Raw genomic sequence first — 53,034 nt, forward strand, 5'->3', positions numbered from 1 at the left:
CTACCTCTACCTCCTCACTTTAATCCCCACTGCTGGCACTAAAAGCAATCACCATCATCACTACCCAGCCTGGCCTGTTGTTAAGATCTCAAAAAACTTCAAGCTTGCCCAGTGACCTAAAGCTGTGTGATGTCTGCAGCAAGGCTTTGTAAATGAGTTTACTGTACAGTAGCCCTTTCCTGGGTTGTTAACTGTCAAGGAGGACATCTACCATTTCTAATCACTTTCACATTCACCTTCCCACCTTACTAGGATGGAAACAGAAACAGAGGAAGCTTCCTTGGTCACTTGATTTACTTTTTCAAGTTCTGGGAATAAAAGTGAGACCTATGTATCTAGCTAAACTAGCTACCACTAACCTCAATTTAACTTCATAAATTATCTACACTTTTTGAGACATAGCAACCAGCCCAGGTGGATTTCAAACTTGACATCCTCCTGCCTCAGTCAGGCAGACCACCAGGAGCAGCTGTGCATCTCCACTTGCGTGTGCTCACCCTCAGAAGCCAAGAGAAAGCAGGTGCTCTGAGGTATTCTCTACCTTCCACCTCCACACCACTCTACCAAAGCCAAGGACTAGGAAATGAGACAACAAGGGTTTCACAAGAAACTGACCTTTACTCAACAAAGTTCTACACGAGTGGAATCTCACGCCACCTAGGCGCTAGTCCCCAGCACAGCACAGTAACAGATGGATAGACCTGGGAGCCCAGGGGGTAATGGTAATAAAAGACTCGGGGTAATGGCAGCAGGGAGGGCTACAGATCAAGGTCAGTCCATGTCGCAGCCCTGGACAAGGAAGGTGAGGAAACTGAAACTTCATTGTGCAAAAACCAACTAAAAAATAAATTAAAAAATTAAATAATTTCTTTAAAAAAATAATAAAATAAAATAAAATAAAAAAAGGGAAATACAAGAATCGGGCTCCCTTTTCCTGAAGGTAGCTGGAACAACCCCCTTGGACAAAGAGGGGTCACAACTACATCAGACAGTCAATCCATCAATACACCCCAAGACCCAGCAGAGGATGCTCCTAAGAAGTGGAATTACCAGAAAGCTAATGGTATTTTTTCTTTAAAAAATTTTTTTCCTACAAATGGCTTCCAGAGACCTGCTCAAGTTTCAGGCTGGAGGGAATGGGGACCACTAGCTGAGTTATGGAATGTGCACTAAGTGTCCCTGGGAATAGAGGCAGGGCCTGACCCTACTTGAGAAAAGATACAAGGCCTGGATGGAATACGGTCCAGGTCCTTAGAGGGACGATGGAGCAGGCAGGCCCTAATATGCAGAACTCCAGTCAAAGCCCAAAATATAATGGGCTCCCAAAAACGTAGGAAGCAAAGAAGGGGACGGAGGAAAATTTTCAGGGATCTTACAAGACTGATTTCCATAGCTAATTTGGAAATAATCATGCCCCTCTCCTCTCGGGAAGCCCCTCCCACCTTGATGGCATCCCCAACCAATTTCTTCAAAGAGTTTTAGAGTCAGTATACCAATTTGGTGTGGTCTGAGTCCAGTGACAGTGACACTGTGATAATCCTAAGTCCCAAAAGGGACAAAGTTTGAGGCCCTGGGTACACCCTGCTTCTCCTCCAAGCCTTCAAATCTTGCTAGACCCAGTAAACTTCTGTCCTTTGTTCTCACCAAGCACATTCTGTTGCCCCAGCTCTGGAGAATGGGGTTCTCAGGAGCAGAGAACTGGACTATCCTTAAAGCTGTTTCAAGAGATCCAGGAAAGCAGCCCTGGCAGCCAACAGCCCTTAGCTTTCGAAAGGAAAACTAGTCCCAGGACTATGCCTTTAAATACCCTTGGAGCACAGGAAAAGGGTACAGGGTAGCCTCAAGCCAGTCTCAGCTGCTCCGACGGTCCCCACTCTGCTGCTGGCTAGGATGTGACAACGATGGGGACACACTACATGAGGCTGCCATGAAGCTGGCAGGAAGTGTATGGAGCAAGTCCAAAGTGAGCCAGTGCTGAGAAGGCAGCCCCCAGATGACCACCCTCCTCCCTTGGCCCTGGGAGCCCAGCTGAGGTCCCCCAAACCTCCCAGCCCTCCCCATTACCACCAATTCTGGCAAAACAGCAGAAGCTTCTTATACTCTAGATGCAAGGTACACAGAAGGCCATAGGCATAATTTGGGGGTTCACTAATTCTACTGTCTCCATGCAGTCGAGGAAATGGTGGGGCGGTTGGCCCAGCCTAGCTGGCTATGGAGCCCGCACATGCGTGTGTCCACATGTGTACATGTGAGTGTATGCTTCTCTACAAGGAACCCCCCTCCCCACCTGTAATTCCCTTGCCTTATCTGACACCGGATTCGGTAGGCCTTATGGATTCCTCCCTCCCACATGGCTGGCCCAAGTGAGCTGCCTGAGATGACCCAGATTAGAGCCCAGAGAACTCTTGCCCACCAAGAAGTCCCACCCCCCTCCCTATTTGTAGGATGAGAATGGAGTCCCCACCCACCTGCCCACTCATCAGGCCCGGTGGGGCAAGTGGACCGACAGATGGACAGGTGCACAGACTGGGTTGCACCTGGATTTAGGTCCCACTCACTCCTCCCTAACCCCCCTCGACCAGGGCACAGTGACTTCTGGAAGCAGCACATTCCCCAGCACACCCTCCGACGATGACGCAGACAAAAACCTGTAGGGGAAAGGGAGGGTTCAGGGTCTCGTTCTTTTCACTCTCCGATAGGCCCAAGGGCTGAAAGACCTGCTCACCTGGTGGTCTCCACGTTCACCTAGACCCCATAGAAGGCTGCCAGCCTCTCCTTGAGCAGAGGTGGGAACTGCTCTGAGAATTGTTGCCAGTTCTCCTCCCCAACTTGGTCTTTGAAGCCATGGAGGATCTGCAGTGAGGCAGGGTTACAGTGGGCTGGGGCAAGCCTGTGGTGCCCATTACCCAGGACTCCCATGAGACCACCAGGAGCCTCACCTTATAAAACATGTCCCGAAGGTCATCCTTCGGGCTCACCCAGGAGGCTACAGCATCGCAGAAGAAAATAAAGTCCTGAAACATGATGGATCCCATGTGAGGGGCCGCCCAAGCCAGCCCCCTCCCTGCCCTCTGAGCCCCACTGCCCAGACCTGCACAACACCCCCAGGATTGACACCAATCATCATGCAGATGCCTCGGAAGGCAGAATCCTTCTCCTCGTTGTCCCGGATGTTCCTAAGGGACGTGCACCTGGCCATGGAGGAGGGCAGCAGGTCAGTGGATGGACTTGGGGCTGGACAAGCACATATGAAGGATGAATGGAGGGTATAGGACGGGGTGGGTGTCAGTGGGTAGAGGTCTCCCACATGCATCCATGGGGGGGTGCTGGGGGGTACAGCTGTCCTGCCCACCCCCAACAGGTCCCACCCAGGCAGGCACACACCAAGGCCGGATGAACTGCTGCAGCATGGGTGCCACCTCCTGTGGGCACACGTAGCCCAGGCGGCCGATGGTGATGGCTGGAATGGCAGAGGGACTCGTCAGGCGACCTGCAACCCCGAGTGGCCCCGGGACGGTACGTGGCGGGGCCTCTGACAGGAGGCACCGAGCCCCGCCCCACAGGCCCCAACTGAACGATCCTGTGGCTATCCTGGGCCCTTGAGTTTGGCCCATAGGTGTCCTCCCCACCCAGCCTGGATCTCTTCCCATCCATATATTCTAAAGCCAGTGTTGTTCCTTGGGATCCTCCTGAGTCCTATTCAGGTGTTAGCACCCTTCCTGGAACTATGCCCTCTCAGCCCTGCCTGGTACTCACCTGTGTTTTCCAGCAGTGTCTTGGGCGTGTTGGGCCTGTTAATGATCTCCACCAGATTGCTGAGGACCATCTGCACATAGGGCTGCATCTCTGCCCCTAGGGACCAGCCATTCAGAGCCCTGCATTGCCCACTCCACCCACAGAGCACCCGCCAGCTGGGTATGGCTGACCTCACTCCAAGAGCCCAGTTACATTCAGACTGGCCGGTGCACCACAAAGCCTGAGAGAGCAAAGGCCCCCCTCGGGATACTCCCCACCAAGTCCACAGCCAGCACAGAATAACCACCCAATGAGTCTCTGAGGCCACTACCCAAAAGGTGACAAGACCACTCTACCCAATCTTCTCTAAGGACAGGAGGCCAAAGTCACTAATCCCAGTGGACCTTTCAGAAAAACAATTACAGGAGATGGTCCAATAGGAACAAACTGTCTACCCCTCCTCATACATGGCCCTTGAGTGATTTGACTTCACCTGTGAGGGAAATCAGAGCATGTTCTTCCCCAGCCAACAAAGCAAAGTTCTGGCTGCAGAGAAGCAGACCACTGTAGAGGCCGAGGCCACTTTCAGGGCACTCACCCATTTGCATGCAGATCTCCCCAATGGCCCAGGTGGCATTGTTGCAGACAGAGATGAACTCAGGATTCAGGTTGGTGCCCAGAATAGGCATGAACTCAGCTAATAATGCAAAGAAAAGAGCAGGGAAAAAAACTGAGCAGAAAGGCCAATGAGGCCACACTCCCAGAACTGGACTGGGCAGACCCCATCAGACAGTACGAATACAGACAGTTCGGTCATGGGCCTCCCAGGGTCATGTCTCCATCACTTGAGGCCAACGTTGGGGTTATGGGATAGGGGCAAAGGAAGTAGCCTACCGATACAGGGCTTGACATGGATGAAGCAGGCTTTGGTAAGGTCTCCCAGAAGGGCAAAGGAACTCTGCCGGACCTCAGGCATGGAGTCCTGGAGGTGGGAAAGGTTGCACAAATGACAGGCTCCTTGACTCCTTCCATCTAAGCCATCTGGGGTGGCTTAGACCCTAGAGCACATCCTGACCACAAACACAGTCCCTTACTCCATTGGCCTTCTACTACACTACAGCCTGTTTTCCAGGACCTGGGAGTGAAGTTCATTAGTAAGCATTTACTTTTAAATTTCTCCCTAACCCTGTTTTATCCTCACCCCCTTCCCCCTCCCCAAACCACAAAATAACAGTTGTATTAAATATATTCTTAATTTCTCTGAGACAGGGTCTTGCTTCACAGACCTGGCCAACCTAGGCACTACCGTGTTCTGACCTAAGCCTCTATCAAAGTCATCATCAGGCCTAACTGTGGCACTCGTGTGCATCCTCAGTCACCCTATCTTAGTTTTGAGGAATAGTTTCTTTCTGAACCTGAGCTCACTAAAACTCAGCTGGACAAGCTGGCCAGAGAACCCTGGGATCCTCCCTGCCTCTACCTCCCCAGTGCTTTGAATCAAAGACTCCTCTATGAAGCTGTACCCACTTATTTCCATCTTTAAATGCGTGTGCACACTGGGTGAGACAGTTGTACATGTTCATAGGTATCCTTGGAGTCTAGGAGAGGGAGTCAGGTCCCCTAGGAAGCTAAAGCAGGCAGTGGTCATTATTAGCTGCCTGATGTTGGTGCTAGAACCAAACGGGTTCTCTGGAAGAACAGCAAATGCCCTTAACCTAAGTCACCTCTTCAGTACCTACCCCAAATTTTTACATGGGTGTTCAGGTCCTGTTGTCTGGCAGGTACTACTTTACTGACTGGACCATCTCCCTACATCTTCCCATTACCTATATTTTGTTTTGTTGTTTTTTGAGACAGGGTCTCACAACAGAGCCTGGTTGAGCCTGGAATTCAGAAATCTGCCTGCCTCTGCCTCCAGATCTAAAGTGCTGGGATTAGGGGTTGGGGATTTAGCTCAGTGGTAGAGCACTTGCCTAGCAAGCTTAAGGCCCTGGGTTCCCTCCCCAGCTCCGGGGGTGGGGGGTGGGGAAGGCAGGGGGAAGAAAAAAAAAAAAAAGTGCTGGGATTAAGACCACAGATGCGGGCTGGAGAGATGGCTCAGTGGTTAAGAGCACTGACTCCTCTTCCAGAGGTCCTGAGTTCATTTCTCAGCAACCACATGGTGGCTCACAAACACCTATAATGACATCTGATGCCCTCTTGTGTTTGAAGACAGTGACAACTACTTGTACAACTACTCATACAACTAAAATAAATAAATCTTAAAAAAAAAAAAAAAAGACCACAGATGCAAAAAAAAAAAAAAAAAAAAAAAACCACAGATGCCTGTACTTTATTTTGCAGACCAATTTGCATTACAGTGTCTGACAAATTTTTTTTACTGTTCTACCCATGTGTGGGTAGAGTATGAGTGCACACCTGTGTGGGGAAGAGCAGGCAAAAATCCAGGTTTTATTCCTTAGGAACCAGCCAACATACATTTATTCATTTGTTTATAAAACTAGATGCTAGTTGGGCAGTGGTAACACATGCCTTTAATCCCAGCATATTGGAGAGAGACAGGCAGATCTCTGCTGAGGCCAGTCTGGTCTACATAGCAAGGTCCAAGACAGCCAGAAAATACAGAGAAATCCTGTCTTTAAAAAAAAAAAAGAAAAAGGGGTGGGGATTTAGCTCAGTGGTAGAGCACTTGCCTAGCAAGTGCAAGGCCCTGGGTTCGATCCCAGCTCAAAAAAAAAAAAAAAAAAAAAAAAAAAAAAAAAAGAGGGTTGGGGATTTAGCTCAGTGGCAGAGCGCTTGCCTAGCAAGCGCAAGGCCCTGGGTTCGGTCCCCAGCTCCGGAAAAAAAGAAAAAAGAAGGAAAAAAAAAAGAAAAAGAAAAAGAAAAGAAAAAAGTTGGCCTGTTTAGGTACGGCCTGACTTGGGAGTGGCTTATGTTGGGTACCCACTCACCTGCATACACTGGAAGAGCAATGTCATGATGTTACTTCTCGCTACCAGCTGTTCCACATGGCCACCCAGACCCTCAGCCAAGCCACTAAGCAGGTCCAGTGCAACAATCATGAAGTCCTTGTCTGGGGCCTCATACTGTTCCGGGTGCTGTGTGTACATCTAGATGCAAATGAGGCAGGTGAGGAAGCAGTCTAGGGCCTGGGCAGTAGAACAAGTGGTCAGGAGATCCAGGGTGCTCACCATGGCCTGGGCCAGTGTCTTCTGCACCAGGGTAACACAGCGCTGGTAGACAGGCTCACAGTAGGGCAGGAAGCCACTCTGCAGGGCAGTGGCCACAGATGATAGGCACTAGCAGGGAAAAGGGAAAAGGTAAGCCCAGGCCAGGAGGGAGGGCTCCGAGGAAGGACCTGAGCCCACTCACCTCCAGCAGGGGGAAGAGGTCCTTGTCTTCGTCCTTGAGTTCATTCCACTTCTGGATCAGTGGGGGCATCAGCTTCTGAATGTATTCCTGGAGAGGGGTAGGGGCAGCCTACTCAGTCAGTGTTATTTATCCCTTAGGGAAGATCCGTGCTCCTGATCCTTCTCATCTGCGTGTCCCTTCCGCTCACTCCCAGGAACCTGGGTAGGGCCTCCTAGGATCCAAAGACCCTTGAGCTCTCCCAGCACAGCCCTGGCCAGGCTGTCTCATAACTGTCCACCTCCCACTGTAGACAGCTTTTGGTGCTGACTCTAGAAACTTGGCAGGAATTTGACCTTAGGCCAGGACAGGAAAGTAAGTGCAGACAGGAATCTGACTTTGGGCTAGGACAAAGAAGTGGGCTTCAGGGCTAGCAACGGGAAGGAGGCTCAGATATCTTGGCCATCCTGATGAGCCTCTAGAAGCAGCGATCACAGGACTTTGTTTATTGCCTTGCTCCTTCCTTAACCCAGAACTGACCTTATTACTTGCATGTACTTAAAATGGTGTAAAAGCAGACTGGGAGGGGGTTGGGGATTTAGCTCAGTGGTAGAGCGCTTGCCTAGGAAGCGCAAGCCCCTGGGTTCGGCCCCCAACTCCGAAAAAAAAAAAAAAAAAAAAAAAAAAAAAAAAAGCAGACTGGGAAAAATAAACCCGCCTCAGCCCCAGAACTGGCTGGGGCCCTACGACGGTGTTGTCTAATTGTCTTTTTTCTTTTTGGTCCTGGCTCCCTCCCTGGAGGACCTGGTGACTGACCCAGCTGGCTTGATCATCCCACTAGTCTGGAAGCAGAGTAAGAACAGGGCTAAGTGCTTCAGCCTGCCTGTCATGGCCCTGTCCTCAGCATGTAACAAGGTCAATACCAAGACACCAGATGTTAAGGGACACAGGACAGGACGGAGTGTGTCCAGGGTCTCACCGGCTGATTGAGATGGTGGCCCACAGAGTCGGCCAGGGTGCCGATGGCATCGTAGAGGATGAGCAGGTTCTTATGCTGGTATTTGCCAAAGGCAAAAACGAGAGTGTCAAGGATGTAGCTGAGGTAGGGCACCAGCTCCGTGCACGCCTCCTCCTCCAGGGTAGCAAACGCACTGGCGGGGAGAAGACAGGAAGGGGAGTTTAATGGAGCCTAGCAGATGGAGCAGCTAACACGGGCAGCTAGGGAGGTATATCCAGGATCAGCCAGTACGAATACGACAGAGATCAGAGTCTTGTCAGCAGTCACAGGCATCATCATTTCCCAGGGTGAGGACGGAGGTCAGGAGTGGGCTCACCTGCAGGCTGCCTCCTGTACCCTCTTATTGCCATCCAGGATACGCTTGAGCAGCTCCGTCATCAGAGGCTTGAGGTGCATGTCAGGTGGCTGGCTGACTACCCAGTGGGCATAGCGGCTCAGCGTCCAGCAGGCAATGGAGCGAACTAGGGCCTTCTTGTCTGACAGGCACTGGATGAGGTGTGGGATCAGCTCAGGTAGATAGGGCACCATTCCCTGCATGCAGCCTGTAGTTACCAGGAGACAGGAGGGTTTTTAAGAAGGCTGGGGCATATCCAACTCAACATGATAGGTGGAAAAACTGAGGCTCTTCAAAGAGCCCATAAAAGGCAGGAGCAAACGGGGACATGGCAGATACATTGCAGCTGAAGGTGGTCCAAATTCTGGCTGGGCACAAGCCCAAACCTATAATGCTAGCACTCAAGGCAGGAGGCCAGCATAATCAAGGAGGGAAACACCCCTACCTCTCCCACCTCCCACTTCAATAATCAAAATCGCAGGACTACTTAGAGAAGTAGGTGTCATGAGACTGAACAGGAAGTGATTCTCAACTTGAAACCCTCTACACTTGTACTTTTGTCTCGTGGCCCCTCCCTCCCCATCTCTGTCTCTTTCTTCACTCCATCCCCTCGCTTGATTTATTTTACTTTAGTGTACGAGGGGTGTTGTTGAGTGGGCAAGGTATGTGCAAGTGCCCAGAGGGCAGAAGAGGACTCAACTACCCAGGAGCTGAAGTTACAGGAAATCATAAAGGGCTACACGGGTGCCAGGAATGAAACTTGTTCTCTGAAAGAGCGTCAGATGCTCTTCACCATGAGCCATCTCTCCAGCCCTTATTTTCTAACTTTATAATTGTTTAATTTTTGTTTGGTGGGGGTTTTTTGTTTCATTTTCTTAGTACTGGGAATAAAACCTTAGGCCTTGGGCATCCCCCCACCCACTTGTTTCACCCTGACTTTTGAGAATTTAATGTGAGTTCAGGCTGGCCTTGAACTCAAGAGATCTGCCTGCCTCTGCCTCTGCGTGCTGGGATTAAAAGAGTATGCTCAACTATGAATGCATCTTCACTATTGGGATCAACTTCTGTAGATCTCTCTCACTGGTCTATAGAACAGAGTACGCCTAACTTGGGTGCTTCCACATAGTCACAGGTGAGTGATACTACTCTGAAGCAGAGGCAGGAGGATTGCCACAAGTTCAAGACTTGCTTAAAGTATACAAGAGACCCTGCTTTTAGCCAGGTGTGGTCATACACACCTGTCATCCCAACACTAGGGAGTCTAGGTCAGGAGAAATCGTAGCATAGCAAGACTATGTCATAAAATAAGAAATTACCACGTACAATTATTGCATGATATCTGAGATAGCATTATCACCAAGAAAGTAGTCATCATGAAACCATTTCTTGATGTGGAGCCCAGATCCTTTTAAAATCCAGACAAATGTTGTATTGATAAATTGTATCCCATTCTAAAACCTAGGCCTCACTCACAGGTATTAAAAGCTCTCCAGGGGCTGGAGAGATGGCTCAGCGGTTAAGAGCACCCGACTGCTCTTCCAGAGGTCCTGAGTTCAATTCCCAGCAACCACATGGTGGCTCACAACCATCTGTAAAGAGATCCAATGCCCTCTTCTGGTGTGTCTGAAGACAGCTACAGTGTACTTATATACAATAAGTAAATAAATCTTTAAAAAAAAAAAAAAAAGCTCTCCAGACCGAAAGCCCTGGCTGCCCAGTGACCTTAGTTTAGGCAGCAATTCTGGGTGTTACGATAGTCACACGTGACAAAAGTGGCCACAGTCCATATCCTATGGCTTGAGGGAGAAAAGAAGCTCAAATGCTATGCCCACAACAGCCCACAACAGAACACCCTGTGGGTTTGGGCTTGGTATCTCCTAGCTTGCCTGCTCCCTGTGTAGACTACACTGGCCTCACTCACACTTGCAACCCCCCAGTTCTGTAGCTACAGGTATGTACGCCACTGTGCTCAGCTTAACACAACGTTAAATTTAAGGAAACTCCATAGCTAGGCACTTCTAATTCTGGTGGGCAGCCTAACAACAAGAGTCAGGTTTCAGCTAGTTCTACACTGGGACATGAGAAGTGGTGCCAGTCTGTGTAGCTCTCTCTGGCCATGTATGAAGCCTGGGATTGGCACTGGATATACAGAGGGAGTTCCCCTGAACGGATTCTCATGCAAGGAGTACCCTGGTGGGATGGGTATTGAGGAAGGACCTGCACTGGGCACTACAGCTACCAGCCATATGCTTGAACCATTACAGAATCACCTGCTTAAAAGAATGAGGGGAGGGCTAGTGTACTGAGAATTTGCTAGGGGAAGGAGGACACCTTTCAGGCCAAGCCAGGCAAGAATGAGATCACAGAGCTATTTGGAAAAGATAAGGAAGTCAGATGGTGCTGGTGCAGACCTTTAATCCCAACACAGAGGATCTCTGTGAGTTCAAGGCCAGCCTAATCTACAGAGCAAGTTCCAGGACAGCCAAGGCTGCACAGAGAAACCTTGTCTCAAAAAAATAAATAAGATTTAAAAAAAAAAAAAAACAGACCGAGGAATTCCTGGCTACAGAGCCGCATCCATCACTGCACTGCTCACGTCAGTTCAGGCAAGGGCCAACGAAGTGGAGGAGACTCACCCTCAGCAATGGCGCCCAGCACCAGGATCCCCGACTCCTTGACCACCCACTCAGGGTGGAATAGGAGGCCCTTGAGCAGCGGAAGTAGGTGGGGCAGCAGTTCCTCCCGGAAGACATTGGCAAGGACATCCAGCGCAGCAGCTGAGCACTTCCCTAAAGGGGACAGTGAGGCGGGGCTCAGGGAGGCTGTGGGGCAGGTATTCAGCCCTTCCATCTCAGCCCTGAGACCAGTCTTCATAAAGTGCTGCCCACGCTCTCCCGCAGAGCCAGCCGACTACCTACTCAGATTCCAGTCTGACAAAGCATCGTCATCATCATCGTCCTCAGCGTCCTCAGAGCCGTCAGGCCGCTCAGCCTCGTGGGTCAGTGTCACTGTGCGTGACTTATGGAAGCGTGGCTTGATGTCCTGCTCACTGTCAGGTACTGCCTCATCCTCCTCCACATCCCCCTGGGGAGCAGCCCAGGCAGATTTCTCAGCACCGGCTGGGGAACTCCAACCCAACACCCATGGTTGGCCACCCAGAGCCAGCTGTGGACGCCCCGGCTGACCTTAAGAAGGATGATGTCAATCTCAGAGTACTTCATCCCATTCACGAGGATGGGGATCAACCTATTGGGAAAGAGACTGTAAGGATGCAGGGACTCTGACTAGGTACCCACCCGGAAAGGAAGCAGGTGTGAGCCGGAATACTGAGCAAGGGGCAGACTGTGCGTGACACACCCACATCCCTATGTTGTTTCTGTTCACTTCCCTTCAGGGAATTAGCAACGACATATTTTCAGCTACCATGATAAGGAGACATAATTTTTTCCCTCTCCTTTTGAAACAGGGTCTATATAGCATGACTGGCCTAGAAATCACACACCTTCTTGAGGCTGGACAGATAGCTCAAAGTTACGATCATGAGTTGCTGTAACTCCAGCCCCAAGGAACACAATATCTTCCTTTGGCCTCTGTGAGCATTGCACACATGTGGTGCAGGCATATATGCAGACAAAACACTGACATACATTTTAAAAATAATAAAAAATATTTTAAAAACAAAAACATGATCTTTCTGCGTCACCTCCAACACTGTGATTACAGGAGTTCACTGCCACATCTAGCTGCCCCATCTATCACTGCCATAGCCCTTGACCCAACACAGCAAATGACAGAACCCTGAAAACCTTCAACAATGCTGCCCCCTAGCACTACACAAAGCACAAACATCTGACCCATTATCCAGGCACTCTTGAAGACAAAGTTGTTGGGCTGCTGGCAGGAAACAAGCAGAAAGTGTGGTTGCACACAACTGGCGCATAACATCTTTAAACATGAAAACTGATACAACCTTCCTGTCCCTCTTTGCAAGTCTCAATCCTCCTGAAAGTCCTCTCTTCCTCTAGCCTAACTCCTACTTGCTCTCAATAATCTGAGATCGCCAAGTGATCCAAAATGGTCAAGACAAGGGAGCCCAAACCAGTCATGGTGCCACATGCCTCTAAGCCTAGCACTTGAGCCTAAGTTCTAGGCCCACTTGTTTCAAAATCCCGAAAAAGTAAGCTCTTGTTAAAGTACCACTCAAGAGACTCTGATCTCCTAAACTGAGCACCAAGGCCTACAGGGCAGTGGTAGGGCACAGTCTTTAACCCCAGCACTAGGGAGGCAGAGGCAGGCAGATCTCTAAGTTCTAAGCCAGCCTGGTCTACAGAGTGAGTCCCAGGACAGCCGATACATACTATATGAGAAACCTGTCTCAAAATCAAAAAGAAAAAAGAAAGTCAGAGCTACAGCATTACTTATCCAGGAAGGCCATGCCTAAAAGGAAAGTGGATGCCTTCTGTAAGCATCTAGAGCCAGCCAGGCTGAAGCCTTGATTTGCTTAAGGGCTACTTCTTCTCTTTTCTTCTAGCTTTTTCTTGAGACAGGGTCTCATTATGTAACCCAGGCTGGCCTGGAACTCATGACACAGCGTCTGTGGCCATCATCCAAGCTTAGCCTCCTGAGTGCTGGGTGCGGGTAGGAGCCGCCACACTTGGTTTCCGTTACCTAATTTTTGAAGTCATTAAAGCTACATCCCCTAAAAATCAGTGTACACAGGATTCAAAGAAAACATTATGAAAAAGCAGCCAGGGGTAAGGACAGGTACAGGGAGGACTACAGGCTGAGGGCATGGGGCACGAGTACTTACTGGACCAGGTGGGAGGCCAGGACTTCCTTGCAGATGGGCTGCTCGGCCAGCGTCAGCCAGAACTCACAGGCCTCCAGGGCCACATTCTCATCATGGTCCTGGGTCCTCTGCAGCATGTACTAGGGCAATAGAGAGAGGTTGAGACATAGCCCAACTGAGGGGGACTCCCCAAATCCCACCAGCCACCCATTTGCCCTTGGGATTGACCGTTCGCACCTGGATGATGCTGTGCATGTGAGGGATGAGCCTGTCAATTCTCACTTCTAAAAGCATCACAAGGGCTCTGCACACGTTCTTCCTCACCTCGGGGTCATCATCCACAGCCAAGGCAAACAGGTGCTGTGTAAAAGGGAGAGGTCAGCTGCCTGAGGACCCTTAGCCTCTCCTATCCACCTGGAGCCTGGTGACCCACCTCAATGAAAGTATCGATGTTGTCCATCAGTGCTTGGGCCCGGTCCATGATGAACTGGTTCACACAGGCAATGGCATGGGACCTAGTAGGCAGTGAAGGCATGGATCACTTACGAACTCCTGCATCTGCCAACCAACTCTAAGACCATTCTGCTCTGGGGAACATCACATACCGGATCTTAGGGCTGCAGTGCTTGAAAAATTGCAGGAATTTAGGAATCATGATGTTAAGGGGCCTGTTGAGAGCATCACTATCCAAAAGCTCAGAGGAGTCTTCACAGATCTTCTGTAGGGCTCCAAAGGCTCCCTAAGCAGAAACGGACGGTTTTAAGTCCTACTCTAAGCTCCATTCCCTGCTCGGACCAGGACAGGTACTGCCTGTCACCTACCTCACAGGTGTTATAATCCTCCGAGTTGAGCAGGTTGCACAGCTGGGGCAGCAGCTCTGGCCACATCTGCAGCTCACCCTTGGAAGCGATGGTGGTGATGAGAATGCCTGGGCAGCCAGGGAAACGAGGCTGCTCAGGCTGGGCAAGGCTGGGCCTACTGGTCCCTCAACCCTCCCCACCAGGAGACTGGCTCACCAGCTTCCTTCTCTCTCATGCAAGTCCTGCTTGAGCCTTTCTTTGGGGTGCCTCGTGAATGCCAAGCAAGCACCCCACTGTAGAGTGACAGGCCCTCTTCAAGTCATCCTTGCTGACTCAGCACAGCCTCACTAGGAACAACTCTGTTCTAAGTTCTAGGATCTGCCCAAAATCACTGCATTCACAGGTGGTGGAGAGGAATGAAGTGAAAATGCAGAAGACAAAGATATGGGTCTCCACAAGCCAAGCCCTCAGAACAGAGTAAACTGTTCTTCAGTGACTTTTATTTCATAGTACAGAGGATTGAACTCAGGGCCCTGTGCACAGTAGGCAAGCGTTCTCCTATTGAACTAAATTCCCGGCCCTATTTTTTATTGTTGTTGTTGCTTTTTTAACCTTTTGAGTTAAGGTCCCAAGGCAAGATCTGAACTTGAAGACCTTGCATCAGCTTCTTGAGTAGCTGGAGTTAAAGGCCTGTCAACTAGGCCAGTTAAAGAGAAGCAATTTTGGGGCTGGGGATTTAGCTCAGTGGTAGAGCGCTTACCTAGGAAGCGCAAGGCCCTGGGTTCGGTCCCCAGCTCCGAAAAAAAGAACAAAAAAAAAAAAAAAAGAGAAGCAATTTTAAAATGGTGGTCAGGTGACATCTTGACATGTATGCAAAGACTCAAAGGAGGACGTGGTCTCCCAGTCCCCTGGAGCAGAGATATCTTGGCTAGAGATCAGGCGATCCTGGTATACTAACAGAAGAAAGGCAAGAGTGGGGATCAAACAGTCAAGTCACAAAAGCCTCTCTATCTGAAGAGAAGACTCTACTGACAAGTAGAAATCTGTGGACAGGGGCTGGGGAGATGGTTCGGTTGGTAAGAGTGCTTTGCTGGACCAGAATGAAGACCTGAGTTCAGTTCCCAGTACATACATAAAAAGCCAGTTGTAGTGGTATACACCTGTAATGTCAGTAATCAGTTGAGGCAGGAAGATCTCAGAACTGGCTGGCTACCAGCCTAGCTCCAGACCCTTTGAGTAAAAGAACAGAGTATCTGATATCCTCCATTGGCCCCTGTCTATGTGCAAGGGTGTACACACTGTCTATATGCACCTGAGCATGTTCACACACATCACAAACCAACAGGGAATGTTTAAGTAAACAAGTATGATGACACTGGATCTAATGCTCACATTTCGGTAAAGTGGTTTAGAATGAAATCCATGGTACTGAGTAGAAGGCTTCATCTGAGGCCTGAGGGCAATGGAGCCGCCAGGCAGAACTGGATATTGTGGCCAATGCACACACCACTCATTAATAAAGGATGGCAGGGAGGGCAGAAGTGGCCACTGCCAACTCTCAAGTGATGCCAAGCCTCAAACTGAAGCCTCTCTGAAATGACGGGGTAGCCTGTGAGGATGACACCATCCCACTCTGAGACAGGCCCCAGACTCTGAGCTGCCCACCTCACAGCACCTCTTGGACCATGGCTCAGCCTTCCCCGGAAACGATAAAGACCAGCCATGCTCAGGTGCTGTAGTAGAGATGTGAGCCAGTCCTGCAAGGCTGAGGCAGGAAGGTCCCAAGTCTGAAACCCCAAGTTTGAACTCCCAGGCTGAGTAGCAAACCCGTTTCAAAATCAGTACCAGCGTCCCCAGCTCCGAAAAAAAGAATCAAAAAAAAAAAAAAAAAAAAAAAAAAATCAGTACCAGCACCCTAAAGCTCTTAAAGGCTTCTGTAAGAACAGACAGTTTATGGGGAATTCGTTCCAGGTCCTCAGAAAGGCCAAAATCAAGCACATTACAGAAAGGGGCACAGTACTTACACAGAACCTATGCACTCCCTCCTGTAGACAACAGGCACGCTTTATCAACTGAGCTATGTCCCCAACCTCCCAGACTTTAAATCACCTCTACATGACTTAAAATTCCTGTGGTAATGTCAATAATACGTAGTTATAAAGTATACTGTGCGGTCAGCAAGAGAGCTGAGTATATAAAGGTCACTGCCACCAAGAACGCCAACCTGACTTGGATCCTTGGGACCCATGGGGGAGAGAACAATCTTCCAAAGTTGTCCTCTACCCTCCACACATACACACTACACACCCCACTCTACTTTCCACACAAGTAAGTTTAAAACAAAACAATTGCTAAGGGAAAAAAAATCTAGACATGTAGAGACTCAATTTTTTCCCCTTAGTATTTGGAAGCCACAGTTGTTTTAATTAACAGGCCCAAACATCTAGCACTAATTCAGTACTATTTTTCTGTCTTCAGTATGTTTGTTAGCTTATAGGTGACGTCTCGCTTTGTAATCTTGACAGGGCTGGAACTCTCTATGCAGCTCAGTGTTGTGTGAACTCAAAAGATCCACCTTCCTCTACCTCCCAAATACTGAAATTAAAGGCTTGGGCCACCATGCCTCGCCATTTTTTAAAATTAATTAACTAATTAATTAATTCATTCATTCATTTATTGAGACAAGATCTCACCTAGGGCTAACCTGGAACTCACTATTTAGCCCAGGCTGGCCTCAAACTCTAAATGCTGAGATTGCAAGCATGTGCTATACCACGCCTAGCCTTTCATTTCTTTGCAAGGTTTCCTTTCCTGTCCCTTCCTAGGATGACTTAGTGATTAGAGGCACTTGCTGCCACCACCTTGGCCTGAGTTCCAAGCCTGTGCCCCACACAGAAGTAGAAAACCAACAACCAAGTTGTCCTTTACCTCCACACACACAGCACAGACAGGTAAAAAATAACACCACTGTTTAGTTGACAGATTTCAAGATAAACAATGGCTTTAAAAAAAAAATCTGGAGCTGGGAAGATGACTCAGCAGGTAAAAACCACCCACCACCTAAGCCTGCTGGCCCAGACTTGCTCCCCAGAAGCCACATGAGCTGGATGCAGTGGCCTGCGTCTATAATCCATCACTTCTACTCTGAGAGGAGGAGAGAGAAGAAAGGACAGGAAGCTACTGTGCAGCGAAAGCATGAGAGCAGCATCTTGACAAGATGGGAGTAACGACTGACTCTCCAATGCTGCCCTCTGATCTCCAGACTCAAATGCTGCTAAGAAATCTCCTATTAATACTTTTAGTGTAAAGCCTTAAAAGGAGATGTCCCTGAGTAAACCTTAACTCCAGTGTTACAATGTCCTCTGGTATTTCTTCTTCCTGGATTCAGCAAGGCACCTCGATTAACTAATTCCCACTGTATATGAATCACTCTGAGGGCATCACTAACGACTCTGTCTGGACTGCAGAAGCAGGTGTTCCAACTGCTGGGCCTCAGGCACATCGTTTTGAGACTATGGACACTGCACTCAGAAGGCTGAGGCAGAAGAGCGGAAAGTTTGAGGCCAGCCTGAGCTACCTTTTCTCAAATAGAAAAAAAAAGGGGGGGGAAAAAAGACTGACCTGCACTGCCTGGCTTGTTTCCAAGCTGTTACTTGCCAGGCAAGTCCCTTTATCATCTGTGTGCCTCAGTTTTCTCTCCAGTCAGATGGCAGTAGTAAGAGTGCTATCAGAGCGTGCTGGAGCATTCAGTAAGCAATACCCTGAACACGTTGAATAGCTTCTTGGCCCAGTGCAAGCCCTTAGTGTGTCCTTGATGACGACCCCCACAGCCCCCTCACCAATGGTGGCTCTGATGAGAGAGGAGGCATCGCCAATGTTGTTGAGACATTCCTGTTTGATGAAGTCTGCCACAGGAGGCGGGAAGCTCTGGTAATGTGCCTTCACGTTGTTCTTAAGGATGAGGCCACTCAGAGAGCGGGTTGGTTCATCTGTGAGAAAAGTACTAAGGTCAGAGGACTAAGGGAGAAGCAAGATCTGTGTGGCCTGGAGGGACAGAGGACGTACCTTCTGATTTGAGTCTGGTCAGGACGAAGATCAGGTAGTTGTTAAAGTCAGGAAACTGGTTGAGCTGTTTAAGTTTCTGCCAGGCTGTTAAGGAAGTTAGAGAGCCAGTTCTATTGGAGCTCGTTCATGATCCCAACACTAGGGAGGCTGAAGCAAGATCCTGAATTCCAGGCCAGCATGAACCCAAGACCTCGTCTCAAAACAAAACAAAAAACCTAAGAACTTGAGAGGCAAGAACCTTTCTTAGGCAACAGACTTTCGGTGCCACATTGCTCGGAATGCTAGTGACCAAATCGATTCTGTGGTCAACTCCTGGAACAACACAAATCACTTCCTAACCTCACAGCACCATAGGCCTTCTCAGGAGGATCACATGACTGCGCTTCCTACACTACCCTTATATCCTTACCAGAGCAGGAGAGGACTGGAAAAAGATGACTTCTCTTAAACTGGCAGCTGCTACTCACGTCTGTGATCTAGGGACTCCAGTGAAGCCTGCTTTTCTCGGCAGACTGGAAAGCCACTTGGGTGTGGTGCATGGCCAGAATCCTAGCACCAGGGAAGCTGATCACCCTGAGTTCAAGGCAAACTTGGGCTACATATTCAGTTCTAAGTTAATAATTTAATCTGTTATATAAAGACCATGACTCAAAAAAAAAAAGAAAGAAAGAAAGAAAGAAAGAAAGAAAGAAAAAAGAAAAGAGCCCAGGGATATAACTCAGTGGTAAAATATACATCCAGCATATGTGAGGCCAGACCATTGAGTCTCCAGCCCTATTAAGAGAAAAATAAAGCGAGTGGATGATTGAGTTCCAGGAGCAGGACTTAGGGTGCAGGTTCAGGATAAAGCAAGGGGCCGCACGTTCCAGGCTGGTGTGTTCCACTCTCAGCACTGCACAGAAAGGCGGTGGGCCAGTCCCATTTTCAAATGAAACTCAATACTGTTTCAAACATTTAATTTTATATTTGAGATAGTCTTCATAAGACCAGGCTGCACCCAAACTCCGAGACTCACCAGCCTCTGCCACCTGAATACCGTGATTACACGAGTCAAGGTGGATGCTATCATGGCTATATCATTTAAAATTCAGGACTTGCTCTAATTTGCTTCTCTGTCCTGTGATAAAGCACTTGAAAGAACCAAGTCAGGGAACGAAGCATTTGTTTTAGCTCATCAGGGAGAAGTCCTAAAGTGGGAACTCGAGGACTAAAACTGAAGAAAGCACTACACAAAGCTGCTTACTAGGTCCTCCGCACTCACATCCACCAACCTTTCTTACACAGCCCAGCACCTATTAGTAATCAAAACAATTCCCCACAGCCATGCTCGCAGGCCAAGCTGATTGAGATTCAACTGAAGGACCCTCTTTATAGGTGTACCAAATTAATAACAAAACTAACCAGGACTTTAAATATATATACATATATACATGTACATGTATTTATAAAAGCTCTTAGGAAAAAAGCTTCCAACTACAAAAACATTCATGTTTCAACTCCAATGTCCCTACCCATCCATCTACCCTCATTCTGACAAGGCAGACTGGATTAAAATCGGAGATGGCTGGATGCCTGGGCTTCTCAAAACCCTGGTTGCTAGCTGAGGCTTGGTCAAGGCATTTCCCTTTTGGAAGACTCCAGGTTCCCATGTATTAAAGGAAAGTCAACAACTCTCACTTTAACGGTTAAAGAATTAAGTACTCAGTGAACATCAGGCATCCCCATCATTTTCTCCACTTCCAGAAATGGAACCCAAAGATCTAACCCTTTAATTCTCGTCCATGTCATGTTCTCTCACAGCAGAAAGAGTCTGGGAATCAAGAAGTAGTCCCTCCCTCTCTGCCCTGTTCCACGAGCCCCGGAAGGAAAGAAGGATACATCCTGCACAATGCGCTGAGTAGCTGTGTTGGGCGACTGCGAATCTTTGAGAAGCTGCAAGACCTGCTGCAGGCCCTGCTCGTCTGGCTGCCAGTCCATGGTGCAAGGCGAACTGCAGGGGTAGGAGCCTGGGTCAGCGCTGGGTCGCTGGAGTTCTGTGTGAGACCCAAGTTGAGTCCCCGAGGCAGAGGCGGCTGCATGCAGACGCAAGCGCTCTCCGCGGACAAGCGGAGGCCTCCAATCCGCGCCCGTCCAAGTGCGGGGTCCCCGCCAGCTATGCCATCCTCGGCCACGCAGTCGCGGGCTCGGGAGTGCGTGTGGGGGAAATATAAAAGCGGGCCATCAGGACCAGCGGCGGGGGCGCGACGTATCCACATCGAGCCTAACGAGGAAACCCTCTTTCCAAAGAGGTCCACGCCACCGCCGCCCCCAGTTACGGGCCTCAGGGCTTCCGCCTCCCTCGAGGGCTAGGGGCTCCGCCCCAGCGGTCTTTCAGGTGAAGGCTCAGTCCACGAGGATTCCCTTCCCCAAAATCCAGCCTTCCAGCTCCGCTAGATGCCAGCCGCCTCCTAGATTCCTGAGCTCTTCTAGGTCCCTAAGCGCCCAGATCCTGCTCATCCCTGCTCCCTCTTCTAAACCGGCTCTACAAGCTCAGTAGACGCCACATGCCCCCCTTTCTGACCTAGACGCGGCCCAGTGACTCTCCTTAACCAGAATACAAGCAATCCCGATAAGTCTCCAATGTCTCTTTGAATGAGAGCCAGTCAAAACCGCCCAACCCACGACCAAAGCCCCCAATGCCCGCTGCCTGCCCCAATCAGATCTGGCCAAGCCTCTCTAGCCCTTACCCTCCTCCCCAGTCAGCAGGAATTAATGCTGACGGATCTCTGGCAGTTCCCCCAATCAAATTCCCCTAAGCCCCCCGACCACTTCGTGTCGGAGACCCCATCCGTCCAATCCCTGCAGCTTCCCTTAAAGAGTCCCGCACAAAAACCCGCCCGGTGCGCTACCCTCAACGGATCCCATCACCGCCTCGCAGTCAGACTCAGCAAAGCCCTCTGGCCTTAAGTCTGACGCCCCTCCCTATCAGGACCAAACAACCTTCCCCTCTCAACTTTCAAGGCTGTGTTGTCTACCCCCAGTCAGACCCAACCAAGCCCCGCCGAAACAGACCCCCACACACACCGGATCCTCGCGACGTCCCCCGACGATTCCCCCAATCAGGGCCCCTCCAGCCCGACCCCAGCCGCCCCACTGGCCCGCATCTCGTGGCACCCGAACCTGCCCGGGCGCCGAGGCCCCACCCCTTGAGATCAGCTCAGCTCCCCCTCCCCCGCCCGGCCCGTTCTGCCGGCCTCGAGAGCTGGCCCAACCCGGTACCCCGCCTCTCAGCCGGGCGCGACCCCGACGCCTGGACGGCGCGCGGCGCAGGCCCAGAACCCAGGGAGGTTCGAGGCGAGCTGAAGCCAAGGGGCCCGGGCCGAGTGAGGCCCACCTACCAGGCCCCGGGAGGCAGCGGAGGCGCCTAAGTGCTGCAGCTTCTCCAGAGGCTCGCGCGGAAGGAGGGAGCCAGAGGCAGGGAATTAAAAAAAAATAAAATAAAATAAACGCGGCCGAAATGAACAGTTTCGGCTTCCGTACGCCGTTCAAACTGGCCTGGCCAAGCCAATCGGAGAGCGAAGCACTCACACGTGATCTGGCACAGAGCGGCCTAGCCAAGTTCAATCACGTGAGAGAATAAGCACCGCCTCTAGGCCTCTCTAGCCATTAGGTCCTCCCAGCGTCTCTTTCCCTTTTTCTTACTGCAGCTTTCTTATTTAATGTATATTGGTGTTTTGCCTGAACCACGTGCGCGCAGTGCCGTAGGGACCAGAAGAAGGTATTGGACGCCTGTGAAGCTGGTGGTGGTGAGCCATATGAATGCTGAAATCAAACCTGGGTCCTCTGCGAGAGCCGACAGTACTAGACTCCAGCCCCCGACTGCAGATTTTTCAGGAGCTAGAAATTTGGTAGTGCATGGGTGCTCTCGGTGTGTAATGGATTCCCTCAACCACAGCTAACCGTGCCCTTGCTAAAACTCCCTAAGATTTAAACTGTTCGCAGTCCGGCATGCTTCAGAACTGCCGGACTGTGGTGAGGGAGGGGAGGGATAGAGAGTACGGCAACAGTATGCCCCCTAGTACCAGGAAAGCCTGGGCTACATCACAAAAGCCATGGTCTACGGAGCTAGTTCCAGGACAGCCAAGGCTACACAGAGAAACGGGGGAGGGGGGAGGGAGCCTGTTTCTCTTTCGCGCCTCCAAACAGCACTACTCCGACATAAAGAGCAGGGCATGCAACTTGGGCTGCTGCGTTTTTTCTTTTACAAGAGCAACTCTCTGTTCTGTTATTGTTCAATACTGTTCAACACTTTACATGGAACTGAGAAAAAACACATGGCAATTTTTTTTTAATTTGTTTGTTTTGCCTGCATTCATGTCTGTGCTTCACGTTTCTGTCCGATGGCAGAGAAAGTCAGGTGTTAAATCTGGAACTAGAAAGCTACAAGACAGTTGTGAGCTGCCATGTACGTGTACTGGCACTTGAAACCAGGGTCCTGTGGCAAAGCATCAAGTGCTCTTAATCGCTGAGTTGATTTCTTCAACCCCTGGCTATAACTTTTTAAATAAAATAAGGTAGCTAAGTTCGAACAAAAGATCTAATCCTTAACCTACCTTAAAAGTGAGATGAGAGTCCTTGCCCATGCTTCTGCGGTTTGAATCCAGTAGTTTTTCCTTTTCAGCCACAAAACATTACAGTATAGAATTGGAAACCCTGGTGCTTTCCTCTAACCCGCTTCCTGAGTCCATCCCCTCCTAGTCCTGCCATTCGCTCCTCCATTTCAGTGGCTCCGTTAGAAATGATCCAAATTAAGCTTACCTGGTCATAAGCTTATTATTATCTAAGAAACAGTTATTCAGGTCATAAATTACTTGAAAATGTGGCTTTAAGCACAGCTCAGTTAACTGCAGGTTTGTCTCCTCGTCCTGCTTAAACCAGTATTTACTAAACTAACCATGATTATAATCTCAAAGTACAACCGAGCCCTGCCATGGACTTTGTTGTGGTTTTTGTTTTGACCTTCAGATGAGGGACAGGTCTATAGGAATGCTTCAACTTAAAAACAACTTAAACCACTCCCCATTGACACAGTCAGTCCCGGCAACGTTCACTCATGAAAAATCAAGATTTGAAACCCCTCCGTTGAGAAAACCAAGGGAAACCTCCAGAACAGAGTAGTGACTCGATATAAACAGAAACTCTTCATGACACGTGCGGCTAGCCGCCCTACGCATGCGCTGTTTCCTCTAACCCCACCACTACTCACGCACCCGGGAGTCTTGAAACTACAAATCCCAAGGTGCCCCGTACCTAAAACTCAACTTTTATTCGCGAAGATGGGCTGGCCCCTGAGTCCTTCCTAATTGGTTATTAAACAGGAAATTGGAGGGTTGGAAGTTTCACAGTAGTTTTTTGTTTGGTTTTTCTTTTCTTTTTTTTCTTTGGGGGAGGGGGCAGGCATGTTTATTTTTAAATCAAGGGAGGGCTTTGACTCCAGGTAAAGGCCATGTGGGATATGAAATGCAGACCAATTAATGATTTTTTTAAAAGTGTTCAAATGCTTTGAGTGGCAACTTGCAGAGAGCTGGTGGGCCCTTGGGATTGGTTTTTCTGAGGGTTTACCCATAACACAAGCTGGCTTCCTCCAACTTGCTGTCTTCCTGCCTTAATTAGCCTCCAGAGGGCATACATGCTAGTGTGACCACTACCACAGAGCTTCTCTTTCCTTTTTCCACAAGAGATTTTGAATCATAACTTTCCTGGCTTGTTTTTTTTGTTGTCTTGCTGTACTGCCCATGTTAGTCTTAAAACCATCCACCCACCTCAGCCTCCTGAATAACCAGTTGAGCAACACCATATTGGGTTTTCCCTTCCCTCCTTTAGTATGTATTCCCTGCCATGTGACTTCCAAACAGTATTTTCCTGTGACACTCTCAGTGGCCCTATGCATTTACCTGACTTCAACTAAAACCATTCAGCTCATACCCAACTTCAAATCTGATGGGAGAACATAAACGCTTCATTTACACAAGTCTCCCTGCCTGTGAATCACAAACACTTTTGGTTTAAAATGTGTAGCTCTCAGTGTCATGAGGGCTTACGTTCCATCTCAACTATTCAAAGGGAGTCTCCAGGGAAGGTTGGAAAGATGACTCAACAAATTAAGGCACTAGACACCAAGCCAGACAACCCAAGTTCCATCCAACAAGGTAGAAGGAGAGAACTGACTTAAGCACATGTGCACGCACACACACACACAAATATATAAGTTTAAAAAACATGACATAAGTGCTGGAAAGACATCTCTTGCCAAAGACCTAATCTATCAGACTTCTATATCAGGCAACAAGAAACCTACCTGTAACAGCAGCTCCAGGGGAACCAAACCCAAGCCCTCTACAAGAACAGCAAATGCTCAAAACCAGTGAGCCATCTCTCCAGCTCCAGTCTAATTTTTAAACAAGGCCTCCAAGATGTATGTAGGTCAAGGTTAGTGTGCTTGCCAGCACGCACTAGAAAATAGGTTCCGTCTTCAGAACAGTACAGCACAGCCTGTAAACGTAAGCTAGCTACTCTCAGGAAACCGATGAGAGCAGTTTTAATCAGTGTGACAACTATACAGATATCTTCTTTTGCAGTGCTGCAGATTATATGGTGACATCTCAAATGCCAGGCAAACGCCTTGCATCACTGAGCTACAGTGGCTCAACTTGAATTTAGACAAGCCTCCCTAGCATTAAAAATGGACAAGAGGGCTGGAGAGATGGCTCAGCGGTTAAGAGCACCCAACTACTCTTCCAGAGGTCTTGAGTTCAATTCCCAGCAACCACATGGTGGCTCAAAACCATCTGTAAAGAGATCCGATGCCCTCTTCTGGTGTGTCTGAAGACAGCTACAGTGTACTTATATATAATGAATAAATCTTTAAAAAAAAAATGGACAAAAGAAAGTCCAATGTGCTGGTATACACCTTCAATCCCAGCTTATGAGAAGCAGAGGCTGATGATTTCTGTGAATTGAAAGCCAACCAGATCTACATAGTAAGTTCCAGAACAGCCAGGCCTACACAAGGAAAACCCATTTCAAAAGCCCAAAAGTAAGTAGACAAAAGACCTGAACCATAGAAAAGCTGAGAGTTGGATCAAAGAGACTTAATGCTCTTCTCTAAGACCAGAGTTCAGTTCCCAGTTCCCCTGTCCAGTGGCTTGACAACTGGCTCTAATTCACTCCAGGGGATTCCACAGCATCTGCACACACATGACAGATACAGATAAATGAAAAACCTTTCATTTTTAAAAAGGCTAAGTGACTTAAGGGACCATCAGCTTCACAGGTACGGAAGTAGGCAGAAGCCAAGGTTGACTCACTCTAACTTGTACTTGAAGTTCCTTTCACTTTTCCTGGGTGGCACCTGGGTGGCTCTGAAGGGAGGGGCCTGGATTTCAGCTTGCCCTGCTTACTGACACTCAAAAATAGAGGCCAAGCTGCTGGAGTTGTGACCTACTTCTGTGTGTGTGTGTTTAAGATCAACTGTTACTGGCTTCCAAGGCAGCAGCAATGGACTCCATTAGCTTCTTGTTTCCTCTACCCATCAGTCCTTCTAGGATCTCTGAAGTCGACAAGCATTCATTCCTACTTTAGGAAGTGCTAAGAATCTTACATCACTGTTCCCTCTGCTTGAGCACTTGAGGAGTGTGTCACTCACTGCCCTGCTGTCTTTGGGATCTGAAGCCAATGTTCTCTTCTCAAGCTGTCAACACTGACTGACTTTATTTTTTGTATGTGGTTTTGGAGAAAGAATCTACATCAAACAAAAGTTACCCCGAACTCCTGATGCACCTGCCTCCATCTTGTAGGCGCTCAGATCACAGGCATGTGTCAACGTGCCCAACTCCTACACAGCACGTGCTAACTGACAAAAAAAGGTCAGGCACCTCAACATTCCAGGATCGTAGCTGTCCTTCCTCAAGTTCCATCAGAGCTTGCTACTCACCTCCTTCCAGACTTGTATCAAATGTCACCTACGGAGGCTAGAAAGATGGCTCAGCAGTTAAAAGCATTTGTAGTCTCCCAGAGGACCCTGCTCAAGTTCCTAGCAACTACATGGCAGCTCAAAACCAGTTGTAACGCTAAGGAATCTGTTCTCTTCTGGCCTCCACAGGTGACAGGCATCCACAGACATATGTGCCAGAAACAAACACAGAGGGCTGGAGAGATGGCTCAGTGGTTAAGAGCACCACTGCTCTTCCAGAGGCCCTGAGTTCAAATCCCAGCAAACAAACCACAGAAGACAGCACAGTTGGTGTGCTACATATAAAAAATAAATAAATCTTTAAAAAAAAAAAAAAAACACACACAGAAATGAACTGTGTGAAAAGTGACATACAGGCTGGAGGGAGAGCTCAACCATTAAGGGTTAGGCTCACAACCCAAAATATAAAACATGGACTAAACGCAGACAGACATGCCCTCCCCCAACAGACCCTCTATCCTACCCTTGTTAGTAGTCACTGCTAAAAGGGTTACCCATCCCCTCTGACTTCCCACTTGTCTCCTATAAGGAAGGGGAGAATGTAGGCTGCTCAAGGCTCTGGTCCCTAGAAACCAGGACACCCTTGGCATATACTAAGTAGTTGGTCAGCATCTGAAGGACAGATACCAGCTTTGCACTAGCCGAAGCCTAAGATCAGTGCACTACAAAAAGGCTGAGTGCTGGAGCGCCACGTGCACTAAGCAAGCACTCAACACTCAGAATAACCTAAGTCACTGCAAAGCGGAGACTGAGAGACTCGTAAGGGATGCAGCTGAGGCAGGAAACAATCCTGCACATAAGACCCTGCCTCAAAACAAAATCACAAACAGGACCAGACTAAGAGTTACGGTTACTAAAGATGGAAGAAAGAGGTCTTGAGAGCCCTAGAGAGCAGCATGTGCTCTGCCTACAGAACCTTCCCCTACCCTCCCCACAGTGGGTCTACCCCAGCTCACTCAGGCAGATGTGGTATCCACTAGTGGGGAAAGGTTTAGCCTGGAGATCGCAATGAAGATAAACCAAGCACACAATTCCAGCACTAAGTCGGGTTCTTTACTTCTCAGAAGTGACTGCTAAAAGGAGAGACAGCAAGAAGAGACAGACAGAGCCAGAGAGAGCAAGGTGATGGGAAGAAAGGGCACAGTAAACCACTGGTCTAGTAAGTCTCAGGAGGCAAGTGCTCAAGGTAAAAAAGAGTCCTGGAGAATGGTCTGCGGCCACGGGAAGCGCCTGGGTTTCCTTCTGTGTATCAGTCCTCCAGGAAGGCCGCTGCCGTTACCGCATTAAATATTATGTACATCGCGGAGTCCCAGGTAGTGAGCACCCGGGGGGTCATTTCACCAGGGGCCGAGTTTTATCATCATCACCGCACTGGTGGGCTTTGTACTTTTTCACTTCTGCCATGTACTTGGCCCACGCGTCACCTTTACTTGTTAATACCTGTGGGGTTGGAGAAGGGGAGGAATGGTTGGAAGTCAGATGCCCAAAAAACTGGGAACAAGAGTCAGGAACACCATGAGACAGCTGACCCATCCCCACTATCACCTAATGACCAGGATTTGAGTAAGAATAAGCAGAAGCGGGTTATCTGGGGAACCTCCCACCGTACAAGGCCCACCCATCCGAAATCTGACCACTGGGCACTGAGTCTGGAAGGAAAAGGCAGTCAGGGTGGCACCCCTAGGCAGCCCACTCACCTCATCCTCCGTCTTCTGCTTCTTGGCTACTATTCCCGTCTTGAGGGCTAGTTTGTTCCCGCCTCTGCGCTTGCCCACCTGGGTGAAGGGACAGAAGACTGCAAGGGTTACAGGAGCCGGGCCCGCCCTTGGCGGTGCTGAGGCCCACTACACCTTCCTAGCGACGCCTCGCCCAGCTCCTCCAGCCGGCCGACCTGCGCAGCAATCAGAGAGGAGCACACTCGACTCAGCGCCTGCCCTGGGCTGCCATGCCCAGGCAGTCCTGGGCCCCAGGCTACCCTCCCAGGGGGCCAGAGGAGTGCTGACCTTGCTAGGAACTGGCTCTGTCCTCTCTCTGCCCAGGCCTCACCCTGTTCTGTCAGGGACCACACAGGTAATAACAGCTTCCTTTATGGAGCATCACTACATACTGAGCCCTATATACCACACAGAGCTGTGACCATGTTCTCTCTTCTCATATTCAATAGATGCTATTTGAAGGCAGCAACTACCTCATTTTAGAAATAAAGACAAGGCTCTGGGAAGAATAGGACAGGCTAACAACAGAGCACTACTCAGGACCAGATGTGCAAGGCCAGTGGGAACATCCTGAGCCACAAAGCACCCCTAACCCTACCTTCACCTGGCCTGGCTTTTTTAGGACTATAACTACAATGGCTACTCAGGAACAAATCAAAGTGGCAGTGACACGACTGCTGCTTCCATTCCTGGAAAAAGCTTCAGCCTCTACTCTGGCATGTCACATCAACCCAGGTCCTGTCACTTCCACTTCCTTTAAGAAGAGTCTGGCTCTGGGTTTTCACCCTGGTCCCATCTTCTCTCCTTAACCAGGAGCCTTCAAGACACCATCTTGTACTTAACTTTCACCTAGGCAGTGACTGCTAGGAGCATTCCCCACCGCTTTGGTGCAGTATTGCTGATGGAATCTAGGATCATAAGCATTCAAAGCATGCATCTGCTACTGAGTTAAATCCCCGGATCTTGGGTTTTTAGAACAGGGTCTCACTAAGTTGCTCAGGCTAGCTCTGAACTCATTCTGGACTTCAGATCCTTTCTCAGCTCCTGAGTAGCTGATATTACAGACACACACTACTGGGAACACACACACACACACACACACACACACACACACTGTCCGTCTGTCTGTCTGTCTTTGTGTTGTTTTTAGATACAACAATGTAACCTTGCTGGCTCACACACCCTTTTAAGACCTAAACAAACTTAAGCCTTATCCCAAAACACAGAACTGGATCCAAAATTTGACCTGAGGTCTATTAGTCTCAAACCAACATTTCTTCCTCCTCACTCTAAGGCCTCAACATCTGAGACAAAACAAGCTAAAAACTAACAAAAAGTATATATCCAACTTATTTAACCCAAGGCTCCACAACATGATACTTGACATTTTCAGCTATGTCATTCTGTTATCCCAAGCATTATAGGACACTGAAGAGCATCCCTGGTATGGTACCTATGTCACTAGATCTTCTCTTAAGAGTTTTAACAACCAAAACGTCTACAGACTTTACCAAATAATACTTGAGGATAAAGAGACTTGCTCCCCGTAGAGAACCACTGGTCTAGTTCTTTAAGAATCTGTAATACCTGACTTTTGTAGGACCACTTTCATTGGAATACTCACACCAAAATCTCAATTATTAGAACTACAGAAAACCAGGATATGCCACCCACACTAAAAACAAACAACATTTCTTTCTGTCAAAGATACCACCGAATACCCAACACAAGGAAAGGTGCTCAATAAACGGACACTAGTTAAATAATACAGAAAGGAATCGATTGATTGCTAAAGCCACAAAGTCAGTGATTTGCTTTTTGTTGTTGGTCGGTTGGTTGGTTTTGTTTAGTTGGGACAAGGTCTCACTTTTTCGAATCTTCCTCTTCTTGCATCCGAAGTGCTGGTAATACAAGGCGTGTACCACCACGCCCGGCTACGGTCCGTGGTCTGAGTCTAACGATTACAGCAGACTCGGGACTTGAACGTGTCTCCTCCTTTTCCCCCACATTATATGTGGGCCTCACTATTCAAAGTCTGGGTACAAATCAAACGGGAATCCTAGCATCTTGGGTCCCCTAACCCCAGAGCGCTGCTTCCAACGCAATTTCCCGGTTCTCAGGTCCCACGAGTAACATCTAGAGATTCCCATTCCCGCCCAGATACACCTCTCGTCCGGAATCCAGGCTCAAGATTCTCAGCAAACGACCGGGATCGTCCAGGCAGCCGGGCGGAGGACTGCCTTGGATCATGACGCCCCTTCCCGGGCCCGACTCCCCCAGCCAACGCGGGCCCCGGCGCCCGCCCCCACCCCCGCGGCTCCTTACGAAGCTGAACGTGGGGCCTGGGCCGCCCTTCCTCTTCTGATTCCCTGGGCCCGCTGCGGCGGAGGCCGGTTGATCAGGTCGCTGCGGGCCCGGGGGTGGCTCCTCCTGCCGCTGCCGCTGCTCCTCCTCCATCTTCCGCTTGAACAGCTCCAGGAAGCTGCCATCGTTGGCAAACAAGTTCACACCGCTGGACACCGGACTTGAGCCTGACACCTCGTCATCCCCACTCTCGGGTGATGTTCCCGGCCCCGACTCAGCCCATCGGCTCCTGCCGCTGCCCGCCGGGCCGGGCGCCTCCCGACCCGGAGGCTCCGCCCGTCTCCCTCGGGCAGCCATTTTGTGGCCAGATGCCGCGCAAAGGACTTCGGGAAAGGCTCTCACACCGCGCGCTTGGCGCGGGACTGGCTTCGTCTGGAGCAGTGCATGCTGGGAAGGCAGGTCTGAACCCAGAAGCCAACGCAGAGTAGGCGGAGCTTAGGTGGGGCCAAAGGGTTCTGACCTGGGGACCTCAGTCGATGAATCCCAGAAGCCGGTCCCATTCCTCGGATCCCTAATCCTGCCAGACACGAGTTAGTTAAGCAGACAGAAGCTCCCCGAGAATGGGACCATCGTCTGGGACCTGGGCCCCCTCTAAGGGCTGAGAGAGCACATTCCCAGTCGGCCACCAGAACTCTGTAACTAAATGGATCTTGTTTGGGGACTGTTTTCAGTTAACCCTTGGGAACTTGGGTAGCCCTTAACTAGGTTTGCAAAGCATATCTAACTTGGAACCTCCTACTATAAATGGAAGCATCTCCAGGTTGGGCATCTGTCTTTGAATTTAATCTTGAAATAAGAATACCGCTGGCTGCGTACAGCTAGACCCTTCTGCCTAAGATTAGTATTTAGAGGCTGGAGCACTAAAATGAAGCCGAAAACTATTTCTAGGCTGAGTCCTTAAGACTTAATGTTTTGAGCTGCGTACTGCATGAAGGAATTAAGGACCCTTGTATTCCTTCCAAGGACAGGTACTCAATTAAAATTGCATTTGCTGAACTTGGAGCACACCAACAGAAAGCAGAGCGCCAAGCACAACAAAAGTTTCGGAAATTAAAGTTCTTTCTACAAGGACAACTTGTTGCAGATAATCATTCCTGCCCAACATGGGGGTTCCGGGAACAGGGGGGGGAAAGTCGGCATACTCTGCAACAAATGGGAGTCTTTATTGCTTTTAATCGACCCTCAGCCAAATAACCAGTTCATTCGTGATTGGCTTGCTGCAGAAACCATGTGGCTCACAACCAACTGAATAACTGCAGGACCGGAAGAGATGCTGAGGTCCAAAACAGAAAGTAAGGGGGAAATGATCAACAGGAAACTGAGCCTATGGAATCAACTTCACGCAGAGCTTGGACAGGATGTTTGCCTGGTTGCTAAGGAGAGACTGACGCCTGCGGGGACTTGAGCGTGACCAGTGGAAGTAAGACAAGATTCAGCCAATGAAAAGAGTGCCGCAAGACTTAGGGTCCAATCAATGAAGGGCAGTAGTGTGGGTCGTACCAATATGTCCACAAGACAGGGGAATTCTTAGAAAACTACAGACAAGAGTTCATAAAGGTGAGCCCTCGGCGCATAAAACGGTGAAAATATAGCTCTCATTATCCCTAAATGTCAATGCAGGACGAAAATAAGTCAGGCTTCCAGCCTGCACAGGGTTGTAGCAGACTCATTTCCCCTGCAGGTATTTAGCACGTGGTGCGCCCCGATTAGTCACGTGAGCCGGGTCCAAGATGGCGGCGGGGGTGGCCGGGTGGGGGGTTGAAGCAGAAGAGTTCGAGGATGCACCTGACGTGGAGCCACTGGAACCCACGCTTAGCAATATCATCGAGCAGCGTAGCCTTAAGTGGATCTTCGTCGGGGGCAAAGGAGGAGTTGGTAAGACCACCTGCAGGTAAGGAGACTCTAGCGGAGCCAAGAGGACGGGTGGGATGTACCACTGGACGAAGGGGAGGACAGGGACCGGCTTTTTCTTCCCGATCCCGGTAAAGCGAGCTAATCATGGCTCTACGGGGTTGTTTCTCTCCGGAAGTTACTGCAGCCTGCTGAAGATACCTCCTGAATGCAAGCCTAGCATCCTGAGTTGGATTATCCTTCCTTGGGTCTTGTGAATTAAGCGCTTGGGGCGTGCAGAGGAACATTTAAATTCCTCAGTCGGCCGGACAGTACCCCACCCCTGAACCCCAGGGAGTTCAGAGTAGAGGGAGCGACACTAAGGCAAGCTGTCTAGTATAACGAACCTCCATTTGATGCCAGAGAGGGAAGGAGTAAAAGGGGGTGGAAAAGGCACGTGATTATGGTGCCTGAGTCCGTTGAAAGGTGAAGTACATCGTCCTGAACCAGTAGAGGGACTGAGGGAGAGTAGTCTCTGCCTGCTGGACAGCTGGACTGTGCCTTGGAGTGCCGAAAAGAAAAGGCCGAAGCACGCAGTTAACGAGAATCAATCAGTCAACTGAATGTTACCGTCCCATCCAAATTAAAGGTCAAGTGATGATCTCTGCAAGGATTAAGTAAAGCTTGATCCCACTGGGACCCACCCATACATTGGTCTTCAGGTCCCTGCTGATCCAAGTTTCTGTGGCGTTGCATATCCTGCTACAAACACCAGTACCAAAACTGGCTCTTCTCCCCCCTCATCTAACCACGTTCTTTTGTGCAGCTGCAGCCTGGCGGTCCAGCTGTCTAAGGGACGGGAGAGTGTTCTCATCATTTCTACAGACCCAGCTCATAACATTTCAGATGCTTTTGATCAGAAGTTCTCCAAGGTGCCTACCAAGGTCAAAGGCTATGACAACCTCTTTGCTATGGTAAGTAAACCTGGCCCCAGTTCTGGCCAAGGTCCCCATAAGGTCTTTCGATTTTGTTTTAGTGACAGGTGTTCTACCCAGAGTGCATTCTTGGTACCCAGGGAGGCCTGATAAGGGCATCAGATCCCCTGGGACTGGAGTTACAGATGGCTGTGAGCCACCATCTGGGTACTGGGAATCCAGCACAGATCCGATAGAAGAGGAGCCGTTGCTCTTAACACCGAGACATCTCTCCATCCCCAACCGTGAGGCCTTTTGAGGCCGTACCTACCAGCACCCACCAGGCCAACCGTAGTCTCCATACTCAGCGCTTGGGTGTCAACACTTTCCTCCACATATTCCCAGAGGAACATGTGGAAAGGCAGCCTTTAAGGAGCAGGGAGGAAGTTGGAAGTGGAACTCGTGAGCAGGGGAAAGAGAAAGACCAACCAGAGATGCACACCAAGGCTCTGCCAGCTGGGCAAGCAGTTTGTCTTAGAGTCTAAGTTTGATAGAAGATTTTTTTTTAAATATACAAAGCTATTCCTTTAATGAATTAGTTTATTTTTAGTTATGCGTGCAGGGACCAGAGGTATCAAGTCTCCCTTGAGATGATGTTCACAGGCAATTGTGAACTCCCACCCATAGGTGGGTACTGGGAACTGAATGAGGGTCCTCTGGAAGATCAGTGCACACTCTTAACTCTGAGTCATCTCTAGCTACATGCTCATGTCTTGGTTGCTGTTATAATTGTGTTGTGAGTAGTGGTGCTGCTGTTATTGCTTAAGGTGAAGGCCAGGGCATCCAGCATGCTACACAGCTCTCAAGTTTGAAAAGGACTGGGCGTGGTGGCACATACCGTTAATCCCTGCACTAGAGGCAGAGGCAGGTGGATCACTATAAATCTGAGGCCATCGAAGCTACATAGTAAGACCCTAGCTTTAAAAAAAAAATAGCAAATCAGCTGAGAATAGCGGCACACACCTTTAATCTCAGCATTAGGGAGATGGGGGGCAGGAGGATCTCTGAGTTCAAGGCCAGCCTGCTATACAAAGTGAGTTCCAGCACTGCCAGGGCTACACAGAGAAACCCTGTTTCTAAAGACATTTAAAAAAAGAAAGAAAGAAAAAAGGACTGGAGAGATGGCTCAGTGGTTAAGAGCACTCACTGCTCTTCCAGAGGTCTTGAGTTCGAATCCCAGCAACCATATGGTGGCTCACAACCACCTCTAGAGATCTGATGCCCTCTTCTGGTGTGTCTGAAGATAGCTACAGTGTACTCATATATAATAAATAAATAAATTTAAAAAAAGAAAAAAAGAAAAGAGCCACATGTCTGTCATGGGAATTGGATTGCAAATCAAGGGTGGGGTAGGGAAGAGTAACAAAAGGGCTGTGGATGTCCCCAGATCATGATGACACGGTAGTCAAAGGAAAGAATGGTGGGAAAGATGGGTAGTTAGATTTGGGGTATACTTTGGAAGTATATTTTGGAAGCAATGAAGTTGCCAGGTTCCGGCTGGCTGTGTGTGTGTGTGTGTGTGTGTGTGTGTGTGTCTCTCCCTCTCTCTGTGGGGGGTTGGGGGTGTGTGTACTGTGCTGTGTTGTACTGCACACACCATGCCCATGTGTCACTGTGAACATCAGAGGACATCCTGGGATGTTGGTGCTGGCTCTTTTTTTTTTTTTTTTTTTTTTTTTTTTTTTTTTTTTTTTTCGAGCTGGGGACCAACCCAGGGCCTTGTGCTTGCTAGGCAAACGTTCTACCACTGAGCTAAATCCCCAATCCCAGTGCTGGCTCTTCTAGTCTTGTTTGAGACAGTCTGTCGTTTGCTGCTGTAAACACTAGGGTAGGTGGCCTGAGAGTTGCCAGGGCTTCTCCACCTCCTATCTTAACTATAGCAGCCCAGGGATTATAGAATCATGTTACCACGTCCACCTTTACTTGGGTTCTAGAGATCCAAATTTCAGTCCTCACATACTCACACAAGTATTTTGTCCACTAGGCCATGTTTTTTTATTTTGTGTTTGTGTTGTGTGTGTGTGTGTGTGTGTGTGTGTGTGTGTGTGTGTGTGTGTGTGTGAGAGAGAGAGAGAGAGAGAGAGAGAGAGAGAGAGAGAGAGAGAGAGAAATTCTACTTGTGTAAGATGTGTGCTACTTGCATGAAGGTCTTAGGCGTAAAGACAACTTCAGGTGCCCTAGAACTAATAATATATGATGTGTTCCCTGGAACTAATTGTGATGTGATTTGGGTGCTAGAAATTAAACCTTGGTTCCCTGCAAAATACCAAATGCTCTTAACTACTGAGCTTCTGAGGCATCTCTCCAGTTCTCATTATTCTGTTTTTTTTTTTTTGTTGTTGTTGTTGTTGTTGTTTTGGTTTGGTTTGGTTTTTGGCTGGTTGGTTGGTTGGTTGACTGGCTGGCTGGCTGGTTTTTTGAGACAGAGTCTCGTGTAGTCTGATGTGGCCAACTATGTTGTCAAGGATGACCTTCTGTCCTCCTCTAAAGTGCCGGTATGACAGGTATGTGTCCTGGTGCCTGACAGAAATTGCATCATTTTGATAAATATGTGTGTAGATGTTGTGCCTACACGTATGTTTGTGTGCTATGTACATGCAGTGCCCTCAGAAGCCAGAAGAGGGTGTCGGATCCCCTGGAGTTACAGATAGTAGTGAGCCTTCATATGGGTGCTGGGAATTGAACCTATGTCCTCTGGAACAGCAGCCAGTAGTCTTTTTTTTTTTTTTTTTTTTTTTTTCGGAGTTGGGGACCAAACCCAGGGCCTTGCGCTTCCTAGGCAAGCGCTCTAACCACTGAGCTAAATCCCCAACCCCAGCAGCCAGCAATCTTAACAATTGTGTCATTCCCCCCTAGTGCCTAAGATAGCTTGGTTTTAATGAGGGAAAGAGTAACTGTTGTGGTGATGGAAGCAGAGAATGGGAAATCCCACAGCAGGAAAACAGGGAGTCGTTGAGACAGAGTTCACTCACTGTACTGCCCAGGCTAGCCATGATCTCCTAGGTGCAGTTGGTTCTCCTGCCTCAGCCTCTAGAGCAGCTGCGTCTGCAGGAGCAAGCATCGCCCCTGGCTTTAGAGGGCCTTGTTGGTAAGGTATAATGGTTGCTGCCGGAACTTGCCAGCGGGGAGAGGGGGTGGGGATCAGTTCTTGAAGACTGAGCTCTGTCTAGCACACAGAGCCAGGGTTCAGGCTCTGCCAAGGGTGGAAATCAGAAGGAAGTATATAGAACTGGGGGTATTTCCTGGGGAAGGTGAGGTGCTCCACTGCGCTCTTCCTCTCCTCTCCTCCGTGGGCTCCAGAGGAGAGCTCAGGTGGATTGTGGTCCTCTCCTCCGTGGGCTCCAGAGGAGAGCTCAGGTGGATTGTGGTCCTCTCCTCCGTGGGCTCCAGAGGAGAGCTCAGGTGGATCGTGGTCCTCTCCTCCGTGGGCTCCAGAGGAGAGCTCAGGTGGATCGTGGTCCTCTCCTCCGTGGGCTCCAGAGGAGAGCTCAGGTGGATTGTGGTCCTCTCCTCCGTGGGCTCCAGAGGAGAGCTCAGGTGGATTGTGGTCCTCTCCTCCATGGGCTCCAGAGGAGAGCTCAGGTGGATCGTGGGTTGGGTCTCTTTGCTTCCTGAGCCATCTTACTGACCTGTTAGAGTTTTTTGGTTTAGTTTGACTTGGTTTGGTTTTGGTTTTTCAAGACAAGATCGCTCTGTGTAGCCCTGGCTGTCCTGGAACTCACTCTGTAAACCAGGCTGGCCTCAAATTCATAAAGATTGGCCTGCCTTTGCCTCCCAAGCCCTGGAACAAAAGGTGCTGCTGCCACCCGGCCTGACCCGTTTTCATTTGTGGTATTAGTTTGTTGGTTTTGATCTGGGTCTCACTAAGTTTACAGCCCGTTTTGAGCTCTCTTTGGCAAAACTTGAAACCTTCCTGCCTCGTTCTGCTGAAATGTTGGCGTTACAAGGCTGTGCCCCCAGGCCCAGCCAGGAGCTTCCCTTTCTTGAAAAGGCTGGGACTTCCACAGTGAGTGAGACAGGAGATATCTGAGGAGGCAACACACAGACACTGGTGAGAGTGGGCATAGTATGGCTTTCCAAGCATGCATTGGAGACCTGCCATTAGGAGTTGGGGACAGGTATGACTGTTCGAGTTTATCTTTGTACCCAAAACAGCAACACCAACAGCTGTGGATAAGCAGAATGAGGGAGACTCTTTATAGCAATGAAGGAGAGTTGGCAGAAGTGACCACGTAGCCTAGACTGGAACTGTGAGCAGCCTGAGCCTGGAACACCATCTCAGTAGCAGAGCTTTTATTAAAATCTGATAGTCAGAAACTGGGGTCACAGGGTCAAGTGCCCAGCGAGAAGGTAGTTACCATTAAGGGGCTTGGGAATTGCTCATGGTAGAGCGTCTGCTTAGCATCTCCCGGTGAGTGGCTAGGGGCATAACTTGAAGGAGCACTGGCCTAGCCTGTGTGAAGCCCTTGGTTCCATCTGCAACCCTGCCCCCCACCCCTCAAAATAGAGAGTACTGGGGGTTGGGGATTTGGCTCAGTGGTAGAGCGCTTGCTAAAGGCCCTGGGTTCGGTCCTCAGCTCTGAAAAAAAAAAAAAAAAAAAAAGAGAGAGTACTTGCCCACGAGGGAGAGAAGACAAGGTCTGACCTACAGAAGAAGGAGGCCAGTTGAGCCGGATGGGACACACCTATGGCCCAATACTGAGGAGAGTGAGGACAGCTAGCCTCGGCTACATAACGGACTTGTTCTAAAAATTAAAGAATCATATTCAAAAATGACTCACATTAGAGGCACAGTCTGCAAGTGGTTGGAGCTAGCTGTGGTTGTTTATTGGAAAAGCAAATTTTGAGTTGCCTTTGCAAATTCCTGCAGTGGGTTTGGGTTTCAACGTCTTTGGGGCCTCCTCTAGTCCAAGTTCGCAATTTCTCACTTGGTTGTGAAGGTTAAACCATTGATGGGACAGACCTGGGATCCTATGTGGTTGGAGCCCTACATGGGCTTCCTCTGGCCTGCACCTAGGACTTGAGGCCCCCTCTGGGAGTCCATCATCGCAGCAGCCTGAGTCTGGTCCCCTCGGCCCCCAGGAGATAGACCCCAGCCTGGGCGTTGCAGAGCTCCCCGACGAGTTCTTCGAGGAAGACAACATGCTGAGCATGGGCAAGAAGATGATGCAGGAGGCCATGAGCGCCTTCCCTGGCATCGATGAGGCCATGAGTTATGCTGAGGTCATGAGGTCAGCCTGGCAGGGATTGGGGGGGGCCTGCCTGCCTGCCCTGGGAGGGCCTCTGACCTCTGCTGTGAGCCTGACCTTCATCTCCCCTCAGGCTGGTGAAAGGCATGAATTTCTCAGTGGTGGTGTTCGACACAGCACCCACCGGCCATACACTCAGGCTCCTGAACTTCCCCACCATCGTGGAGCGGGGCCTGGGCCGCCTGATGCAGATCAAGAACCAGATCAGCCCCTTCATCTCACAGGCAGGTGCCACATCCCTCTTCCCTCTGTTGTGTGCCCTCAAATAAATCTTTTCACCTCTGTGGGTCTTCCTCTCCTCCTCTATCACCTGTAGTGTTCACTTCAACAGCACATGTACTTAAAAAAATGGAGGGTATAAAAATGGTTCTGTGAGTCACCAGTACTGTGACACCTGCCCCATTCCCATGTCCACCTCTTAGAACATGCATGTGCCTTCCTCCACCCTCAGATAATAATGTCTGCTGAGTGTCTAAAGTGCCTAGCACCAATTTGTCATCAAACAGGTGACAGCTCACAAAACACAACAGCTCTTGAAGGTAAGGAACGAAGATAGAAAAACAGAATTCAGAAGGTCAGATATGGTGGCCATGTTTGCCCACAGAGTGGAAGAGCTAAAATTAGACCTTCCCCATGAGTCGGCCACGGCCCACATCTTTCATGGAGATGATGCTGTATTCAACAAGACGCTGACCCAGAGGGTCTGATGGGCCCTGAACCTGACAAGCCTATCTTATCTCCTCATCCCCACAGATGTGCAACATGCTGGGCCTGGGGGACATGAACGCTGACCAGCTGGCCTCCAAGTTAGAAGAGACCTTGCCCGTCATCCGATCCGTCAGCGAACAGTTCAAGGACCCAGTGAGTTACCCAAGTCAGAAGGTAGTGAGAGGCGCCCGAGGAAGGCATCAGCCAGATCCCATCCCTCGATCCTGTCTTGTGCCCTACAGGAACAGACGACCTTCATCTGTGTGTGCATCGCCGAGTTTTTGTCCCTGTATGAGACGGAGCGGCTGATCCAGGAGCTGGCCAAGTGCAAGATCGACACCCACAACATCATCGTCAACCAGCTTGTCTTCCCCGACCCCGAGAAACCCTGCAAGATGTGTGAGGCCCGACACAAGATCCAGGCCAAATACCTGGACCAGGTATGCCCCCTGCCCAGCCAAGATTACTGTGTCTTTTACTCTATTCTCTGAGGGCTGGGGCTGCAACTCAGTGGAGAATGCTTGTCTGGTATGTGGTGTGTGTGTGTGCATGTGTGAGCATTCATTCATTCACTCATTCACTCATCTTGGTCTTACAGAGGATATTCCTTGAGGCTTTGTGTATGCTTAGCAACGTTGTTCTGCAGAGCCATACCCCCAGTCCTGTCTGACCTTCTGTGCCCCCTGATGACCTCCATCTTCCCACTCCTGAGCTGTCTGTGTTCAGAGAACTGAGGCTGGACTGGGAAGCATGATACCTAAGCCATCCCTGGATCTGCTAGCCCCACTTTCCTTCCCAAGAAGCTTCTGCCCTAACCTCCCACTCCTTATAAGTCCCTCTGGCCTCAGTCTCTGCTTTCTGCTCTCTAACCTGGTTACAGATGGAAGACCTCTATGAAGACTTTCACATTGTAAAGCTGCCACTGTTACCTCACGAGGTTCGGGGAGCCGACAAAGTCAACACCTTCTCTGCCCTCCTCCTGGAGCCCTACAAGCCCCCCAGCACCCAGTAGCCAACGCCATTCCAGCTGCTGCCACTTCATACCCTCCTCTTTCCCCACGGGGCAGAGTTTGCACAAAGTCCCCCATAATGCAGGGGGAGCCACTTAGGAGGTGGGAGGGGGTCTGTTCCCCCTGGTGGAGTCTGGGGAGGCTGCAATGCCCCCCACCTCTTCCTGCCTCATACTCAATAAAATAATCTTAAACAGCTGTGTTTGTCCGTGGAGGGGTGGGTAGTAAGCACTTGTGTGATGATTCTGCACGCGTGTTTGGCTCCCTCTCACACAGGTCCATCCATAGCAAACATGCTTGGTTTTGGTGACAGTTGTGCAAGGAAGCTGTCTTCAGTAAGAAACCTGACCTTAGAGACAATCTTCCTAGGGCCGTGGAGCCAGTAATGGGGGCACTTGCTCCCTTCCTTTGGAGTGTGGGAATATTTGGGCTCTGTGGCCAGCCCCAGGCTGGTAGGGAACGGATTAAGCAGGCAATGGGCCCAACACCACCTGCTGTTTAGTTTGGGAATTAGTGGGCGCCCTGGGCAGAGGCTGGGCCTGCCAGACTGGGGATTAAGGATCTGTACACACACCCCTAGTTCCTGCCCAGTGGGGTGCCTCCAGCTCTTCCTGGGGAGACTGATGAAGTCTGACAGGATGGCAGAAGATGCTGGGGGTCCCCGTAGGGCCAAACCTGCCTCCCGGAAAGGCTTCCTGAGATTCCTCAGTACAGGCCTCTGCTGTTTAAACTTTATTCCTGTAGCCATTAAATTGGGGGTCTGGGCTGTGATATGAATTCTCAGAACCCTTGGGAAAGGTACTTAGCAGATCTGTGTCTCCAGCCCTCTTCTGTACCTACAGACACCTTGGAGACGAACTAAAACATGACATCGGAGTGTTTCAAGTCCAAGCCATAGCTGCTTGGTGCAAGGGGACAAGAAGGGGTGCTTGAAGACATATGTAACTCAGGAAATGTTCCTGGTATACTCAGGGTCTAGGCATGCCAGAGAAGGCATGTAAGGGGAACCTGTTCTCAAGCTTAGACTTGTTCTCCCGCTGGACTCAGGGTGTGTGCAGGCTGGTATGGGCACATTAAGGCGGCAAATGTAAACAGATACAAGCAGCTATAGGCAGGGACCACAGACTACAAGCTCATATTGCCTGGGTTCAGATCCTAGCTTTTTCAATTGATGTCACCAGAGCTGTGGTTTACCCTTTTAGCCAGTAGGAATACAGGAGCCATCTCCCTTTCTGGTGAAATACACAGGTTTTTTCCTCCAGCACCGGGCTCAGACCTCAGAATCATGTGTTATTGTAGTGAGAGCATGTGAAATAGGCAACCTGCCCGCCAGCCCAGCCGGGGGTCGAGAACTGTATGGGTATGTGTGTGTGTGCGGGGGGCGGGGGGGAGTGAGCTGCAGGGACATCAAGAACACCTACTAAGGAGTCAGGACAGTCAAGAACAGCCTGTCCAGGGCCCAGGTCCTCCACTGGCTCTTTCAACCCAGCCAACAACCTTTGTTGCTGAAGTTTATAGGCTACTGGGCAGCTGGACAGCGGAGATATGGGTCCAAGAAAGGCCAGCCCAAGCTGGTTCCTAATTTACCCGGGTGGGGCAGACATCTGCCAGCCTGGGAACACTGCGTCCTGGCCAGATGGGCCTCCGGGTGGTGCTGCACCAGGCCATTCCCACTTCTGTTACTCAGCAGGTAGATAGTGAGAAATGCATGGGGACCTTAGAGTGGCCCCACCAGACCTCTGAGCCTCTGCACCTCTCGTACCTGTGTATCTGTAGACATCCTTGAAGTTGGACATGACAGTAGGAACACTCGGTGCCAGGTCCTCTTGGTGTGTCAGTGGCCCTCCTGCTGGCCTGTCTCTGAAGAGAGAACATCTGTCTCGAGTCAGCGCCAAATGTAGGGACAAGGATTTATGTCCCTGGTTGTGTGTTCAGGCCATTGTTGAGGATGAGACCTAAGTCTATGTCTGGATGTTTCTGCATACAGCACACAGTCGTACATAACAGAGAGAACGTTGAGAAAAGGCCTCTTTGTTTTTTAATTTTAGACAGGACCTGACTACGTAGCTTAGGTTGTCCTTCAGTGCACAACCTCCCAAACGCTGGAATTATGGGCATAAGCCACCATGCCTGCCTCAATATATTAATGTACGAATGTGTGAATGTCACTGGGGTTTTAGTTGATGAAACCGTAGTAAGGGTCCCTGTTATCATCCCCTGCCACGCTAGGGATGTTGCCCAGGGATTCACAAATGCTTGGCAAGTCTCTTGCCACCAAGTTACATCTATAGCCCTTGCGAATATGTCTTTACTACGTTGGCAAATGTCAGGAACCACCAACTTCCTCCTCTGACACTAGGACTATCCCACTGTGTTGAGGGAGGTACCCCCACATTCCTCATGTGGGTTTGGAGGTGTCTTTGTACTTTGACTTCCTTTCTTTCTCTATTAGGTTTTTTTAATTATTTAAATTAATAATTATTAATAATTATTTCAAGCTTGGTGGTAGTGATGTTCTCAAGAGGCAGAGACAAGTGGGTCTCTGAGTTTATGACCAGCCTGATCCACATAGTGAGTTCCAGGACAGTCAGGACTATACAGAGAAATTTTTTCTCAAAAAACAAGTCTAGAACTGGGGTTACAGACAGTTGTAAGCCACAGTATGGATGTAGGAACCAAATTCTGAAAGTACAGGCAGTGTGAGCTCTTTTTTTTTTTTTTTTTTTAGATTTATTTATTTTATGTGAGTATGCTGTCTTAGACACACCAGAAGAGAGCATCAGATACCATTACAGATGGTTGTGAGCCACCATGTGGTTGCTGGGAATTGAACTCAGGACCTCTGGAAGAGCAGTCAGTGCTCTTAACCGCTGAGCCATCTCTCCAACCCTGCGTTTCCATTTATGTCTGTATATGTCTCTGCCTGTGTGCACTTAAGTACAGGTGGTTGAAGGCTACCAGACTGGGTGTGGGGAACAAACTCTACAAAAGCAATATACACTTAACCACTGACCCATCTCTTCAGCTATTGGCTCTTTGAGACTCGGTCTCATTCTGTAGCCCAGGATAGCCTGAAACTCATGACAAGTCCCCTGTCTTAGCTGCCAGCATACCTGGCTGACCTTGAAAGTCTCTGTGACAGCAGAGATTGCCACTGTGGTAAGGGAGACTAAATGTGTGTCTGGGTCTACCATGTGGTGGGCATCTTTGTGACAGCTTGTGATCACAGGTAACTGAAGGGTGACCCAGTCTTGCTGGACTGTGTGTGCACTTGTGTGTGTGTGTGTGTGTGTGTGTGTGTGTGTGTGTGTGTGTGTTTCTCTTTCCCTCTTTTCCAGCTCTAGGTTCCAGATACCTTGGACCTTCTCCCTAGGAGGGAGAGAGACAAAGAAAAAGAGGAGCAAGAAAGTACAAGGCCGACCTCCCACACGCACCACTACCCCACCCAGCCCCACCCCCCTGCCCAGGAGACAAACTGGCAGACCTTCTCCAAACAAATTTCTGAGGCTGTAAGTCAACTAAAGGGGATGGACTTGGGAGGGGCTGCCCACGCTCACTCCCCAGCTCCTTCCCAAACAGTCTGGCTTCAGCCCCACCCAATACTGAAGACACCCTCCCATTCAGTCTCTGTCCCCTGTGTCCCTGTACTGCCACAGGTGAGATGGACCAGGCCTGGGGAAACCAATAGCCCTGGACGGGCAGGCTTTGAGCAGGACTCCTGGGGGGCAGGGTGGAAGGCTAGGAGGGACAGCGAGAAAGGAAGAAAGAACAAGGAGGATCTGAAGAAGTGCTGGAGGTGTTAGAGCTGGGGGATTAAGTGGGAGTTGGGGTGAGCTGGTTCCTATCGGGAGGAAGGGAGGCTGCAGGACAGACTGGGGACCGGGAGCTTTAGAGATGCCATTCAGAGCAGTTCTGAATATGAGGAGGGTGATAGCTTCTGACTGTGAGTTCTGCCCCGGCAGACTGTAGTCTCAAGAGAGGACAGAGAGAAAACCCAACCTGGGAGAGTGGGAAACGAGTATGTGGGGGATGTTGAACTCTGAGAATTAGAAACTGAAGACTCAGGAGCTCAAGAAGATTGAGTGTTGTGCAGGTGAAAAGGATAGGGGGTGTGGGAGAGTTAAGTCAAAAAGTGACTGGATGGGGTTGGGGATTTAGCTCAGTGGTAGAGCGCTTGCCTAGCAAGCGCAAGGCCCTGGGTTCGGTCCTCAGCTCCGGAAAAAAAAAAAAAAAAGTAACTGGATTCGGCCAAAGGTTTAGGAAGTGAAAGACCTAAGTAAAAATCAAAGAGGCTTGGACCAGTAGTCTAGAGGAAGAAGACAGAGGAAGACTGAGAGAAGGGAATTCGAGAGAGAGCCAAGACGCAGGGAATTGGGGGGTGAGGTAGGGGTAGTAACAGGACGTGGATAGGGACCGCTCTAGGGCAACTAATCGCCAGGGTCCTGAGACACTCGATATCACCTGGTGCTCTGTCTGCCGGGCACCTCCACCTTCAACTGAAATTTCCAGGATCAGCCCATCCCAGCTTTTTCCCTTGGCTCACAGGCCCGGACTCAGGCTAACCCCTTCTACATTGGCCACGCTGGCCAGGTGCAGCGATGACCGTCACCTACACAGCCCGAGTGGCGAATGCCCGCTTCGGTGGCTTCTCGCAGCTGCTGCTGTTGTGGCGCGGAAGCATCTACAAGCTCCTGTGGCGAGAACTGCTGTGTTTCCTGGGACTCTACATGGCACTAAGCGCCGCCTATCGGTGAGAAGACCTGGAGTTTGGGCTGGGAATCTGAGTCCTGTGGAAGGGAATGGGAGTGGAGGGGAGAACTGTAGCTCCTGCATTCCCTACCCCGCAGCTTCTTACTGGCAGAAGAGCAGAAGCGCTACTTCGAGAAGCTTGTCATATACTGCGACCAGTACGCCAGCCTCATCCCCGTCTCGTTCGTACTTGGTGAGGTCGTGCCCCCTGAAAATCCCATTCCTACTAAGGAAGAAATCTGTCTTCCATCCATGCTTCCTGGAGACCCCCATCCCTACTCCTCTAAGACAGACACATCACTCAAATCTAGCCTCCAGAGCTTCCTACTTCCGAATCTACACCCAGAAGATGACCATATGTTCCTACATCCTGAGACACTGGATATCACTTGGTTAAGAAACCTTCTGAGGTGTCCCCTTGGGAGCATCACCTCATCCACAGTCTTACTACAAATTGTGTGCGGGTCAGGTTACTATCTTCTAATCGCACACATTCTAAGCGCCCTCCCTCCGGGAAATAAATATTATTCCATTCAAATCCAGCCTGATCCCAAGCCCCACAGAAACTTCACATTCTTTGCATCACATGGATGGGAAGACCAACCTGTTCAGCTCTCCCTCTCACAGAGGGCCAAACTCTTTGTGTGGGCTTGGGTTTTCTTTTGTTTGGGGGGGGGGTGTTTCTTTATCTTTTTGTGTGTTTTTGTTTGGGACAAGGTTTTTCACTATGTAGCCTTGGTTGGCCTGAAACTCCCTATGTAAACCAGGCTGAGAACTAAAATCTCTCTCCCTCTCCCTCTCCCTCTCCCTCTCCCTCCCCCTCCACCCTACCCTCCCCCCCCTCTGTCTCCCAAATGCTGGGATTAAAGTCATGTGCCATCACAGCAGTCTCAAACTCCTATTTTTTAAGTTTCAGGGATTACGTGTGGCTGCCGTGGTAAATCTACCTAGCTGTCCCTGGTGTACATTCCACCTTTGCACACCAGTGGGGTCAGGGGAATGTACCTTCGTGGCCCCTGGGTTTCCATGTCTATATTAGGACCACAATTCCCCACCTCAGGGTACCTCAACTTGCTCCAGTCTCTTTGGTTTCAGGGCTGGATCCCCACATTCTCAGACAAGATGGCTTGTGTGGTCAGGGTGACCAGCCTTTTCCAAGTGTCCCTGATGCAAACCCTGTATCATACCGGTTCTGTGGCTTGGGTTCCCAAATTCTTGGCCGCTGCATCCTTGCTGAGTTTCCATCTCCGGCTTGTCCCCAGGCTTCTACGTGACTCTGGTGGTGCATCGCTGGTGGAACCAGTACCTATGCATGCCCCTGCCAGACGCACTTATGTGCATAGTGGCCGGCACGGTGCATGGGCGCGACGATCGGGGTCGCCTCTACCGGCGCACGCTCATGCGCTACGCAGGGCTCTCCGCGGTGCTGATCCTTCGTTCTGTTAGCACAGCAGTCTTCAAACGGTTCCCCACCATAGACCACGTGGTCGAGGCTGGTGAGTCTCTGGCCAGAGGATGGCAGGACCAGACAGGAGAGCGGTGAGAGTAACCTTGGATCACCCTCCCCACTCCAGGATTTATGACCCGAGAGGAGCGCAAGAAGTTCGAGAACTTGAACTCGTCCTACAACAAGTACTGGGTGCCCTGCGTGTGGTTCTCCAGCTTGGCAGCGCAGGCGCGACGAGAGGGGCGTATCCGTGATAACAGTGCCCTTAAATTGCTGCTAGAGGTGAGCCTGAGAGGAAGTCATTATTAGAAGAACAAAAATTGTGCACTTTGGAGTGGGTCGACGGTGGCTGACCTCCCACCTCCCACTTCCCTTGTGAAGCAGTATTCCAAACACCCTTACCAAGTGCATTTATTGCCATGCGGGCAGCTCTGTCCTGCGTAATAACCCCACCCAGGTGTACATCAGCACTAAATACCCCGCAGCGCCAGGATACTCTCAGCTAATTCATAATATGCGACCCCCTTCTCCATCGGGATACCCTATAGTTAATCTTCACACAAGTTCAGCGTTCAACCCCGTACATGGCCTGCATCTACCCACAGGAGCTGAATGTGTTCCGGAGCAAGTGCGGGATGCTGTTTCACTACGACTGGATTAGCATACCCCTCGTCTACACCCAGGTAACTTCTCCATGCCTCCATTTATAGTCAACCTAGGAGGCCCTATTCCTCTTAAGGGAAAATGGAGGTCTGTTCATGGAGATACACACATCTGTACTAACTCCTCGCATTCAGGAAACTGAGGTAAAAGAATCCAGAGTTTGAAACCAGGCTAGAGAGATGGTTTCTTTCTTTTTAAAAAAAGATTTGTTTATTTTATTTATTTAAGTACACAATAGCTGTTTTCAAACACACAAGAAGAGGGCATCAGGGGGTTGGGGATTTAGCTCAGTGGTAGAGCGTTTGCCTAGCAAACACAAGGCCCTGGGTTCGGTCCCCAGCTCCGAAAAAAAGAAAAAAAAAGAAAAAGAAAAAAAAAAAGAAGAAGAAGAGGGCATCAGATCCCATTACAGATGGCTGTGAGCCATCATGTGGTTGCTGGGAATTGAACTCAGGACCTCTGGAAGAGCACTCAGTGCCCTTAACCACTGAGCCCAGGAAGATAGTTTCTTAATAATAATTTTTTTTAAAGTGTAAGATCTGAAAGTCAGTCACAACTCAATCATCCTGATGTTCATGCTGGTCCTGATTTTCCTGTGATTCCCTGAGGCGCACGGGAAGGGGTGGGGGGCGAGGAGTGATCTGGTTTCCATTTGTCTGGCGCTTAGGTAGTCACTATCGCAGTGTACAGCTACTTCTTGGCTTGCCTCATCGGCCGTCAGTTCCTAGACCCTGCACAGGGCTACAAAGACCACACCCTGGACCTATGCATTCCGATCTTCACCTTGCTGCAGTTCTTCTTCTACGCTGGCTGGCTTAAGGTGGGTGGGGCCCTGAGGCAGGAACGGAAGAGTGGGATTCGAAAGATTCTCCCAGCTCCACCAGCCTCTCTTCTCTCAACTCAGGTAGCAGAGCAGCTTATTAACCCTTTCGGAGAGGACGACGACGACTTCGAGACCAACTTTCTTATTGACCGCAACTTCCAGGTCAGCGTCTCCAGTTTTCTGAATGATCCCAGACTCTCCTAGGCCCGACCCTAAACGCCCTTCACTCTTCGATCACGCACCGTGAGGACTCTACCCACTCTGCCTGCCTGTCCGCATCCCCAGGTGTCCATGCTAGCGGTAGATGAGATGTATGACGACTTGGCCATGCTGGAGAAAGATCTATACTGGGATGCAGCGGAAGCTCGAGCGCCCTACACCGCGGCTACCGCTTTCCTGCTTCAGCAACCCTCCTTCCAGGGCTCCACCTTTGATATAGCGTGAGTTAGCGGGGTGGGTGTGGCTTAGGGCTCTGTAGGCCTAGAAAGGGGAAGGGGATCCCAGTAACTAAGCTAGGCAATTTTGCCTGGAAAGGTGGAGCATGCTAAGAACTGAGGGAATCAGGAGTTCGGCTAAGCAACCGGATCAAGTTCGGGGCGTGACTGAGGTGGGAACTGGTCATCAGTTGGAGATTGGGGGCAGAGCTGAAGACTTTAGAGACACGATTGGGCCATGATTGAGGTTGTGGCGCCGGAAGATATGGCTAGGTCCTTCAGAGTGACACATAGCGGTGGTTGGAGCCAGGTGGATCTCAGATGCTTCGAATCCCGGTTCGTGGATTAAGAAGAGAAAAGCCGGTTGGGGATTTGGCTCAGTGGTAGAGCGCTTGCCTAGCAAGCGCAAGGCCCTGGGTTGGTCCCCAGCTCCGGAAAAAAAAAAAAAAAAAAAAAAAAAAAAAAAAAAAGGAGTAGGGTCTAGTCTATCATGAAAGAGGTCCGAGTTTCCACCTCAAACACCGCTAAACAGACAGAGATAAATTGGCAGACTCGGATGTGACGGCAAACACAGGTAGTCAGTCCCAGGACTGGGGAGACAAGAAGCAAGGTTGATTTACTCACATGTCTGAGGCCAGTCTGAACTACATAGTGAATTTCAGGTCGTAAGAAGTGGTGAGGCTTTGTCCGAACAAACAACACTGAGAGAGGTGGGGAGGGAGAGGGAGAGGGAGTGTTCCTTCTTTGAAACCTCTCGTACTCCTAGGAGTTCCTCTCTTTTCCTTAACATACCTTTCCTCTGTTCAAAAATAAGACAACAACAACTAAACAAATACCAGAAAACTAGCCAGGTGGTGGTAGCACTCACTAAGGCCAGGACTCGGGAGGCAGAGGCAGGCAGATCTCAGTAAGTTCAAGGCCAGTCTGGTTTACAAAGCGAGTTCTAGGACAGCCAGGGCTACCCAAACAAAACCTGATGGGGCGAGGGACCAGGGTTGGGGAGGTGGGGTTAGGGTGAGAAGAGTGGATGGGAGGGGACGGCATGGAGGGGGGAGGGGCAGAAAACTAAAATGAAATAATACATTAGCGCAAAGGAGCGAGTGATGACCTCTGTCCATCCTGTAGGCTGGCTAAAGAGGACATGCAGTTCCAGCGGCTGGACGGCGTGGATGGCCCGCTGGGAGAGGCTCACGGGGACTTTCTGCAGCGCCTCCTGCCGGCAGGGGCCGGTACTGTGGGTCCGCTGGGACGGCGCCTGTCGCTGTTGCGGCGAAAGAACAGCTGCGTGTCCGAGGCCTCCACCGCAGCCAGCTGCGGCTGTGCGGGCGCGGCGGATGGCGGAGGCGTTGAGTGCGGTTGTGGCGATCCATTGCTCGACCCCAGCCTGCGGGAACCTGAGCTGGAGCCTCCCGCATGTCCTGAGCCGCCTACCCCTATCCCGGGCCCAACTCCTGAACCTTTTACCACTGTGTCGATTCCCGGGCCTCGGGCTCCTGCGCCACCCTGGCTACCCAGCCCTATTGGAGAGGAGGAAGAGAGTCCGGCCTGAGACCCTGGCACCAGGACCCCTACGGACACCTAATCCTGCACCGGGCATGCTGGCGACCACCGGGGTCTGCACAAGCTAACTAGGCCTACAGAAAGCCGACCTGTTCATTTTGACCAACCGTGTCTCCCACTAGGGCTGGTGGTGTTAGGGGTCCATATTCTCCCAGCTGCTGTTGCTTCTCCCCGCCCCGACCCCCGACCCCACTCCCTAGCATCTTTAAGAGACTTTGTTTCCCAAACACCACCGACTGACCTGTGGCCTCTGTGGCTCTTCTGACTGGTGCCTTGTGTTCTTCCCTTCCAGTGGAATTGTGATTGCTTACCTCATGACTTGTGAGGATGAAAACAAAAATAAACGAAACTATGTCTTTAAAGCAGTTGTTTATACTAGGCATTCGATAAATGGTTAACACTGAAGTGTTGTCTCTAGCCAGATGATTTGGAAATTCTTCTAGGTCTTTTTTTTTTTTTTTTCTCACTGTGCAGAATTGACTAGCCTATACTTCCTGAAATGGACTAGGCAGGCTCTCTTCGAACTCACATTTACCTCCCTTGCCTACCGAGTGCTAGCCTTAAGATGAGTCACACCACACCTGGCCTCCGAGACTTTCCTGATGATGTTCCAGTCAGTCATTCTCTACTCCTTTCCCCAAATTGTGATGTAGCCCCTTGGTTTTACTCACTGGCGAGACAGAGTGCTGCCTAGTGGCCTGACCTTGAAGGTGTCAGATAAGCACTTGGGATGAGCTATATCACTCATTAGTGAGGTAGCCACAAAGCAATGGTTTTCCCCTTGCTCCTCAAACCTGCAATCTCTCAGTACTCCAGATCCTGTATGTGTGGTGCTGAGGGATGCAACCCAGGGCCTCCCACATGCTAACTAAGCCAGGTCACTGTGCTGGACCCCAGACCTCCAGGTTTGTTTGCACTATATCGTCATCATCATCATTTATTATTTATCTATCATTATTATTATTATTATTATTATTATTATTATTATTATTTACTTCGTTTAGAAGTACCTATTTTGGGTTTAGTTGGTTGGTTTTGGTTTTGGTTTTGGGTTTGTCTTGTTTTCTTTTCTTGGAGACAGGGTTTCTCTGTGTATCCTGGCTGTCCTCAAACTCAATCTGTAGACCAGGCTGGCCCAGAAGCCAGAAGCCCACTTGCCTCTGCCTTCCACCTGCTGCTCCAGCTGCAATTATTATTTTTTAAAGACTTATTCATTTATTATATATAAGTACACTGTAGCTGTCTTCAGACACACAAGAAGAGGGCATCAGATCCCATTACAGATGGTTGTGAGCCACCATGTGGTTGCTGGGAATTGAACTCAGGACCTCTGGAAGAGTAGTCAGGTGCTCTTAACCTCTGAGCCATCTCTCCAGCCCAACTGCAATTATTTTAATGTATGAGCACTTGCCCACATTACGTCTGTGTACTGCATGTGTTGTTCATCCTGAGACCAGAAGATGTTAGATCTCCTAGAACTGGAGATACACACAATTGTGAGCTGTCATGTGGGTGCTGGGAATCAAACCCAAGTCCTCTGGAAAAGCAGTCAGTGTCCTAAACTGCCAAGCCTTCTCTCTAGCCATTACTTTATTTTAGTTCCTTCAAGAATGTTCTCACTATATAGCTCTGGCTGTCCTGGAACTTACTGTGCAGACCAGGCTAGCCCCAAACTTCACAAAGATCCACCTGTCTCTGCCTCCTAAGTCCTGGAATTAAAGGTATGTGCCATTATATCCAGTTTTCATGCTTTGTTTTTTTTTTTTTTTTTTTGAGAAGATTTTATTTATTTTACTGGGGCAGTGATGGCGCACTCCTTTAATCCCAGCACTCTGGAGGCAGAGGCAGGTGGATCTCTGAGGCCAGCCTGGTCTACATATCGAGTTCTAAGACAGCCAGAGCCATATAGAGAAACCTTGCCTCTAAAACTAAAAACAAGATTTTTTATTTTGTCTGTGAGTGCTTGTCTGCATGTGTATACGTGCCCCAATGTCTGTCACCCTTGGAGGCCATAGGAGGCCATTAGATTCCCTGGAACTACAGTTACAGCCGCTGTTGGTGCCATGTTGGTGCTGGGATTTAAACCTGGGTGAGTGCCAAGTGTTCTTAACTTTGTTCTTTTCTTTTCCTTTTAAAGATTTTATTCAGTTGTATGAGTACTCAGTTGACTTTAACTTAGCAGGACACCTTCCCTAACCACCTCACCTCAGGGCCTTGACACATGATAATCCCCATCTGGGCTGTTCTTCTTCCCTAGGTGTCCAGATGACCCCATCCAAATCTCTGCCTGGTACCTGCTTCCTGGACTTAGAGTTTATTCAAGGCGTGGGGAGGAGAGGTAAGAGGGCAGTAGGGGCAGAGAAAGGCAGAGAGAGAGAGAGAGAGAGAGAGAGAGAGAGAGAGAGAGAGAGAGAGAGAGACGGAGGGAAATGTGAAGAGAAAGGACAAAGGGGAAGAGAGCAAGAGCTTTCTTTTTAGTGTTTTTGTTTTGAAGATTTATTTATTTCATGGATGTGAGTACACTGTAGCTGTCTTCAGTCACACCAGAAGAGGGCATCAGATCTCATTAGAGATGGTTGTGAGCCACCATGTGGTTGCTGGGATTTGAACTCAGGACCTCCAGAAGAGCAGTCAGAGCTTTTTTTTTTTTTTTTTTTTTTTTTTTCCGGAGCTGGGGACTGAACTCAGGGCCTTGCGCTACCACTGAGCTAAATCCCCAACCCTGCAGTCAGGGTTCTTAACCACTGAGCCATCTCTCCAAGCAGTGATGGTGGCACATGTCTTTAATCCCAGCACTCAGAAGCAGAGCAAGGCAGATCTCTTGTGTTGCTGGACTTTACAATCCTAATGAACCCATATAAAACATACACAATCCAGATATTTTAAGTAATAACTTGGGATTACTGACAGGAGATGGATTTTACTAGACAGAGGGTAGGTATTTGTCCAGCTCTGGTGCTGATTGAGGCGTATTATAAACATAAAGGTGTGTGTGTTTTATCCAGGAACTAAGTTGTTAAAGGCAGGGTAGAAACTCCAGGATAGTCAGGGATTCACAGAGAAACCGTCTCAAAAAAACAAAGATTAATATTCATTCATTCATTTATAGACCTATGATGTGGCTCCAGCTGTCCTCGAACTTGCTACATATTCTAAGCTAGCTCTGAACTCAGACAGCCAGCTGCCTCTGCCTAAATGCTGAAATTAAAGGCATTTATGACCATGCCTGGCTAGAAACTCACTGCTTTGGACTCACTGACTGGCCAGTGAGCTCTCAAACTTCATCAGTGCCCCAATCCCTCAAAGTAGGAAAACAAGCACACGCAGCCCCTCAGATTGTGTGTGTGTGGTTGATGGAGATCAAATTCAGCTCCTCATGCATGCTAACAGACAACAACAACCAAACCT

The 53,034-nt window shown here is 49.6% G+C and overlaps 4 protein-coding genes and 1 non-coding gene across 11 annotated transcripts; 2 read left to right on the forward strand and 3 right to left on the reverse strand.

The window, feature by feature from the left end:
• Nucleotides 1-598: 598 nt before the first annotated feature.
• Tnpo2 (transportin 2) lies at nt 599-21,571 on the reverse strand. 3 transcript variants are annotated; one of them, XM_032887425.1, is made up of 24 exons: nt 19,968-21,088; nt 18,090-18,165; nt 17,864-18,013; nt 14,046-14,152; nt 13,830-13,963; nt 13,658-13,739; nt 13,462-13,584; nt 13,246-13,364; nt 11,621-11,681; nt 11,354-11,519; nt 11,072-11,224; nt 8,418-8,643; nt 8,063-8,234; nt 7,108-7,194; nt 6,927-7,034; nt 6,687-6,845; nt 4,630-4,717; nt 4,334-4,432; nt 3,757-3,852; nt 3,385-3,460; nt 3,092-3,191; nt 2,940-3,014; nt 2,752-2,853; nt 599-2,648 (listed from the first exon to the last, which is right to left on the reverse strand). In XM_032887425.1, exons 1-24 carry the CDS (start codon nt 20,064-20,066, stop codon nt 2,565-2,567), a joined length of 2,742 nt encoding a protein of 913 aa, XP_032743316.1. In that variant the 5' UTR covers nt 20,067-21,088; the 3' UTR covers nt 599-2,564. The 3 variants fall into 3 exon arrangements, with proteins under 3 accessions (XP_032743316.1, XP_032743313.1, XP_032743315.1); XM_032887422.1 differs by lacking the exons at nt 599-2,648; nt 2,752-2,853; nt 2,940-3,014; ... (6 more) ...; nt 6,927-7,034; nt 7,108-7,194 and adding an exon at nt 21,467-21,571 and having other exon boundaries at nt 7,834-8,234; nt 19,968-20,079; XM_032887424.1 differs by lacking the exons at nt 599-2,648; nt 2,752-2,853; nt 2,940-3,014; ... (6 more) ...; nt 6,927-7,034; nt 7,108-7,194 and adding an exon at nt 21,467-21,538 and having other exon boundaries at nt 7,834-8,234; nt 19,968-20,122.
• On the reverse strand, nt 8,317-8,386 carry LOC116886749. Its single transcript, XR_004386152.1, has one exon. It is a non-coding gene; the product is annotated as a small nucleolar RNA SNORD41 (small nucleolar RNA).
• A 5,560-nt stretch (nt 21,572-27,131) lies between the features above and the next one.
• Nucleotides 27,132-30,547, reverse strand: Trir (telomerase RNA component interacting RNase). Of its 3 annotated transcripts, XM_032887535.1 has the most exons (3): nt 30,141-30,538; nt 27,798-27,875; nt 27,132-27,540 (listed from the first exon to the last, which is right to left on the reverse strand). In XM_032887535.1, exons 1-3 carry the CDS (start codon nt 30,474-30,476, stop codon nt 27,433-27,435), a joined length of 522 nt encoding a protein of 173 aa, XP_032743426.1. In that variant the 5' UTR covers nt 30,477-30,538; the 3' UTR covers nt 27,132-27,432. The 3 variants fall into 3 exon arrangements, with proteins under 3 accessions (XP_032743426.1, XP_032743428.1, XP_032743427.1); XM_032887537.1 differs by lacking the exon at nt 27,132-27,540 and having other exon boundaries at nt 27,799-27,875; nt 30,164-30,547; XM_032887536.1 differs by lacking the exons at nt 27,132-27,540; nt 27,798-27,875 and adding an exon at nt 27,882-27,991 and having other exon boundaries at nt 30,141-30,547.
• Nucleotides 30,548-31,000: 453 nt separating this feature from the next.
• Nucleotides 31,001-40,242, forward strand: Get3 (guided entry of tail-anchored proteins factor 3, ATPase). Of its 3 annotated transcripts, XM_032887533.1 has the most exons (8): nt 31,001-31,736; nt 31,861-32,070; nt 32,836-32,983; nt 38,066-38,214; nt 38,306-38,456; nt 38,986-39,093; nt 39,183-39,380; nt 39,821-40,242. In XM_032887533.1, exons 2-8 carry the CDS (start codon nt 31,910-31,912, stop codon nt 39,950-39,952), a joined length of 1,047 nt encoding a protein of 348 aa, XP_032743424.1. In that variant the 5' UTR covers nt 31,001-31,736; nt 31,861-31,909; the 3' UTR covers nt 39,953-40,242. The 3 variants fall into 3 exon arrangements, with proteins under 3 accessions (XP_032743424.1, XP_032743423.1, XP_032743425.1); XM_032887532.1 differs by having other exon boundaries at nt 31,001-32,070; XM_032887534.1 differs by lacking the exons at nt 31,001-31,736; nt 31,861-32,070 and having other exon boundaries at nt 32,871-32,983; nt 38,001-38,214; nt 39,821-40,148.
• A 4,221-nt stretch (nt 40,243-44,463) lies between these two features.
• Nucleotides 44,464-49,988, forward strand: Best2 (bestrophin 2). The gene is made up of 9 exons (XM_032887799.1): nt 44,464-44,700; nt 44,798-44,892; nt 45,962-46,195; nt 46,274-46,428; nt 46,752-46,829; nt 47,477-47,629; nt 47,714-47,794; nt 47,918-48,072; nt 49,192-49,988. The coding sequence occupies exons 1-9, from the start codon at nt 44,549-44,551 to the stop codon at nt 49,613-49,615; spliced, it is 1,527 nt and encodes a 508-aa protein (XP_032743690.1). The 5' UTR covers nt 44,464-44,548; the 3' UTR covers nt 49,616-49,988.
• Nucleotides 49,989-53,034: the final 3,046 nt, after the last annotated feature.

Source organism: Rattus rattus, chromosome 17 (assembly GCF_011064425.1).
Source record: "Rattus rattus isolate New Zealand chromosome 17, Rrattus_CSIRO_v1, whole genome shotgun sequence".
In the NCBI taxonomy this organism is placed as follows: Eukaryota; Metazoa; Chordata; class Mammalia; order Rodentia; family Muridae; genus Rattus; species Rattus rattus.

What these genes read in the sequence shown, in the direction of transcription:
- Tnpo2 (XM_032887425.1), bottom strand. Translation starts at nt 20,066, where the DNA reads ATGGACTGGCAGCCAGACGAGCAGGGCCTGCAGCAGGTCTTGCAGCTT. An exon ending in AGGATTATAACACCTGTGAG is followed by an intron (nt 13,964 to 14,045) that starts GTAGGTGACAGG and finishes GTTTCTGCTTAG; the next exon opens with GGAGCCTTTGGAGCCCTACA. An exon ending in TTCGGGACATGTTTTATAAG is followed by an intron (nt 2,854 to 2,939) that starts GTGAGGCTCCTG and finishes GCCTCACTGCAG; the next exon opens with ATCCTCCATGGCTTCAAAGA.
- Trir (XM_032887535.1), bottom strand. Translation starts at nt 30,476, where the DNA reads ATGGCTGCCCGAGGGAGACGGGCGGAGCCTCCGGGTCGGGAGGCGCCC. An exon ending in CAGGCCCCACGTTCAGCTTC is followed by an intron (nt 27,876 to 30,140) that starts GTAAGGAGCCGC and finishes CCCTTCACCCAG; the next exon opens with GTGGGCAAGCGCAGAGGCGG. An exon ending in AGCAGAAGACGGAGGATGAG is followed by an intron (nt 27,541 to 27,797) that starts GTGAGTGGGCTG and finishes CCAACCCCACAG; the next exon opens with GTATTAACAAGTAAAGGTGA.
- Get3 (XM_032887532.1), top strand. Translation starts at nt 31,910, where the DNA reads ATGGCGGCGGGGGTGGCCGGGTGGGGGGTTGAAGCAGAAGAGTTCGAG. An exon ending in GTTGGTAAGACCACCTGCAG is followed by an intron (nt 32,071 to 32,835) that starts GTAAGGAGACTC and finishes TCTTTTGTGCAG; the next exon opens with CTGCAGCCTGGCGGTCCAGC. An exon ending in GCGAACAGTTCAAGGACCCA is followed by an intron (nt 39,094 to 39,182) that starts GTGAGTTACCCA and finishes TGTGCCCTACAG; the next exon opens with GAACAGACGACCTTCATCTG.
- Best2 (XM_032887799.1), top strand. Translation starts at nt 44,549, where the DNA reads ATGACCGTCACCTACACAGCCCGAGTGGCGAATGCCCGCTTCGGTGGC. An exon ending in CCCCGTCTCGTTCGTACTTG is followed by an intron (nt 44,893 to 45,961) that starts GTGAGGTCGTGC and finishes GCTTGTCCCCAG; the next exon opens with GCTTCTACGTGACTCTGGTG. An exon ending in TTATTGACCGCAACTTCCAG is followed by an intron (nt 47,795 to 47,917) that starts GTCAGCGTCTCC and finishes CCGCATCCCCAG; the next exon opens with GTGTCCATGCTAGCGGTAGA.